The 72,089-nt window shown below is 44.1% G+C and overlaps 2 protein-coding genes across 2 annotated transcripts; one reads left to right on the forward strand and one right to left on the reverse strand.

Annotated features, from left to right (window-relative positions):
• Window positions 1-24,624: 24,624 nt before the first annotated feature.
• Window positions 24,625-33,502, reverse strand: LOC308157455 (golgin subfamily A member 7-like). Its single transcript, XM_080531009.1, has 4 exons — window positions 33,479-33,502; window positions 31,917-32,042; window positions 26,567-26,719; window positions 24,625-25,291 (listed from the first exon to the last, which is right to left on the reverse strand). The coding sequence occupies exons 1-4, from the start codon at window positions 33,485-33,487 to the stop codon at window positions 25,160-25,162; spliced, it is 420 nt and encodes a 139-aa protein (XP_080387135.1). The 5' UTR covers window positions 33,488-33,502; the 3' UTR covers window positions 24,625-25,159.
• A 16,476-nt stretch (window positions 33,503-49,978) lies between these two features.
• Window positions 49,979-60,436, forward strand: sfrp1a (secreted frizzled-related protein 1a; the record flags this gene model as incomplete). The annotated part of the gene is made up of 3 exons (XM_080533058.1): window positions 49,979-50,504; window positions 54,084-54,164; window positions 60,099-60,436. The coding sequence occupies 3 exons, from the start codon at window positions 49,979-49,981 to the stop codon at window positions 60,422-60,424; spliced, it is 933 nt and encodes a 310-aa protein (XP_080389184.1). The 3' UTR covers window positions 60,425-60,436.
• Between the last annotated feature and the right edge of the window lie 11,653 nt (window positions 60,437-72,089).

Raw genomic sequence — 72,089 nt, forward strand, 5'->3', positions numbered from 1 at the left:
TGTATCTCATACAAATCAAAACACTTCAAAACAAGATACTGTACGCTTTATTCAAATGACTGTATCGTCTGCTGCATTCTCCACTATACACTGTGCTTTTAGCTGCTATCCCCTGGTTGCTTAACGAACAGTTGGTCCATGGATGTTTCAGAGATATAATCAAACTTTTCTGCTGTTTTTCATTTTCCTCTGGAAATGATGACTACATAGTAAATAAAACAAGTGCCAGGGTATTATCATAATCAATCATCCATGTTCCTACTCTGTCAGAACCATCAGAATGGTCGACTCACTCTATCCTTAAGTTATTTTGTGGTGGTTTGTCTTGTCCTGGTATCTGTAATTAAAACAGTCCCAAGTGCCTGAAAAGCTCATTTTTCTGTTGAAAAACTGTGATTGATGGACAGATCTTCTCTGCTCCACACCACAATAGAGTAGAAATTTAGGCTACTATATAAAATGGAGGTTTACAGAGAATCCCCTCAATCCCTTACATGATGTTTCATTCATCTGAGCGTTTGTTCCCTCATGAACAAGCTTCTCTTTTCCAGAAAACTTCATATCAGTGATTTATTGTGGTGAAAGTCAGTGATTTTTATTTTATTCTCTTTTTTGTTTTGTTCACTTTTTGTACAATAATGTGTGTGTGAGAGAATGTCATATTATAATTTATTTACCAAACTGTCAGCCTCTGTTTTATGATGGTATGGTACATGTTGACAGCTGAATTGAATGTATACTTGAATGGAGTGTAAACATACACATTGTGCTTTATTTGTTAACTATATTTATGTTTTGAGTTATGAACTTTGCTGTTTGTTGTATTTTTCCTCAAAATGGTGTACCATTATTGTCATACAAGATACAAGATGTTTATTTAGCACTACAGTTTAGAATCCCCCCAAAATATTTCAGAATAAAAGTCCCCCCAAAAATATTTCAGAATAAAAGTCCCCCCAAAAATATTTCTGAATAAAAGTCCCCCCAAAAATGATTTCAGAATAAAAGTCTGTATCCATCGGTATCAGGGTGCAAAATATCATACGGTTATTGTATCGTGAGTTACCCACCCCTAATGTGAACTGTGACCCGGCATTAAACATGTGGCTCACCTCTACAGAGAGAGCACGGAGGGTGTAATTGGCCCTGTCTGAATACTCTGAAATAGCACTTATCATTTCACTGATCTGAAATGACTACTGATTGACAGGTTACATTTCTGCCACATTGCTTTTACCCGTCCATGCTACAAATAAGTTAATAGTTGGAACCAATTCTCATCTACTATTAAATATAATGATTGATGTAATATAGCTAATGAACACAGTTTTTTAAGAAACATGTGTTCTGTAGCGGTTTACACACAATCAACAGGCAACGGATCTTAGTTAGAAGTATGTTGTGAGAGAAATCTATGCGCCGCACAGCCGGCAACGGTAGGCAGGGCAAGTAAAAATGTAGATGGGGCAAGTAGATTTGAGAAGTACTTGAAGTAGGAAAAAACCTTAATGTCGAACCCTGGGTTATACAAGTACAATCATGTGAGATACTTCCGCTCCATTTAGGGTGCATATAAGAATATAATAACAAAATATAAGAGCTATTTTTTTTTGCGAATTATATACATTTAAGGCAAGAAATCTATACCCACAAAATCTACATTCATCAGAATATTGCACAGGAGTTAGACAGCACTTGTGTGTGTATGTGTGTGTGTGTGTGTGTGTGTGTGTGTGTGCTTCCATGTGTGGTGTGCGTGTGGTGGTCGTGTCAATGTGTTTGTCTGTGTGTGTGTGTGTGTGTGTGTGTTATTTATTTAGCTTAGTCTTATGGCCTGGGGGGAAAGCTGTTCTCCAGTCTGTTGGTGTGTGTTCCTAGGCTCCTGTGCCTCCTGCCTGGGGGTAGCAGGGAGAGACGTCCTGAGGCACCGCTGCTTTCATATACTTCCTGCAGGCTGGGCTGTACGCACCACCCTTCCCAGCACTGTACAGTCCTTGCTGGTGCAGCTGCCATACCAGGCACACACACCACCAAACTTTTTTTGTTTAGTAAAGAGTTTTACTATGTTAAGACTTTTTCTACAGTGGATATTTGTGAAGAGAATTAGGGCAGGGTGAAGAATAGATACGAATGTAATTTCACACACAGAAGAAGAAGAATATTTATTTGTCCATTTCACAGGTGAAACATAAATATATGGTTCTGCATACCCCTCCCCCCACTAAGGCTCAATCCCATTTCCCTTTGTTACCCCTACCCCTCATTTTGGAGTGCTACTCACTTTACAGAGTTTGTTCATAACTTAAGTTTTATGCTATCGATTGATTAAACAACTCATGAAATAAAAAAGAACAATGCTTTCAGGCCAGTTCATGACAGAATAGCGGTGCTCTGTAGGTGCTCTGTCAGCCTCTCCCTCAGGGACCTGTAACACACGTACACATACACATGGACACACACACACACACACACACACACACACACACACAGCTTGATGATATCATACACCACAGTCACACTGAGCATGCTCCAAAAGCAAGAGCAAGGAGGAATACAATGTACCAAAATGTACCAAATATAGGCTAGCCGGATATCCTTCTCTACGCAGTCTTAAAGACAGACAGAGTCAGAGACTTTGCTATGTATCTAGACTATGTATCAACATTGAAATGACTTGGCCAAGTTTGTAATAAAATACCTTCTTTCAACAGCTCTACTGGTTCGTCGGGTGGATGTCCTTTTTGACAGGATCACGTTTGCCGAATTTCTCCCGCAAAGTCATTTATTAGCAACTAAAGGGAGTTAGCAAACAAAGTTGACCAAATCCAGAGTTGGAGCTAAAGTTAAACTGCATTTATCTATTATACAAGGCACATTTGACTAGCTAGATGCTGTCAAAGGCAGCAACCACACAACGAACCATCAGAATCAGTGAAAGATTGTCCATATGACAGCATAGAGGAGGATGCCATCCAGCTAACACTACCTCTACTACCTAGGCAGATGTGGATCTAAAGGCCTGGGAAAGAGGAAGCATTTCATATGGTACTACCCCCTCCATGCTAGTTGGAACACTAATAGTACAGAGAAAGGTTGTGAGATTCACCTGTGTGTCTGTCTGTCCTCAGCGTACATTAGAGTAGACTGGGTCTGCTGCTGAGGAGGAGGGGCTGTCTGGGGGGAAGAAGACATCACGTTACATTACACGGTGGAAAGGGAGATATCAGGGGATGAATGAAGGAGTAAAAGGAGGGATGTGAGAGGATGAAAAGAGGATAGTTCAGTCTGAGCCCTCACTCCAACTGAAAGAAAATATGTGTTTTTGTGTGTGTGTGTGTGTGTGTGTGTGTGTGTGTGTGTGTGTGTGTGTGTGTGTGTGTGTGCGCGTGTGTGTGTGTGAGAGAGAGAGAGCTTTAAGTCAGTCTTACCTGCAGCTCTGTCTGTCCTGACAGCAGAGTAGAGTGTATCAGATGGATCAGGCTTCTCTAAAGGGAACAAGGTAGGCAGACAGACAGACACAGAGACAGACAGACAGACAGACAAGCAGACAGACAGACAGACAGACACACAGAGACACACAGATACACAGGCAGACACAGAGACACACAGACAAACAGACAGACACACAGACAGGCATACATAGAGATACACAGACACACAGACAGACACAGAGACACACAGACAGTCTTGTTGTAGGTGTAGTGACATGACTACAGGTCATAGTAGAATGTCATTTATTCATCAAGTAGTTATGCAGTACATCAGGATATAGCTATAGATACCTGTCCTTCCTCTCTCCCCCTTCTCCATTCAATGTTTATAAAGGCATGATGATTTACTGCCATCTAGTGGTTAAACTAAAATGGTGATAGATTCAGGCACTATTTCTTACCGTGCCTCGTGGGGTTGGTTTTGTGTGCAATCTGGGCATACGTCACATCATTGGGGCTTCTGGCAGTGGCAACAGCCTCACCTGAAACACAAAACAACACAACACAGCACAACACAACACAACACAACACAGCACAACACAACACAACACAACACAGCACAACACAACACAGCACAACACAACACAACACAACACAACACAACACAACAGAGCACAACACAACACAACACAACACAACACAACACAACACAACAGAGCACAACACAACACAACACAGCACAACACAACACAACACAACAGAGCACAACACAACACAGCACAACACAACACAACACAGCACAACACAACACAACACAACACAGCACAACACAACACAACACAGCACAACACAACACAACACAACACAACACAACACAACACAACACAACACAGCACAACACAACACAACACAGCACAGCACAACACGACACAACACAACACAACACAACACAGCACAGCACAACACAACACAACACAACACAGCACAACACAACACAACACAACACAACACAGCACAACACAACACAGCACAGCACAACACAACACAATACAACACAACACAACACAACACAGCACAACACAACACAACAGAGCACAACACAACACAACACAACACAACACAGCACACCAGACCACCCCACAAACAACACAACATACAAGACAAGACAAGACAACACAACACAACACACAAACGGAAGTTGGAGATGAAAGCTGGCTGATATTAGCTACTTCACAAAAATGGTTTTACAGTTACCAGCTTGACAGCTACGCTATGGAAACACATGTGTGAAGAGAAATTCGCAGAAAAGTGAAAGATACTGTGCCCCAGAGAGAGAACTTTGAAGATCTAAACCTTTGAACTTGTGGAGGCAGAACAGCCCGGCCAGTATGATGACGAGAACGACGACCACAATCAGTCCCACGGATACGGCCATGGTTTTTGTGGTCATAGGAGCGGTCACAGGAGTGGTCACAGGAGTGGTCACGGGAATAAAGGGCTGAGTGGATCCAGGAACAGGGGGTCGTCCTACAAGACAGATTTAGGATCCCCAAAACGACAATGAACAATTATAATGAGACATTAAGAATTGAAACTATTCATTGAGAGTAAATACTGTAGATGATTGACACCACCACCCTGAGCTCTACAAGCCACAAGATCAAAATAATGGACAAATGTTCTTAGACAGTAGAAAGATGAGAAGAACAAGGTTGGGGGAGAATATTGTGTCTGACCTCTCACTGCCAGCCAGCTCTCTGGTGACTCTCCTCTGACAGAGTTGTTACACTTGTATAATCCTTCATCTGACTGTGATACTGCAGGGATGGTCATCTCTCCTGTCCTCTCAGTGCTGATGAAGGATCCATCTCTATAGAAATTAGCCGGCGTCAATGGAAAGGGAGTTCTCTGATATTTACAGCGCAGAGTCACAGCATCTCCCTCAGTCACAGGCAGGGCGGGGCTCTCCAGGATCACAGCACCATCTGTATAGATACAGGAACATCACTGTAGATGTATAGATGTATAGATACAGGAGCAGCACTGTAGATGTGTAGATGTATAGATACAGGAGCAGCACTGTAGATGTGGGCACACTGGGGAGGAACTCAAAATGCTTCTTGACTTATGCTTTGATTAATAGACCTACACAACGAGATTATGGTTTTATAGTCTATAAAAAAACATAGTGGTACGAAAAGACTCCAAACGACTGTAGACTTGAGAATATCGATAGTGTTGGCCACTATTTTGACAGCTGTCAGGATTAGAAGTGGACTTACCGGTCACTGTGATGTTGACCCCATTGCTCTGCTCTCCTGACCGAGACCCTCCACACCAGTACACTCCTCTGCCATGACCGGATTGAATGGTAGGGGAGCATGTGAGTCCAGTTGAAGGACACTCTGGCAGCCATCCACTCAGCGTGTACCTCTTCACTCTCCATCCAGTAGAGCTTCCCGGCACCTTACAGCTCATTGAGACAGATTCACGTCTAAAGAACTGAGCTCTGTTGGGAGTGACCATCAGAGAGGCTGGAGGGGACATGTCTGATGGGGAGAGAGAGAGAGAGAGAGAGAGAGAGAGAGAGAGAGAGAGAGAGAGAGAGAGAGAGAGAGAGAGAGAGAGAGAGAGAGAGAGAGAGAGGAGGGGGGGGGATGAAGAGAGAACTAGGGAGATGCCCCCTCAGACAGCTGGTTCTGGGACTCTGTTCACAAACACAGAGCAGAGCCACCAGACAGAAACCCCATTAGACTAAAGCAAACTATAAGAAAATACAAATAAAATTACCTGACACATTGGAAAGAATCAACCAAAAACCAGAGCAAATTGGAATGCTATTTGGCCCTTAACAGAGAATACACAGTGGCTGGTGGGGACTCATTCAAAACTAAGGAAATCCTTGACTATGTATAGACTCAGAGAGCACAGCCTCGCCATCGAGAGAGGCCGCCACAGGCAGGCCTGGCTCCCAAGACAAGACAAGACAGACTGTGCACCAATTGTACACAAAATGAGGTGGAAACAGAGCTGCACTTTTTAACTACCTGCCAACTGTACAAAGACATCAGAGACAAATACTTCCCACAGATTACTAACCAAAAAGATTTTGAAGACATGACAAAGAACTACCGTATCTGCTGGGTGAAGTGCAACAATGTGCAAACACAGCAGCAAGATGTGTGAGCTGTTGTGACAGTAAAAGGACGTCCAATGGAACGCAACCACCACTCTGTAAATAATGTTTACACAGTTCTCATTTATTTGTATTCATATTTTTAAACTGCAATGCCCACACTTTTCTATTTTTATTTTAAGTTATCTTTATTTACATATACACAGCTCTGTTTCTTTATTCTAGTCGTACATTACATACTTTTTGTCTGTTTTGTATCTTCACACTTGCTTTGGCAATGTAAACATAATATGTTTCCCATGCCAATAAAGCCCTTTAAATTGAAATTGAAATTGTGACAGAAAGAGAGAGACAGGAGAGGGGGGGGGGGGGGGGGGGGGCGGGGGTTGAGAGTTGAAACAATTCACCAGTAACTCACCTTCTACCCAGAGTAGAGGACGATCACTGGGCTCTGTATAGGCTGGGTTTCCTCTCTCAGCTAAACAGGTATATCTCCCTCTGTGTGTCAAACCAACAGGGGTGAGAGAGTAGGAGCCTCCAGTCCCGCGCTTGCTGTCTGGTAGCAGTGTGGTTGTGAATGTATTACTGTCTTTATCATACCCCACGCTGTACCAGTTGAAACTCCAGCCTGTAGACGAGTCACTAACCTCACATCTCATAGTCACTGAGTCTCCAACAGTCAGCCACCATGCAGGAGACATTCTCAGGACAACACTGGTTCTGACTGGAAGACAACAGATCATGGACTCATATGATATAAACTCCTTGAACTAAAAAGAATGACAATGTACAGAGCAAGCTGGCAAACACTGAGAGACAGAGAGAGAGAGAGGGAGAGGCGGGGGTGGAGGGAGAGGTAGAGAGAATAATAAAAGAAGGAGAGATAATAAGGATAGTAGGGTATTAGATGAAACACATGAACACAAACACGGTTACCTTGAGTTTGTCCAGAGTGGATGTAGGTGCTCATCACTGAAAATGACATAGTGACACACACACACAAATTCACAATTGTTCTGATTTTAGACATGATTTAATAATGTTACTGAAAATATGGTACCACAACATATCTATTTGCAATACTCTACTCTGAGGACCAGTACTATAACACAGTACTCACAGAGTATCATATAGAGTGAAGTGTGTTCCATCCTGTCCTGCCAGGGAGTGACTCTTTAGGATTGTGTCACATAGGAGCCTACAACTTCCTTATTTCAGAGAAGGGGAAGAGGAAGAGAGCGAGTAAAAAAGAGATTGTTGTTGTATTATTAAAAGCGCTTTATAAATATAGTACATTCATATATATAAATATAGTACATAACAGAGTTTTACTACGTTAAGACTGTTCTACAGTGGATATTTGTGAAGAGAATAGGGCAGGGTGAAGAATAGGAAATTAATTTCACACACAGAAGTAGAAGAAGGTGAAACTTCATGTACGGTATGTTTCTGCATTTAGCCACACACACACACACACACACACACACACACACACACACACACACACACAAAGCCCTTACACGTACGTACTATGTACGTACATGCCCAGGGAGCAGTTAGAAGCAGTAAAGCTAAGATAATATCATGTGTGTGTGTGTGTGTGTGTGTGTGTGTGTGTTCGTGCATGCGTGCATAGTTGCATGCTTTGCCCACTTCCGGCCTGCCTGACTTCTCAGCCTCTCTCAGGGCTCTCTCACCTCTAACACACAAACACCCACCCACCCACCCACACACACACACAGCTTGATGATGTCACACTCCACAGTCACGCTGACCATGCTCCAACTGCTAAGAGCAAGAAGTTACAATGTAGCAAAATGTACCAAATATAGGCTAGCCGGATATATATGCAGGCTACACTAGTATCCTGTAGACAGATCTTATAGACAGATAGACAGAGCCATGTATCGAAACTGAAATTACCTGGCCAAGTTTGTAATAAAATTCCTTCTTTCACCAACTCACCCCAACACGTTTGCCAAATTTCTCTCGCAAGGTAATGGGAGCAAGTAAAGGGAGTTTGACCAAATCCAGAGTTGGAGCTAAAGTTAGCTTGCTTAACCCCTTAGCTCACTTCATAGTAAGTGAAAACTGCATTTATATATTTTTGCAAGGCACATTTGACTAGCTAGATGCCAGTCAAAGGCAGCAACCACACAACAAACCATCAGAATCAGTGAAACACTGTCGAGGAATTCAATATGCCACAGAAAGTGATGGTTGAGTTCTACACGTCGTCTATCATCGAGTCCATCCTCAGCTCATCGATCACTGTCTGGTTCGCTGCCTCCACTGCCAAGGACAGAGGCAGACTACAGTGGACCATTCGGTCAGCTGAGAAGGTCATCGGCTGCAACCTGCCATCTGTCCTGGACCTGTTCCACTCCAGGACCAGTAAGAGAGCAGAAAAGATCATCGCTGATCCCTCCCACCTTGTCACCACCTCTTCCAAAGTCTTTCATGTGGAAAAAGGTTCCGGTCTATCAAGATCTATCCTCACAAACAAGCCCCTTGCCTCTCAATTGTCTCTGGGACTTCCACTCCCCCCCCCCCACCCCGTCACACGCATACACACACACTGACTCACACACATACACACACACACACACACACACACACAGACGCACAACTGACATCTAATGTAATCTATATTAGTTTACGCTAATATACACAGCCTACATAATTATCATTGTCATTTAAAAAAAATGTTTGCTTATAGAGTGTTGTTTATTACACTGTTGTTTTTTATTATATTGTTTTCTGTGTCTTTATGTCTTATGAGGAGCCAAGTAAATTTCCTGCATGTGCGAACATACTTGGCAATAAAAAAGAATTCTGATTCTGATTCATATGACAGCATAGAGGAGGATGCCATCCAGCTACCACTACCCTTACTACCTAGGCAGATGTGGATCTAAAGGCCTGGGAATGTGGAAGCATTTCATATGGTACTACCCCCTCCATGCTAGTTGGAACACTAATAGTACAGAGAAAGGTTGTGAGAGTCACCTGTGTGTCTGTCTGTCCTCAGCGTAGATTAGAGTAGACTGGGTCTGCTGCTGAGGAGGAGGGGCTGTCTGGGGGGAAGAAGACATCACGTTACATTACATGGTGGAAAGGGAGATAACAGGGAAATTCTCAGACACTGTGTGTGTGTGTGAGTGTGTGTGAGAGAGAGAGAGAGAGAGAGAGAGAGAGAGAGAGAGAGAGAGAGAGAGAGAGAGAGAGAGAGAGAGAGAGAGAGAGAGAGAGAGAGAGAGGTACAGGTTTAGTGGTGTCTTGTCCTTTGCAGGGCAGAACTCACACAAATCAAAACACTTAAAAACAACATACTGTCTGCAATAGTCTTTTTTTTTTTTTTCCTCTGGAAATGATGACTACATAGTAAGTAAAACAAGTGGCAGGATACTCTTTCACTACCATCACAGCTATTTTGTGGTGTCTTGTCCTGACATCTGTAATTAAACCAGTCCTACGGGCCTGAAAAGTTCTTTTTTCTGTTGAGAAACTGGATGGAAGGACAGAGTGGAAATGTAGGCTGGTATATAAAATGGAGGTTGACAGGGAATCCCCTCCATCCCTTACAGCGAGAGAAAGGACATGTTTCATTCATCTGAACGTTTGTTTCCTCATGAACAAGCTCCTCTTTTCCAGAAAACCTCATATTAGTCACTTAGTGTGGTGAAAGTCAGGGATTTTAATGGTGTTATCTTTTTTGTTTTGTACTTTTGTTTTTGTACAATCATGTTTGTGTGAGAGAATGTCATATAATAATTTATCTACCAAACTGTCATCCTCTGTATTATGAAGGTATGGTACATGTTGACAGCTGAATCGCTATGTTATGAATGCTAATAGTATACTTAAATGAAGTGTAAAAATCGACAATGTGCTTTATTTGTTAACTATAACCAAGGATTGATTCATGAACTTTTGTTGTTCATTGTATTTTGCTTCAAAATTGTACACTCATTATTGCCATACACGCACCATGCCTTGAAACTCTTCCTTACAATCTGAGGGCTGTTCAGACTCTTGGGATTTTTAAGCACACAACTTCATTGGCAAGCCAACAATTCTTTCCGTTGTTTTATTTTTTTTGATGCTCTTGAAGATTATTCTTGTAAAATGAAAAGCCATAAAAACCCTAACCCTAACCCTAACCCTAAAGATAATAGGACAGGCTAAGGAATATACACTTACAGAGCACTTTATTAGGTGAACACCTGTATCTTCTCATTTATGCAATTTTTCTAATCAGCCAATCGTGTGGCAGCAGTGCAATGCATAAAATCCTGCAGATACGGGCCATCAGCTTCAGGTAATGTTCACATCAGCCATCAGAACGGGGGGGGGGGGGGGGATGTGATCTCAGTGATTTTGACCATGGCATGATTGTTGGTGCCAGACGGGTTGGTTTGAGTATTTCTAAAACTGCTGATCTCCTGGGATTTTCACACACAACAGTCTCTAGAGTTTACTCAGAATGGCACAATAAAGAAAAGAGAGCGGAAGATCTGCAGACAGAAACGCCTTGTTGATGAGAGAGGTCAACTGAGAATGGCCAGACTGGTTCGAGGCGAGCTGACAGAAAGGCTACGGTTAGTCAAATAACCACTCTGTACAACTGTGGTGAGCAGAAAAGCATCTCAGAATGCACAACACGTCAAACCTTGAGGCGGATGGGCTACCACAGCAGAAGGCCACGTCGGGTTCCACTTCTGTCAGCCAATTAGGCTGTCAGCCAACCTAATGAAGTGTTTGGTGAGTGTATGAATGTCATGTCACAGAAGAAGAAGAAGAAGAAGAAGATTTTATTGTCCATTTCACAAGCCACACATTCAAATCCCCTACACATACAATGGCCTACTTAAGTATTTGAAAGAAGAAGGATGTTTATTTTAGAAACAGACACCGGATGGGTTAGGGATAGAGTTTTCAAAAATGTATCTAAAAGAGCTTTCAGCGGTCAGATGAGACAAAGATTAACATATTACATGGTGGAAAGGTAGAAATGGGGACAGACAGACAGACAGACAGACAAGCTCTTTCTGGTCAAAATGGTCATCCTAGTCAGGCCTTGAATTTATTTTTTCACTTGGGAATAGAGTGAATGTTGGACTTACTGTTATGCACACCTTGAAACTGGAAAAGCCAAATGTGGTGGAACCCCAGAGAAACAGAGACAGAGGCCAGGAGAATATATAATGATTTATTATGGATTATATAAACAAAGAAATAGGCCCTACACTAACTAGTGGAAAAATAAACATAATGTGTGATGCAGGCGATAGTTATGGGGTGTGTAATTATACTATGTGTGTGTGCGTGTATGAGGTCAAGGGTGTTGTCTTATGTGCTGCGATACTACCCTAGTGAGCAAAGTCCGAGATCCTTTTCGGGCCAGGGAGAGTGATCCATGAGAGAGTAGTCCAGAGGGGAGTCCAGGGGTCGAGCCAGGGAGGGAAATCCAGATGAGAGTAGTCAGAGGGGGTCCATACAGAAAGTTATGTCCAAGCGTTGGATCTCCGTCTGTAGCAGGGTTAAGTAGGCGGCTGTCCAGGTGGTGATTGGGACAGCTGGGCTGAAACGTAATAGCCCACACCTGCTGCAAACAGAGCCAGAGATCCGGCCCACTCAATCCGGCCGGGAGGGGGCGCCAGAACGAGGCTCACGGGGGCGTGTCGGATTAGGAGGCACAACAGTACCCCCTTCCTCAGGGGAGGCACCGGACGACGGACCCAGGGCCCCGGGGTTGGCTCGGTAGAAATCCTCCAATAAGGACGGGTCGGCGAGATAGGACGCAGGCACCCAAGTCCGGTCCTCGGGCCCGTAGCCAACCCAGTCCACTAGGTATTGAAACCCGCGACCCCGGCGGCGGACCTCCAGTAGTTTGTTTACCGTCCATACCGGGTCCCCATCATCCAGGACACGGGGCGGCGGCGGAGCCGGGCTGGGGGAAGACAAAGGGCTGGCGGCCACAGGTTTAAGCTGGGAGACATGGAACACCGGGTGAATTTTGAGGGAGGGAGGAAGGGTCAAACGTACCGCCGTGGGGTTGACGATACGGTCCACGGGATAGGGACCAACGTACCGGGGGTTGAGTTTCCGGGTGGAGGTTTGGGAGGTCTGGAGGGGCAGGTCCCGGGCCAACAGCCAAACCCTCTGACCTGGCTGGTAGTCAGGGGCCGGCACCCTCCGCCGGTTCGCGCTCCGCCGGGCGCGCTCGGTGGCGCGGAGCAACGCCGCCCTGGCGGTCCTCCACACGTTGCGACACCGGCGGAGATGGGCCCTGGTGGTTGGGACCGCCACCTCCAGCTCCTGTTGGGGAAACAGAGGGGGTTGGTAACCCAGGGAACATTCGAATGGGGACATACCAGTGGCGGCGCTCTCCATAGTGTTGAGGGAGTACTCCACCCACGGCAGGTATTTCGCCCAGGAGGAGGGATTGTGGGCGGAGACACATCGGAGAGCGGCTTCCAGAGCCTGGTTGGCCCGCTCGGCCTGCCCATTGGACTGAGGGTGGTACCCGGAGGTGAGACTGGTGGTGGCCCCAATGCCTCTGCAGAAGGCCCGCCAGACCTTGGAGACGAACTGGGGGCCCCGGTCAGAAACCACATCCGAGGGGATCCCGTGGAGGCGTACGACGTGGAGAGTTAGGAGGTCCGCCGTCTCGGCCGCTGTGGGCAGTTTCGGGAGGGGAACGAAGTGGACCGCCTTGGAGAACCGGTCCACGATGGTGAGAATGGTGTCGCACCCCTGGGAGACAGGAAGCCCAGTAACAAAGTCCACGGCGATGTGCGACCACGGTCGGCTGGGCACCGGGAGAGGCTGCAGGAGACCCGCAGGAGGCCGATGGGAGGCCTTACTACGGGCGCACACCGTACAGGCGGCCACAAACTCCCTGGTGTCCCCCCTGAGATTGGGCCACCAGAACCTCCTCCCGATGAATGCCGCCGTCCGCCGCTCGCCGGGGTGGCAAGCGAAGCAGCTGGAGTGGCCCCACTCCAACACCCTGGCTCGGACAGCTGTAGGCACAAACAAACGGTTAGGGGGTCCGGTCCTAGGGTCTGGTTCGGCCCGCTGAGCCTGTCTCACCAAAGCCTCGACGGGCCAGGTTACGAACCCCACCACCCGGGACGGGGACAGGATGGTATCTCGCCCCTCAGCGACACCCGAATCCGCCTTGGGGAACTGGCGGGAGAGAGCATCAGCTTTGACGTTCTTGGAGCCGGGACGGTAGGTAAGGGTGAAGTCGAAACGACTAAAAAAAAGAGCCCAGCGGGCTTGTCGAGAGTTGAGCCTCTTGGCGGACCCAAGGTAAGTGAGGTTCCTATGGTCAGACCACACCAGGAACGGTAGTTTGGCTCCCTCCAGCCAGTGTCTCCACTCCCTCAGGGCCTCGTGAACCGCCAGCAGCTCCTTGTTGCCCACGTCGTAATTTTGGGCCGCGGGTTCGTAGCGCCGAGAGAAGTAGGCGCAAGGGTGTATCTTCTGGTCCTCCCCCGACCGTTGAGAGAGGACCCCCCCGATCCCCGTGTCCGAAGCATCTACCTCTACGATGAACTGTCTCTCGGGGTCGGGGTGGATCAGCACTGGCGCGGAGGAGAACAGGTGTTTTAGTGTGCCGAAAGCGGTCTCAGCAGCGGCGGTCCAGCAGAAGGGCCGTGAGGTGGAGGTAAGCGCAGTGAGCGGCGCTGCGACCTGGCTGAACCCTTTAATGAACCGCCTCACAAATCCCGCGAACCCCAGGAAGCGTCTAAGTTGGGTCCGGTCCGTGGGCTGAGGCCACTCCACAACGGCCTTGACCTTGGCAGGGTCCGCCCGCATCTGTCCGTCCTCCACCACATTACCCAGGTAGGTGACCGAGCTGGTGTGGAAAACGCACTTCTCCCCCTTCACGAATAAGCGGTTCTCCAGGAGCCTCTGCAGGACTAGCCGGACGTGCTGGTGGTGCTCCTCCACGGACCGAGAAAAAATAAGAATGTCGTCAAGGTACACAACAACAAAAATGTTTAACATGTCCCGAAGGACATCGTTGACCAGGGCCTGGAAAATAGCAGGGGCATTAGATAGACCAAAAGGCATGACGCGGTATTCAAAATGGCCGAGGTGGGTGTTAAACCCGGTCTTCCACTCGTCCCCCTCCCTGATGCGGACTAGATGGTAGGCGTTACGTAGGTCCAGCTTGGTGAATACCTTGGCATGGGTGAGGGGTTCGAAGGTGGAGCTAATGAGGGGAAGGGGATAACGGTTCTTTACAGAAATGTCATTCAGAGCCCGAAAATCAATGCAAGGTCTGAGCCCACCGTCCTTCTTGGATACGAAGAAGAATCCAGCCGCGAGGGGAGAGGAGGAGGGCTGGATGATACCAGAGTTGATGGACTCCGTAATGTAGTTACGCATCGCCTCCTTTTCAGGGAGTGAGAGGCTGTAAAGTCTACCTTTAGGAAGGGTGGCACCAGGCAGGAGGTCTATAGGACAGTCATACGGGCGATGGGGTGGAAGGGAGAGTGCCTCGTCCTTGCTGAACACCTGGGCTAGGTCGTGGTAGATGTGAGGAACCCCGGTGAGGTCAGGCGGAGTGATCTTAGACTTGGGGTCGCTAGAGGGAGACAGGGCGGAGCGAAGGCAGGAGGCGTAACACGTACCTCTCCAGCCTAGGATCTGGCCCGAAGCCCAGGAGATGTGAGGTTCATGTCTCTCGAGCCAGGGTCTACCCAGCACCAGGGGAGACGTGGGGATCTGAAGGACAAAGAACCGGATCTCCTCGGTATGATTCCCGGAGATCGTAAGAGATATAAGCCCAGTGGTGTGGGTGATAGTTCCTAGGGAACGGCCATCAATGGCCCTAGGCATGATGGGGCGGTCTAGAAGGACTAGGGGGATGCCCGCCTGGTGGACTAAGTTTTCATCGATTAGACAACCATCAGCCCCGGAGTCGATGAGGGCGCTGACAGACAGGGTGTCCTTCCCCCAGGTGAGAGTGGCAGGGAATAGGCGACTGGGGGTGACCTGGGGCTGAGAGAGAGAGGTGTTGCTCACCAGTATGCCCCCTACTGGTGAGCTGGGTCTTTTGGCCGGACAGGACACGCCCGGATGATGTGCCCCTCCTTGCCGCAGTACAGGCACTGCTTGTTGAGAAGCCTCCGTTCTCGCTCCTCTCGCGAGAGCCGAGAGCGGCCGATCTCCATGGGCTCCCCAGCCCCGGAAGTAGCCACGAGAGGAGGCAGCATGGGCAGAGAAGGGGGCGGGGTCGTTCCGGCGCGATCGGTAGTGGGGCGCGTGACAGCTCGCTGGACGCGGTCGGTGCGTCGTACCTGGAGGCGTGCATCCATCCTAAGGGCCAGGGTAATCAGCTCATTAAGGGTGCCGGGATCGTCGCGCACCAACAGGTCCTTGATGGAATCATGTAACCCCTTGTGGAAAAGGCTGAGGAGGGCTCCGTCATTCCAGCCTGTCTCCGTGGCTAGAGTACGGAACTCGACCATGTACTCGGCTACAGAGCGGGAACCCTGGGAGATGGCTAACAAGCGGCCGGTTACATCCTGCCCGTCCTGGGGGTGGTCGAACACGAACCGGAACTCCGCTTTAAACAGGGGGTAATCCGTGGAGTATCTTGAACTGCTCCCGACAGCGGCTATGGCCCCTTTGAGCGCTTTGTCAGCGAGTAGAGACATGATAAACGCTACCTTGGCCCCGTCGGAGGAGTACTTGGAAGGCTGGTGCGTAAATACTAATTCGCACTGGGTCAGAAAACCCCGACAACAATCAAAGTCACCATGGAATGGAGCGGGGCTGACTAACCTGGGTTCCCAGTGAGCGACAGGAGGATAGAGCGAAACGGGGTTCACAGGATCGACCGGGGGATTAGTCATCTGCCCAGATATGGAACTCGTGTCAGGGGGTGGTCTGCTGCCAGCGGCGATAAGGTCCAGAGAACGCTGGATGGAGGCGAGAGACCCGGACAGGGCGTCCATCTTCGTCTCGAGACTATTTACAGCCCCGACGGTGGCACGGGTGGTATTCTCCAGTACGGCTATCTGGCCTTGGACCGTGGGGAAGGCCTTCTGGAGCTCGGCCTGCAGACTGGTAAGTTGCGTAGCATGGCTATTTACCTCTCTGCGTAAATCTACGACTAATGGGAGAACCCCAATACCCGGGGAACCACCCTTGTTCTCTGGAGTTCCACCTTGGCTCATAATGGCTTGGACATACTGTTATGCACACCTTGAAACTGGAAAAGCCAAATGTGGTGGAACCCCAGAGAAACAGAGACAGAGGCCAGGAGAATATATAATGATTTATTATGGATTATATAAACAAAGAAATAGGCCCTACACTAACTAGTGGAAAAATAAACATAATGTGTGATGCAGGCGATAGTTATGGGGTGTGTAATTATACTATGTGTGTGTGCGTGTATGAGGTCAAGGGTGTTGTCTTATGTGCTGCGATACTACCCTAGTGAGCAAAGTCCGAGATCCTTTTCGGGCCAGGGAGAGTGATCCATGAGAGAGTAGTCCAGAGGGGAGTCCAGGGGTCGAGCCAGGGAGGGAAATCCAGATGAGAGTAGTCAGAGGGGGTCCATACAGAAAGTTATGTCCAAGCGTTGGATCTCCGTCTGTAGCAGGGTTAAGTAGGCGGCTGTCCAGGTGGTGATTGGGACAGCTGGGCTGAAACGTAATAGCCCACACCTGCTGCAAACAGAGCCAGAGATCCGGCCCACTCAATCCGGCCGGGAGGGGGCGCCAGAACGAGGCTCACGGGGGCGTGTCGGATTAGGAGGCACAACACTTACTGCACCTCTTGGTGTTGGGTTTGTGTTCAAACTGAATGTACGTGACGTCATTGTGGCTACTGGCAGTGGCAACACCCTCATCTGAAACACAACACCACACAACACAACATACAAGACAGCACAACATACAGGACAGCCCAACACAACACAACATACCACAGCACAGCACAACTGCCAGCTCTGGCAGCTCTGGTGACTCTCCTCTGACAGAGTTGAGACACTTGTATAATCCTTCATCTGACTGTGATACTGCAGGGATGGTCATCTCTCCTGTCCTCTCAGTGCTGATGAGTGATCCATCTCTATAGAAATTAGCTGCCAGTTGAAAAGGAGTTCTCTGATAGTTATAATGCAGTCACAGAATCTCCCTCAGTCACAGGCAGGGCGGGGCTCTCCAGGATCACAGTACCACCTGTATAGATACAGGAGCAGCACTGGTAGATGTCGGCATTCTGGGAGGAACTCAGTATTTCTTGACTTTTGCTTTGCTTAATGGAGGTACACAATGAGTAGGTGTTTTTGACAATCTAGACACACCAAACGACTGTAGACCTGAGAATACCAACAGATAGAGTGTGAGAGTGAGAGAGAGAGACAGAGAGAGAGAGAGAGAGAGAGAGAGAGAGAGAGAGAGAGAGAGAGAGAGAGAGAGAGGAAGGTGGAAGAGAGGGGGAGAGAGTAAGAGAGAGTGTGTGACAGACAGAAGGAGACAGTGAGAGAGATAGGGGTCGGGATTGAAAGTTGAAACAGTTCACCAGTAACTCACCTGCTACCCAGAGGAGTGGTCGGTGGCTGTACTCTGTATAACTGACTGGGTCTCCTCCTCTCCCAGCTCTACAGCTATATCTCCCTCTGTGTGTCAAACCAACAGGGCTGAGAGAGTAGGAGCTTCCAGTCCCACGCTCGCTGTCTGGTAGTAGCTGGTTTGAGAAAGATTTACTCTGTCTATTATACACAACTCTGTGTATTTTTTTTTCCCACTCCATCAACACTATCTCTATAACCTTTGGGGGTGCTTTTACAGTTTGGCATCACTGGCATTCTCTCACACTATGACTTATTATCTTCTACTCATAGAATACATTCATGTTTTGTGGGTTCAAACCCATTACATTAGTCTCAATACAATTATAGTATTATATAGGAATAAGTCTGTCCTTCGAGCTAATGCATTGACTCAAGTGGTGTATGACTGCCATCCTCTGGCTAGTTACGGTAAGTTACCGTTTTTTCTTTGAAACATTTGACAGGGGGTGGTTTTATAGTTTGGCATCAGTGGCATTCTCTCCCTTTATGACCAATTATCTTCTACTGATATAATAGATCATGTTGGAAATAAAACAGCTTTTAGCCAGAAAAAATGGAACGAACGAGAAAATGGAATGAAAATGGAACAAATAAACCATACTAATACTAGACTTTCTAGTACCACTTCCAGTACCACCGACATTTTTAGGTCACTCTTTGGGGACTCTGTTACTGAGGAGTGTTCATGTTTTGTATGAAATTGTATCTTGCATTTGTTTTTGTTTGTTTAGTTTATGTTCTTGTTTGTATCCTATGTATTAATATCTTGCAGGGGTCCCTTGAAAGAGACTCTGGTCTCAATGTGACTCACTGGTAAAATAAAGTTGAATTTAAAAAAAAAATTGCAACGAGCAGAACCCAAGTCTCCCACATCCTTTAGCAGGAGAGGACATCCTCAAGGTCCGCCGGTGTGATTCCTGATAGCCTCCTCTACATTCTTCCACTCTTTGCCTCCATGGGAAGACTCGTCACTGCACCAATATGATTGGGTGGAGTTTGAACCTGGGTCTCCCACATGGAAAACACAAACGTCTACCATCAGGCCAAGGGGTCAGAGGTCAACACTTCAGTTTCCATGTCTCAGGCAGGGCTACCTTATCACAGGACAGTGATTCACCTCTACTACTATTTCCAGGTCAAGGATACGAATAGTACGGTGCAAATATGTCTTTATGTTTGTAAGTTTAATCCAATCATGCAAAAGGGAACCAGAGAATGATCATATCCAAGTTGAAACAAATGAATTAACAGTAGGCACAAAAAAATAAAGAAATAATGTGTATGGACTAAAGTTCAACACCCATTTCATTCTTCCTATTCAGAAGAAACACTGAAAAAAGGTTGCTGTTAGAGCACATCCAGGTCCCATTCCCCTTTGTTTGGCTGTCACTTGTACTAATGTAAGCAGACCCGCATTACTCAGCAGCAGGACTAACGCAGTTACTCTCCAGCACCCTCAAGAACACTGTTGTTGTTTAAAAAGCTGTGAAGCGTGTCACGTTAAGACAAATTTGCAGCTCTCAGTCTCTAGGATGCAACATTTAGGCCAAACCACGCATGCCTTGGCTGGAAGATGTGATTCACCCAGGAAACATAAATTACACCCATCACCCCTGACACCCTCCGTTTTGACATTCCCCTGACTGATGAGATGTTTAAGGCACAGCGTATCCAAGTGTTTGTTCAATCCCCTGCTGAGACAAGACCACCCATTTTTCCCTGATCCACTCTCACTCCATTAATACACGTCTTCCCAGGCCAGGATAATGGTAGTAGGGAGCCATCTCAGGGTGGAAACCCAAACCAGAAGGTCCCGGCCCTCGCTCCCCGCCAGGTCCCCTCCACACACCCCTCACACGGCTGAAGGTCTGGCTTGTTTTGAGGGGAGACCACCTACCGTGCCGAGCCACCAGGAGGGGGAATGTCACGGGTAACTTGAGACTGAGTTGAGTCGGTAAGGACAGACATTCGGTTGACTAGACATGCTTAGGGAAAATCTCCTTCTGGTCTATGAGGTAACAAAGAGCTGCATTCATGTGATAAAAAGGTTAAAGGCAGAACCAATTATGTGTGAGGCGGACTGAATAGAGTATGTGCATGCTATAACCGGAGGGGATATGGTTCAGCGGTCTCTTTCTCTTCAGCTCTGGGAGAGGAGAGAGAACAGGTGAACAAGTCTCAGCTCTCTTATGGAGAACAGTAACCCCAGGGCTTACCTCTGTATCTCTTGGTTAAATCTCCATCGAAAATTCCATCTCCAAATATTATGTCTTTTGGTGAGTGTTAACCCTAACGGTGAGTAATAATGCAGTTTGTAGAAGGTTGAGGCAACCCGCTCCTCTATAAGAGGAAATATTGTCTTGAACTCAAACAAAGCTCTCTGGGAAGTCCTGATGTAAAAAACACACACAAGCAATCAAGGAACTTAGAAGATGTACACGTTTTTCTTTATTATGATACAATTCACAAGTTTAAGAAAAAGTTTGCATTTGAACTTAAAAAAATAACATATAAAAGGTATAACAATTTATCAAACTAAACGGAAATGTTTAAAAAGGCCTAATTAAATTAATAATCATTTTACGCAACATGGCCATTTTTAGAATACAACAAAATCATATCTACAATAAATGAGGATAGTTAATGTGAATGATTTAACCTGTGACTTCATACTGTACATAACTTTTCCTCAATAGTTCCATAAAATCTATAACTAGACATTTCTGTGTCCAATTATCTGTTACATATCACTATAAAGACACATTACGATTTCAGTCAAGAGATTCTCAGCATATAACATTCAAAACACATGTGAAATGTTTATGGATACACTGAGCCATCACATTCAACCTTCCCGTTCCTGTGAGAGTCTATAGCATCAGTTGAGGTTTTCTCAATCAAATCCTTCATTAACATAATTGATCAACAACTAAGAAGATAAGAAGTGGGGGGTCATTTAGGAATCATCTTAGATGTGTAACTTGCCAAGCTTAGTACAAGCTAGCACAAGCTAAGATACACCTGACTTGAACTCCCACTCTGAGCTAACACAAAGGCATGTTTCACAGCGACTGCAGGCACTGTATACAAACAAGAGCACTTTTCGGCCTAACGCTTTGGTGAAAGGCAATTATAAATGTGCACTACATACACGCGGGTTGATGCATGGCGAGATGAACAGTAGTCACGAACAAAACAAACACTATGCATGGCACAGTAACGTTTTACAAAAGAACCATCTGAGCATTGGTGCGACATGCACATTCAAAGTAAGCATCGTTCGGCCCATTTGGCTTGTAAAAGCAAACAATCTCTGTACAGGCAAATGTAAATAGACTTGAGATAAAGTTATCATTAAAGAGAGAAGGAAATACATCGTAGGGGATTACGAGTGTCCTATACATGAGTTAGTGGAGGTGGATAATAGGGGAGATTGTAGAGCCGCAGTAGTCTGGTGGTGGATCCTGGGAAGGGGGGCTGGGAGCCAGGAAGGCTGGCACGCTGAATGAGCCTTTCAGGTGGGTCCTCTCCTCTGGAGGAGGTGGGCCACAGCACAGGTGATGCTGAGCAGAACCAACCCTTCTGAGCTCCGGCCCAGGCCTGGATCTGCCAAAGACATGTCACAGTGAGTTATCTACGGAGCTCAACAACAACAGCAGTAGTAGCAACAGGCGTGACGTTTACACAACCGCAGTTCAGCCGTCACAGCGACGCTCACCTACCGTACGTGTTACTCTGTGACTTCGACGTTCCGCAAAGTCAAATCATAACCCGGCGGCTAAACCGTGTAAAAAAAAAAAAAAGGGGAAAACCAACAAACTAAAGTATTTGATTACATTTCAAACATAAACCTATCCCGATTGTTTCACGATTGACCGCAAGATATTCCCCTTCCACAAAGGCTAATGATTTGTGGGTCCAGGTGGCTGCTCTCTGAAGTGGTGCCAGTCAGAGTGTTGGCAATCGGAGGAGCCAGGACAACACAGGGGGCCACTGGTTCCTGGAGAGTGGTGGAGGAGAAGTCGGGACACAGACTTGGCATGGAAGCCGCTAAATGACTCATTTTGCAACCATTAACGGTCCGAAGGCCTGTTTTCCTACAGTGCGGTTCTGGAACAATTACACCGGAGGCCAATTCATCACACACTTCAAGCCCGAACTGTGAAATTCCAAGGCAGGTCCCTCTGAACCATCGGGGCCTTTCAGCCGTGTCCAGAGGAGAGAGCAAGCGGGACGATGCTATTAAAACACTTCACCCTGCCCAGTGTGTAGCTAGAAGGAGAGATTGGCCATTATGACTGCATTATATTCCAGCTAGCTCAACAGTAGTTTCTCCTTTCTTGGATTATGGCAGCGGTCCAAAGCACCCCTCACTCAACAGCTACTTATAAAAAAGCCGTTTACATTCCTCACCGTGACATGTATATGTATAGAGGGTGCTCAGCAGGAATTTCAAATGAAAAGATTAATCCCTATATGCACTTTGTTCCATAAGGCTGCACCTGACTAACACATGGGGGCTATGTTCTCAAGAGCATACGTTAGAAGTTATGGTTTTTATCTTCATAGGCAGAACATTCAAGGAGACAACTTGGGTTTGGTGTTTGGTCTATAATATGATTTTTTTTTCCTGGAGCGGTAAAAATCATATTTGAGATTTGTAAACTGTCTCAACGCCTTCACAGTATGATTATACTTAGCCCGGCATGAGAAAAAATTATGTGGGCTCTTAATGGGAAAATTATGTTTTTTGTCATATGCAATAACTTACACAAGTGGAAAGATGTGCTGAAGACGGATGACTCGATTTATGATATGATGTGTAGCGCTCTCGAGAATCTCGGGACAAAAGCCTTACGGTGTCTGCCAGTACATTTTTATGAATTCTGAGATATGAAATTCATCCCAGAGTGGCTATGATGGTAAACAGATACCATCATCATATGGTTTCTCTAGTAGAAAGCTGGATGAATGAGAACTGCCCAGCAGGGCAGTGACCTACACAGGAATTTGACTATAACATAATAGTCCATAATGTTCATAATGATTTAGCTGTATAAGACAGCATAAATCAGGAAGAATAATTTTCGTGTCGGACAACATTTCCCACGTTAGCCATATTTCAACTCACTGACATGTCACACATGCCCATCATTAGGCTTCACAAATTGCTTTCATACTGTCCTCTACTCAAGGGTCCTTTAACTTTCTTATTTGGGATGCTTTATTGGAGTCTGAGGAGGAATCCCATCAAAAAAACGCTTAAGGTGACATGGCAACCATCAAAAACAGATAATAAATGTAGTGTACTTCTGTGTTACATGTAGAGGCCATCGTTAAACCTGAAGAGACATGATATACACTCACTGAGCACTTAGACATTAGGAACCCTGTACTGATACTGGATAGTTTTGCTCTCAAAACAGCCTCAATTCTTCGTGGCATTCATTCCACACAAGATGTTGGAAACATTCCTTTGAGATTCTGGTCCACGATGACATGATTGCGTCACGCAATTTCAGCCGATTTTTCAGGTGCACTTTCAAGCAGTGAATCTCCGGTTCGACCACATCCCAAAGATGTTCTATTGGATTCAGATGCGGTGAACTGGGAAGGCCACTGAAGAACACTGAACTCATTGTCATGTTCATGAAACCAGTTTGAGATGACTTTTGCTTTGGTGACATGGTGCATTATCATGCTGGAAGTAGCCATTAGATGATGGGTACATTGTGGTCATGAAGGGATGCACATGGTCAGCAACAATACTCAAATAGCCTGTGGTATTCAAGAGATGACGGATTGCTATTAACGGGCCCAAAGTGTGCCAAGAAAACATTCCCCACACCATTACGCCACCTGAATGAATGAGAAGGTGTACATGTGTTCCTAATAAAGTACTCTGTGAGTGTATTGTGGAGTATGAGGAGTGTAAATTGATGAATAGGGCCTGAAACTCACCATGTCGTTTTTATCTTCGGTCGTCAAAGACGGTTACTTCCACCTAGACAACGTTAAGTTAAAGAACAGTGAACGGAGTGGTCCAGTTTCCTGTCAACGCTACATTCTCACAACCATCGTTGACTGATGCGAGTGAGTAAAAAGCATTTGGACGGACAGTAACAGTTAAGATATCAAACCACCAGACAAAAATACAGACATCAACTTTCTTTCGGTGCTTTGGGAGGACACGGGGGGGGGGGGGGGGAAACAGGGCAGGTGTGACATTCCTGTCAATCTCCACTCTCCTATCCTCAGACACGGGGAGGCCAAAGTCAGCAGCTCTGCAGTGCTGGAGAAATAATCCAGGTCACCATCAAGCCAATAAAATCATACCAGAGGAGGAGGGCCTCAGCTGCAAACAATTTCAGTCATATTACCCCAAACCCCCCCCCCCCCCCCCCCCCCCCCCCCCACCAACCCTGAGAACAATTAATTGGAATGTCAAGTCAGTCACCCACACACTTGCGAGAACCGAGACTTTTTCTGCACCCTCTGATGTTATGCAGATGAAATGGATTAAATACAACTTTTATCTGGTGTTATTACAGGGTACCCCTGTGTACCGCCGAGCTTCCTGTGTGCTGCTCAGACTCCTGGTTTCCATTTACAGGCAGCCGTCCTGGGAGGGGAGTGGACGTCGCCCTGGAAACCGCATACCCACTCAGCCGCAGATCAGGTGACTGTTCTACCTCATTGTTCTACAACACTCTAATATCAGGGCATCACGCAAACCCCGTTGTTTTCTTATTGTAATCCAATCAGATAGTGTTTCTGTGTTTACATTCGTAAGCTAATCCATTAGCTACAGATCTAAGAAATGCAAAGGCTAAAAGAAATGCATTAGGAAAAATAAAAACATCAACCTTCTTCCCATAAACCCTGAGATTGTTGATTACGATATGGGCGCTGGAAATGGCAAGCGCAGCCAAAGAGATTTTTGTTTTACTGTTCTAATTAAGCACAGCTCTGTAGCCTCTCTGGCTATACCGAACTCTGTGAGAAGAAGGATATGACTCGGAGGCCTCTCTCGATGGGGTCGGTGAGGAGCAAGCCTCGGGGAGCGTAGATCTTGTCATTCTGCTCTTGGATGTATTTGGCGATCTTCTTCAAAACCTGCCGAAAAAGACCCAAACAAACCATCTTTAGTACCGTTATTGCATGTCGGAGGGGGCGGAAAAAGACGTAGCTAAATCAACCTTTCCTTCCAACCTCGAGCGTTCGCGCCGACCAATCAAGGCACGTGTCAACCTTTAAGTCGTTGCCTCATGCTCTAAGTAGGCTGAATCAACCCCTTGATATTTTGCCAGGAGATCTATAGTAAATCTTTTGGGCGTGTGCTCATGTGAGCAGTCGTTTCAAATCACACGTCTTCCAACTTTATGAACACTAATAGAATATAAATCAAGCCCATGTTTCTCATTTCATTTCTTCAATCTTGTCGGGCCCAATAAGGATCCTGTTCAAAATGGAAGACCACTGTCATGCTTAATTCTACACACACAGGACTGGCCAAAGGGCCCTCGTCAAGGTTTTAAGATTTATCTAAAATCATATACATCAGGAAGCTTTTAGACCGTTAAGCAGATCGTTGATTTACGGCCCTGCTGTAGACCTTGAGATCTTTTTGGGTCATGAACAAGGTTGATTGATGATTCCACAAAGCCCCTCATAGTCGCTCACAGGTAGGACAACGCATAAGGACATGTAAAACCACAATAAATGTAAAACCTCAATAAATATGTCAGCTTATCAGAGGAATAAATCCAAATCGCTAGGTGTTTTTTCCTGTGCCAACTGATTTGAAATCCTGTGCCAACAGAGCTGGATCTGAACAAAGGATTCAGGGTAGAAATTTAACATTGGCCATTTATCTTCACGGTATCTGGTAACTACTGCTACAGACCCGTACTGCTCTCTGCTGTGTTAGCCTCTCGAAGAACCCTATCTATCGGAGAACAAGTCAACTGCATGGGTGGTCACTGCTCAGTACTACACAGTTAATCAATTCCAGCTCATACATACAAGAGCTCATATGTTTATGGAGACCATAAATAATTTTGTTATGGATGACCAGACCCCCATCTGTTCATTATCGAGAGGGTTTTCTATTACTCCAGGAATAGCTTATCAGCTACAAAGCTATTCAATCCAAGATGGCCTCTTGTCCTGCTTCTCGTCTTTGTATAGGCTAGTTTTATACATTCTCCTCAACCAAAGGGCCTTTTACACACTATAGGGCCAAATCAATCCATACTGTGCTGGCTCAGATATGTTTTCTTTTCACATTGTCCTTTTCCAGCACTGTCAGTCAACTATGATGGATGCGTAACCAGGAAAACCCAGTAGCTCAGTTCAACCTTGGCTCTTCTCGTAGTGAGGGTCACCCACCTTCTCGTAGTGAGTCTCCATACAAAGGAAGATGGTGTAAGCAGTGAGGCAGGCCAGACAGCCCTCCAGGTACGACTGGCCACCCAGCTTCTCCGCTTCAGCATACAGGTTGTTCAGCGTCCGAACGGTCTCCTCAAACTGCTGCTTGTCAATCTGAAACACAACAGCCGCCATAGAAAATCAAGAGTCAGATCAAAACATGACGCAAGATCGCAAGAACTACAGTACGAGGCAATCAAGATAGTTGTTTATCCATTTCTATGATCCGATGGAGCGTGAAATAATCTTATCCAATGCCAGATCTTTTTTTCTCCATTCCTTTTCATCCTCGGGATAAAATGAGTGGGTGGATTCCCAGAGCTGTATTTTATCAGAGAATGAGAATCTCCCTCCACTATTGGCAAAGCCTCCGAAAATAATTAGGATGTCTTGGCCGTTCACTCACTGCATGTTTTCACTTTATACCCAGCAGGACACACCAAACGCCTGACTGAGGAATCTGACTGTCTCTTCTTATCTATTGGCAGAGGCAAACGTAAAAAAATAAACAAACAAAAAAATCCCTTTCCCATGGTTTCCAACAAAAGCGATGATAGCTTCAGAGTTAGTGAAATGAGAAACGCAATGTGGGCTCTGACAAGGGTTGAGGTAATCAACCCCCCCTCCCCTCCCCTATAACAGACTGGGTGAAAGGGCTGGATCACAGTCGAACGAAATCAGTCTTTTCTCAGGCGCTCATCATGTTCGACTAGGCCAAGGGAGGGGAAGGCATAGGGCGCGGCACCGCTGGACATGGCAACTGTTCTGACTGAATGTCGGCACGCATCTCCTCTCTTGTCTTGTTGCAGCGGCGGGCCCAACCCGGACTCCTCAGAGACGACGGTGGAGAGGTGCGGTGCGGACGTGGAGCCTGCAGACCAGACGTGGAGCCAGGTCCCTCCTTGGGCCTCTGTACAGGCCTCCAAGTTATGCTCCCATGTGCCCGAGGAATGTAACAACAAGCTCCAACAGATCAGTGGTCTTCGCCGTGTTTTGGTGCCCGGCCGTGAGCAGGCTTTTGTTCTCCCTCTAATTTCCCCATCTGATGTTCTGGGATTCAAACCACATTTCTCCTCCGTCGGCGGAGCATCTTTTCCATTACGTCGGACGCAGCGACGAGAGCAGTGAGACAACGTGAAGCAACGAGAGAGAGAGAGATGTGCTCGACACACTAGTGTTAAGTGTTTGAGGTGATCATGTTAAATTTTTGTTGTGTTGACCTGTGTTTTCCATTACCGACACTAATTTGTCCCGCCATAGTCTCATAATGAATCTAAAATATATTTTATTTTACATGTGAGCGGCGCGATATTTAGACGTGAGCGACCCCATCTTTGGGATTTGCACTGCATCTACTGTACGATTATACTGTACTATACGATTTAGCTCTATCCATAAGCCCCTACCCCCCCCACCCCCCCGTCGACAAAAGACTTAACACGGCCCGAGGTACACCCACCGCAGTCTTACAAAATCCTTTGGGGAAACCCTGAGCCTACAATACACAGAGCATCTGTGAACGTAAGTGAGGAAACTAAGGAGGAGGTCAACATGTGCAAATGCGTTACGGAGAAGATAAATGACAGCATTAACCATTTTGTTCATTGTCCTGGCAGGCTTGGCTAGGCATCTGCCAAATACACGAAACACTTTTCCAGCCATTTAATTCCCCAAAAACATTAAATAGAAAAATGATATGTAAGACAGATAGTCCAATAATAAATTAAATAATGCTGAAGAAAAAGTGCTGCCTCTGCCTCAGCATGTACTCTGGATAAATACGTGAGAATCAAAAGTTGAACAAATGAACTACACAGCTTCTGAAGCACGACTGCAAGGTTTGAATCCACCCTGACAAGGTGAAGTAAACAACTGTCCATAAAAACAAGCTCGCTAAACAGCTTGGCAGTGGGCTGCATATTTGATATACTGTGCTCGCAAACGAAGGAAGAAATGTTGGAGAGGCTTTTTATGACAAGGCACTGTAGCTGTCGACTCCCTGAGGAGTATCGCGCTGTACTTCTCCAGAACGTCTAATTGACTATGTGTGTATTGCATCCTACAGGAAAACAAGGGTGCTTAAAGAGAGACCACCCAATCAAGAGGGAAGTGCCTTTAAACCACACGGCTCAAGTGTTGCAAAAGCTGTTCGTTTCATGTGGCACATGCATGGCAAAATAAACTGTTTTTTTTTGTTTTTTGCCTTGTGAACTCTGAACTACGTAGCAAGCCACATTCTTTCATGTGGCATGGAGTCGGGAGTCTGTGTAGCTTCACGGACCCTGCATTCCATTCTCTGGACTATCACCAAATCCTGTGTCTTAACCAGTTTCTGCTCTCAAGCATAACAGTTCATATGAGGATAAGGACCAGACCAGGGAGAAGTGCACTGGCTGTCTCCAGTCTTCACCACACTGGATGTGCTCTGCTTAATAAAAGCCATGGGGGTCTGACAGCGAGCGTGTGTGCATGAGACAGAGAGAGAGTGAGTGAGTCAGGGGGGGGCGGACGGGGAGGGAACACACACACACACACACACACACACACACAATCTAATAGTCAAACCTTCCATCTCTGTAAGATGGAACACCTGGACCGCCACCAATCCGGCTTCAAGGCTGGGCACTCCACTGAGACTGCTCTCCTTGCAGTCATGGAGGCCCTCCACTCTGCTCAAGCTTCCTCCCTCTCCTCTGTTCTCATTCTCCTGGACCCGTCTGCTGCCTTCGACACAGTCAACCACCAGATCCTTCTCTCCATCCTCTCAGAACTGGGCATCTCTAGCACTGTACACTCCCGGTTTGCTTCCTACCTGGCGAGTCGCTCCTACCAGGTGACTTGGAGAGGATCGTCTTCTCCAGAAACCCTCACCACTGGGGTACCCCAGGGCTCTGTCCTAGAGCCCTTACTGGTCGCCCTCTATACCGCCCTCTCCTGGCTTGGTAATCTCCTCACACGGCTTCTCCTACCACAGCTACGCAGAAGACACTCGACTCTTCTTGTCTTTCCCCCCCTCTGACCTACATGTGGCAACACGTGTCTCGCTGACATCTCTACATGGATGTCAGCCCACCATCTCAAGCTCAACCTTAACAAGACTGAGTTACTCTTCATCCCTGGGAAAGCCTGCCCTCTCCAAGACTTCTCTTGTGAGTGAGAACCTTGGAGTGATCCTGAACAACCGCCTATCCTGTGCGGAGAACATCGCAGCGACAGCACGCTCCTGCAGATTCTTCCTTTACAACATCAGAAGGATACGTCCATTCCTCACCAGAGAAGCAGTACAACTCTTGACCCAGTCACTTGTCATCTCCCGCCTTGACTACTGCAGCACACTCCTGGCCGGGCTCGCCGCCTCCGCCATCAGACCTCTGCAGCTCATCCAGAATGTTGCTGCTCATCTGGTGTTCAACCTCCCCAAATTCTTTCATGTTACCGCCCTCCTTCGCACCCTCCACTGGCTCCTGATAGCAGCTCGCATCAGATTCAAAGACCCTGGTGCTTGCCTACTGGGCAGCAAAAGGGACAGCCCCTGCCTACCTGCAAGAAATGGTCACCCCCCCAAACTTCAGCCCATTTATTCTGCTCCTCCACCTCTGCTGGCCGACCTCTATGGCAACGCGGCAGTCAAACTGCATGGTAACGTCTCTTCACTACACTCTCTCCCTGCTGCTGGAATGAGCTTCCCACGGCTGTCAGAACTGCAGAGTCACTACCCATCTTCCGTCGGAGACTGAAGACCCATCTCTTCAGGCTACATCTTAACTGCTCCTCCTGAGACATCTACTACCCCCCAGTACTGCGTCTCCTGAGACACCTGCTTCCCTCTATACTGGGTCTCCTAAGATTTCTACTACCCCCATGTACTGTTTCTCCAGTGTCTACTAAAAAACTAAAAAAACTAAATATCTTCTATCACGACGACTGGCAATGGCCGCTGGCCTGAGCTAGATTACTCTTCCTGCTACGACTGGTGGACTGATGGTTCACTTGCTTAGTTAAATGTATTGATTGTAAGTCGCTTTGGAATAAGGCATCTGCTAAATGCCAAAAAACAAAACAATCTGAAGAGCCTGGACTGAAGTAGAAAAGTCACTTTTTCTGCTTGCAATTGAACAATTAGCCTAGTATGTGTTCAACATTCAATCAGGTCTCCTGTTACACATTCAAAGAGAAAGAGATCAGAGGGAGGCTTCACAGTACGATAAATGCTTAGTAGGATGTTTGGGATGCTTGCCTGACATCACCCTAGTTGAGATTTAAAACGATTAAGGTTAAGGTTAAGGTTTGGGTTAGGTAAGGGATTTAAGGTAAGGGTTAGAGTTAGGCCCAATCCCATTTCTTATTTTTACCCCTACCCCTCTTTCTTGAGTGCCCCTTGGAACAGAGTTACAAGGGATAGTGGTTGAAATCTTCCCCTATGAAATGGGATAACCCTTCAAGACCCTGATACATCATCAGTAGTAGCATAGAAAAGCATGGACGCTCGCGATTCGTTCACAACTTGTTGTTTCACGCTATCAATCGATCAAGCAAGTCATCAAATAAAAAAGAAGAATGCTTCATTACCAGGCCAGTTCATGACATAATACCGGTGCTCTGTAGGCTAACAACACATGCTCCTACCCTGCCAGTCTGCACTGATATTAGAGGAGAGGTAACAACATCAACAACTTCGCTGCTGGACTTTCGGACATCATATGCCATCAATGGGGGGAAATGCGACATGGAATTATGTCAAAATGCGCTTCATATGTCATGCACAAATCAGCCTTAAAACAATGTTGTAATGTTAGCTCACTAGCTAGAGACATCAACATACTAGTGATTTTTTGTTATTCTTGTTATAAAGAATAGGTCTATTGAAATGACTTTAAACTAAGAAAATGCGATGGTTATCATCATTAATTACATCTTCATTAACAAAGAAAATAATTACATGTGTGAGTTTCTTTTGTTGCACCCTGTATGATAGTGTATTACATCTCATTGCAACCAGCATTTTTGCACCACCTGACTACTACTTGAACTTCCTGTACGGTATCATATCTAACGTTATATATATTATCATATATAACGTTATTGCATACTGTATGATACTCTGTGTACCCGTACATTAGATACTCTGTGTACCCGTATATTAGATACTCTGTGTACCCGTACATTGATGTAATAAAAGCAATTCTGATTCTATCCCAACAAGAATCAGGACACCCTACCCATATTGGGCCTTAGGGTTTAAGGTAGAGCCATCCCAAGGATCCCAGTTAGAATCTACCATCACCATACAGCTGTGCTTCCCCATACGCACCCGGGTCTCTAGTTCTGAGGGGAACTTGGTCTGGAACTGGCAGACAGTGCCGTTGGTGTAGTCCCTCTGGAGGAAGACTTTGGCAGCGACGGCTGCAGGCGTCCTCATATCCTGCAAGCTGTGAGTCTGTAACAACAGTAAAGGTTTTTAGTTATTAAAGACAGAGAGAGCACTATGATACAACGCATCTTTGTGTACGAGTTAAGTCTGGACAGATAGCTTACTGTATGTAGGTCTACGACAAGAACACTTTTTTTTCCCAGGTGAAAAATTGAAATTTTTTATTTTTTATTTTTGTTCAGTGGTGATTTATTTTTGGAAATACCTCAAGTTTAGGTCTAGTCTACATGTTTGGCTCCATCCAGAAACCATAATGAATCAATAGGCTACCTTCAACAGTACACAATACTCTATCTACCCAGTTTGTTGAGCCTAATCCAACAAGACCAGTTGTTTTTACGTAACATCTCCCAGTAAGAACATCTTGTGATTTATCTTAGCCATGGTTTCATAATCGGTGGCGCTAGCAGTGGCTGCAGACATTGATTTTTTCCCCAAAAGAAAAATCACGCAGAACATCTAGAGAAATGTTTGACAACGTCCCTGTTGTGTCATCAGAAACAGGGAACACACACGATCGGGTAAAAACTAGCGATGCTCCTACAGTTTAATGAGCCTCGGTATCCAACATGCTGGATTGGGAATCGGAGATAGGGAATGTCATTTAGCATTCCGATGCCATAGCAAAAACCCTCGTAAAAAACATGCAAACTTACAAACACATGCGTGACAACAACCATGTCTACAGTGTGGTATTATTTCTTCACACTTCAGACAGACACCAGTAAAACAGCATGTTGCAAAATTTAGCAACACAAGGCCAGTGTTTCGAGGGGTGGGAGTAGCAATTAAAAAGAGCCTCGGTACTTTGGTATTGGCCGACACTCAAAAGTTCAGTACTCGGGATTGGTATCAGCATTGAAAAAGGATCGGTACATCTCTAATGAAAACTCTAGCCTAGGCTACTTAATTTCCCCCAATCGGCAATTGACAAAGCAGAGGTTGTATTGCCAACATACATTGCATTCAGGAACTAAGTTTAATAAGTCAATTGTCTAGACACTTAGCAACACACAATAACAAACAACAAACAAAGACATTAGTGATGCTCTGCAGTCTGCTTCATTCCAGATGTGCGAATGAAACTAAAACTATCATCAATGATGATGAATAGTGCTAACTAATTAGCTGAGTATCCGTGTTGGTATCTCCAACATCACATCTGTAAAACTGCCAAAAACCAAGATGACACCAAGGATGTAAATAACATGAAGGACGTGCTGTCAACAGCTGGAACAACAGTCGCTCTTTCGTTTGACTGATGATGTGTTCTGCGAACGTTAGCTAGCATCGCTAGCACGCAAGGTTAGACAGGCAGACCTCTATGCTACATGAGTCGTAACGTATTAGACCAATTCAGATGAAGGAGGAATAATAGTTACTGACAACAACCCGGTTAAAACAAAACAGCTTATCACAACTAAACACAAGACCTAGCTTACCTCAGCCATGTTGACAGCGCTCTGTTTACCTTCCGCTAGCTGGTGCTGCTGTGCTTCATGTAAATGCGTCCGTCCGGGTAACAAGAAAATAAGTCTAGGGTTCCGAGTGCTGCTGCTGCCAGACAACTTTTCTGCGCCTTTCACTTATCTCATTCGAGTGTGTATGAGGTGAGTTATGGATAAAACATTCGTTTGAGACCGCTTTTATTAAATTCAGTATATAATTAATTAAATTACTCTGAATTGGAGGTCTCAAACGAATTACTCTGAATCCTACAGTAATGGAAAGGACGATTTAGCTCATATTGGAGAATAAAAAAAGAAAGAAAAAAAATAGTTTAACCAATATGTTTGTGAAGCATTTCTAGAAAGTACTGAAAACAGTGATTTTCCACACAACTCTAATCTAATAGAGACAATCAGATTTGAGTGATTGGAAACATAGCATTTGATTCCAAAACTCCAAATGGAATCCTCATTCCAGGGTTAGAAGGTTTATTTTTTCTCAGATAGGCATGAGAAAGTATAATGGTGGCTTAGTACGTTACATAAGTGCACTGCAATGCAGACCTAAACAGTTTTTTTGTTGTTGCATATAACCAATTATGGAAAAAGACCACCTTAACATAGTACCTCCATTACATTAACAGTTTAATTGTACTCCTAACACTATGCGCTGTGAGACGCTATGAGATTTCACTATCCCTCACTAAAACTGTAAACACCAAGGGTAAATCCAGGTAAAAAAAGTAATATAGAAGCGACTTTTACTGAGCAATCCAACTGCAGTTAAGTTAACCCCATATAAATCCCTGATCAGAGTTGCAATGGTCAGTCGGTGAGGATGTATAGTGTTTCCATTAGAGACCCACTTCAGCATGAGCGGCCTGAGTCGCAGTAAAAACCGTGGTCGTGGGCTATTAACCAGCATGTGTTGTAAATGAAGGGCCCAAATGGTGCTCATTAGTGGGCTCTCCCAGACTCCGGCCATCAGAGAGGAGCTAAGGCCCCATTGCCAGGAGACAAACAAACGCCTGTGGAGGGGGCAAGAGGGATTTTAACATTTATACAGATCCACTCTAATTACCCCCTGAAACCCAGTCCAGCCCTCGTGATGCATGGGATGGCTGTGAAAACGCATTCCTCACAGGCGAATCACAAAGATCAGCCCAGTGAACAACCAGTTCCTGAGAGACTGTGAAAATCTCTGAACTTGGCCAGAGCTGTTACAGCTCCTAATACCCTGTTAAGAGGAGCGTTTCATTGGTAATGATTACCGTTATGTATCGTCAGCAACATGAAGGGATATGACTCAGTTAGACCTGTCATCATTCACTGGTGTAACAATGTACAGTGTATTCCTTTTACAAGACATCCCAGTTAAACTATGTGCTTTTTTTCTGCTCATAAAGAAAGTGTTTTAAGAGAGAATTTTATTTGTTGGCATTTCCCTACAGCTAGATGTTTGATAGCTGGTGTGAGCTGTTTAGTCATATTGATTATTCGTTCCTCTGCTACATGTCTAATAGATGGAGAAGAGAATAATTAGTGCTCCTGTGTGTGAGTTACAGGTTTGATCTCCTGATATAATATAGCTTGAAATAATATGTAGCTCCTCCGAGGAATCATGGATGGAAAAAATGGCTTCAAATACAGCGTACACATAACATAGTACTTGGCATCTAATCTAGTTGCACAGAAAATGAGTACAATAAAATTGGTTTTACATGTTTTCTTGCCCTCAAAATAATGAATATAAGAAAATTGAGTTTCTGCTCTCCTTTTTCCAATTGCCTAATTTTACCAGTGTCATTTAAAGAGTGTAAACAATGGCCCCGCGGTGGTGTAGCGGTCTAAGCACTGGCCACTAGTGCATGCTGCCCACCGGGGCCGGGGTTCGTATCCCGGCTCGCCAGACCCGGATATGGCCAGGACACACACGGGGAACGGCATATTGGGCGGCCGCTCCCGAGGGGGGTATAGGAGTAGTTCCGGACAAGGATCCGTCGCGCAACAGCGCCCCCGTCTGGTGGGGCTCGAGGAGCCAGTCCGCGGCCTCCTCTGGGACTGCCGGCCGCGGGGTCGTGCGGAGGATCCCTCGCAATAGGCAGGGGATAATTGGATGCTAGGTTGGGTTCAATTGGCTACCAAATTGGGTGAAAAAAGGGATAAAATCTGAAAAAACAAAAAATTTAAAGAGTGTAAACATACCAAGTTAAGCCTTTTAATCGCCTAACCCTAACCGTAACCATCCCAATCAGGTGAATGGTGGAACTCAACAACATCCCAACATCCAGATGCTAAAATAGAGGGTATGTCCATAAGCAACATGCTAAACCATCAAATACCTGGCTTGGGTGGAGCTCCAAAAACATTTTCCTTCAGGTTCTCTTCCATTTTCTTCAGTGTTCCAAGCTAGCAGAGGGAACAAGTGTCTGCAAAATATTCCTACCAGGTCGGAAAAGGCGACACACATAACAATAAACAACCATTCTGGAAGGGTTCACCTCACCACGTTGGAAGGGTTCACCTCACCATGTTGGAAGGGTTCACCTCACCACGTTGGAAGGGTTCACCTCACCACGTTGGAAGGGTTCCCCTCATCACGTTGGAAGGGTTCACCTCATCACATTGGAAGGGTTCACCTCACCACGTTGGAAGGGTTCACCTCACCACGTTGGAATGGTTCACCTCACCACGTTGGAAGGGTTCTTGGAGTGAACATCCAATGAAATTGTGAGCACATTCTCCCGTCACTTTGTCTAGTCTAGTTCAACCCAAACCAGGTTGACTAATGGAATATTCTCCAGACCTCCAAAGGATAACAATATGATTTGGAGGTATGGCTATGCGAGACTACCCCTATCCCTAGCCCTGACCCTAGCCTTAACCCTAACCTTAACCCTAACCTTAACCGTAACCGTAACCGTAACCATAACCATAAGCATAAGCTGCATAACCATAACCGGGGCTGTGGTCTGTAATATCAGAGCTAAATCAGTGAGTGAGTGTCCATCTGAAATCATAGAGATGTTTCTTTCTATGGCTGTATGTAAACAAAGAAGCTTGAAAGCACAAATTGCCCTTCACAAGGTGTCTGACTCTGTGGAAAGACACTTTCTGACAAAGGTCTCACAACCGAAAAAGCTTACTTAATAAAACAAAATGATTTAGTATGTATTTATTTGATTTATCACATTGATCCGGAGTGAGCAGAGACTTCCTTCTTTTAAGGAAGAAGTCGGCCAAGTGCTAGTGTGAACACTACAGGACCGTACACCCACCCGTCATAACATACCCAGTGAACACAACATAGGATTGGATGTGAGGTGAGAGATGTGATGCATAGAGAAACAAGAATGGTGCTCAATGGTAGAGATGGAGGTTCTCTTGAGTGGCCCATCAACCCGTCTGCCTAGTTTGTGTTTTTTTTTTTTGTACAAGTCATCCTGTGAGCCGAAGTGTCTCTCCTGCTGTCTACAGCACTCCCTACCAGCACGATCCTCAGCACGAGACAAGCATGGAATGCCCTCCACACCCCCCCACTCCACCACCTTACGCCCATTTGAACTGCTTGGGGTTATTATCATTTTGTAGGCATGCAGATCTTTGGTTAAGTAGAGGCCTGTCTTGCTTTCGCTTAAGAGCCACGCACCCAGGAGGAGTGAAGCAAGCTGAGAGCCACGCACCCAGGAGGAGTGAAGCAAGCTGGTTCCTTTTAAATCTCCCATTTGCAGCCATGAGACTAATAAGTGAAGACACACAACTGGAACAGATTTCACTTTCTTTTCAGATTGTACATTTAAAACCTGTTACATATGCTGCTAAGCTGAAATCCTTTGCGCTTGATACCCCCTAATGTCCTCTCTTCCCGACAGCCCCCCTGTGTACTCCATGGGGAAGCCGAGAGGGAATAGCATGTGGTGAACTGGAACAAGTGGCAATAGTGTGTCTATGCGTGCTGATCTGACTAAAAATTCGTATTTAATTCTTATTGAATTATCCTAGTATTTCCAGATGCAAAATAACCAAAGAATAGGGAGTTTGTTTGAGTTCACCTTTTCTAAAAGCAAGTTGCTTCATTGCGAACATTTGAATATAACATAACAGTCCATAAAAGTCAGGACCAAGAAGTTTAGTTTATGAATGATCATTTTGTATTTCAGAAGAAAAAAAATGAATCACCTCTAAACTTCTTGGATCTAAACTGAAATGATCACAGATGCAGATGGTTTATGTAAAGTGTGCCACTTAGGAATCCCCTGTGCTACCCCAAATTACCACCATAATGACGTGTCATTATTTGCTCACCTCACTGTGATTTACTGCATCAAATGTGGTCGGCAGTTTTCATTCAACACCCTATGAAAACTTAAACAATCACTTTCTTCATGCAGGCTGGTAAGCATTTACAGAGAAACATTATATGCCTCTAAATGTTTATTAGCTGTTTAATATCCTGTTTAGAGTGTCTTTTATCAGTTTGGTGCAATTCAGTCCCTTGGTTAAGTCACTATTTCCTGTAAGTACCAATCCTTCCCCCCTCCACCCCCCTCTTATGGACATGCTGAGATACCGCTCAATTTGAACTAGCCCCCGTGGCTAACATGGCCGCTAAAATGAAGATGTTAGTCAAATCGTATAGAAAACATCTTTGTTATGCTTTTGGTATAACTGATTAATAGTTCTTAAGTTACCCATTAGCCACATAAGTCACATTTTGCCATTTAAAAGAGACAACAGTCATTATCTACAGAATACCTCAAGCCCCACCTAAACACCTTTTGTTTTTGATCATAACAGTATAGTTATATTGATTATGTTGGTATTTTCTGGTAGAAAATGTTGAAACGGGATGCAGAATGGCCAATGCTTGCCATTCATTCTTGCAGGATGTGGGTTGCCCTCATATTGGGCATGTTTTGACTGGGATTGGGGAGTCAGATTACCTCATATTTTGCTCAGCAGTCTGAGAGGGCGTTAATCATCCCGTTAAATGGAGACAGTTTTATAGCCTCGTGTGTGAGAGTGCCTATGACCCACATAACTCTACTGCTCACTAGACCTACACACTTAAATGTCTAATTTAACAAGCAGAAATCTCTATAGTAGCACATTCTTAAACAGCACCAATGACCAAAACATTTCTGACCAATACCATTGAAGCCCGATTGTCTTTTTTATCTCGTGGGTATTCCATGGTAAACCAGGCAGGGAAGTATAGTAGACAATTATGTGTAAGTCCTTTGTGTTTCGTTCCTGATTTATATAATTCTGATGTATGATTATAATGTATGATGTAGCAATAACAATAATTTCATTTGGATTGCTAGTGAGAGATGAGAACATGTTTTAGGCCCTGCCATGCCCTGCATATATACTGTAGATATTGCACAAGTGGGGAAGTGGTTGAGTTGAGTCAGTGTTTTTTTTAAACTTTGAGCAGATCGAAGCTACAATTGTTTTCAATCAAATCTATCCACTTATTCTGTCCCAGTGCAAATTAGATTGATCAAAGCAAACCACAGTCTTTTCCAGAATGTCTCTCCTTAACAATTGTCATCATTTTGTGGTTCATAAGAAACATGACAGACAATGATGAAAATGAATGGCTTGCGCAAACCAAATGGGGTGGAATAATGATTGTGTTTATCCTCTCCGAAAAAACCACTTGCGATTACACGGTCCAAAATTGAAACATCTTCCCTTTTCTCTGGCTTTTATTATCGTGAATTGGAACGTTGTGTCCTCCTCTGCGGAGAAATATTCCATTCCATCTGATTTCATGCAACTAGCCGATGGTTACAGCGTCGTCCATTCTGCGGGGAGAGCTATCACAGCCCTCAGTGCCCTGAGATATTTACATCCGTTATAGGCCACAATTCATGAGGCATATTCCTCTCACATGTTGTCATTGCCCCGACTTTGTTTACTTTCCCTGAGGTTTTCTATTGTCCTTTACGCTTATCAAAGGTGATGACACCACGGGACAATGAAGACCACAGGGCCATTTGAGTGAGATTCAACAGTCGGTCAAGCCACAGTATTTAAGTATTTGAAAGACAGCATGAGGGGTAACTGGTATTGATAAAGGGTCTTCAGAGAGTTCTTATGCATTCATTATCCACAACAGAGCGTGTTGACAGAGCATGGCTTGCTCGCCTCTCCCTCCTAGGCTGTGTGGGTTGACCTGTGGCAGAACAGGCTCTACTACTACAGAAGTAGGTCAGAAAACATGGGAAGCTGAGTAGAAGGCCCACAACATGGTTATTCATCTGAACATATTAAGCCCACAATTAATGTCCTGGTTGGAATTTCCAGACATTCCCAATTAGCTTCAATTTAGATTTTTATTTTTATTTTATTACAGATGACAGCGCAGTCAATATTGACCACATACAGTAAACCATTACAGTAAAAAAAAAATCGCTTTCACTTCTAATTACACAGTCATTCATTCAACAGTTTCACTAGTATCATCGGTGGATAATAACATTGAACATATACTCCAAAGGGGATAATATAGAAAGTACATTATTGTGTTGTGCATTATGTGTATTGTACTGTATCTGGAGTTATATTGTACCATTGTTCACCTATACATTAAGTACATACATACATAAGGCATATTCACAATCACACAAGGAGAAATGCTACATGAGCTGTTTGTCGGACTGATTTGTAACAGAATTCTGGATCAAAGAGTTGGACTGGAAGAGAGAGTGTCCAGAAGGTGTACTGTATCACGAATGAACCGAACCAAGCCTGTGATGAGGCATTTGGAGCTGGGAGGGCTTGGCATCCTAAACCACTCTAAATTTTTGAGTGCCTTGTTCAGCTCCAATCTGTGTAATAAATGGAAACTGACACTATTGTGACAAATGTGTACAGCCATGATTTGTTAGTTCTAGTGGTTTCTGGTGTATTTGTAGCACTTTGCCTGCTGACTCATAGTTTGCCAGTGAGTTGGAGTAGAGAAGGGCATCCTTGTTCACAACAGTGAATACCACTCTTCTAAGACACAGAACTGGCTTATACAAATGCATGCCCCACCGCATGAGTCGGGGGAAATGAAGAGAGAAAAAAAAAAAGTCTAATTGATTTGTGTATGGTCATGGAAATCCTGTGTACAATGACCCTGAGATCAGCCTGTCTTATAGGCCTCCCAAACAAACCGAGGGGGGGAAAGCCTGAATATTGAGAGCTGGAGTGAAGGAATGGGTAGCAAAGAAGGAGGAGGGTGGAGGGGGTGTTATATTCATGTGAAACCAGCCCAAACAAAGACTCCCTGTTTCTGGGACCAGACAACCCCCACTTCTCCAAGCAAGATAAATAAATAAATACAAATGGAAAAAGAAACCATATACGCCCACTGAAAGGGCCTGTAAGAGAGTGAGTGACAGACAATTGAAAAGACAAATTGTTACATTGTCTTTGAGTGGGGGTGGCAGGAGGGCTGATGCGCAAAGGTAATTACGAGAAGACGTGAACCGGGGGGTCAGAGGTCAGACTATGTGTCTGACCCCAGGTTTTTAGGCCATCCTGAGGAAAGAAAGAGGGTCTGAATTGGGCCAATGTCTCTCCTACCCCTTCCCTTATTTCTTCCACTGGTCGCCTGGTGACACAAAATGTCTTTTTTTTCATTTTTTTTTTCTTTTTCTTGAAGGTTTTTTCTTTCTCACTTTCAATACTCCTTTTTCTTTCAATACCCCTCCTTAGAAAAACCCACAGGCTATTCTCTGGCCGAGCTGAAAAACGCTGACGAGGCATTTGTCCCGGGGCCACTCACCCATGTTTGATTTAATTGCTTTTCCAGCCCTCTGTGCCACAGCTCTCAGCAGCTGGGTCTGGGGGACAGTGCTCGCTGCCTTGAGGGAGAGGTACTGTTATTTTGACAGTCAGGCGAGGAGACAAGGTTGACCTGACCCATACTCCCTTGGCTGGCTTTCCCATGGTGCTCAAGGGCTGGGAAATGGGAATAGCTACCCTGTTCCTGTTTGTCCCCTGTATCTCTGCCCACAGTGCCACTGCTGCTCTGAGCTCCGAAGCCCCTTGTGTTTTAGGTTAAGTACTGTAGAGTGACTCAGGAACCCATGACGATCGTTTATTCTCCATCCGTAGTGTATATTAACAATTTCTAGTGATGAATTGTTTCTGAAAAGGTTTTTGTTTGATTTCTGCAGCACACAATTCACTTGTATAACACAGAGTTAAAAGTCCAGTAAGTAACATTCAAGCTTTCTAAAAGCTTCCTAATGGTTGTAATGACTGTTTAATTGGTAGCGATCAGGGAATGAAATCCCTTGAAAGAAATATTTCATTTACAAAACGCCGTTTGGGTCCGGAAAAAGGGCTTTCTGACACTTGGTTTGCATATAAACGTGTTGCTACTGCCATGGGTGTTCTAGAGGAATGGACTCACTGATTTTTTTCCTTTCTGTCTCTGGTGAATGCCTCTTCGAATCATGCACGCATGCAGAAACACAACAGCTAATATCCAACGGTGTAAGTCCATTTCTGAGAGTTATATTATTATTCAGGAGGAGGGTGTTGTTTGGAAAATCGAACCGAATTTTGCTGTAGTGGCCAGAGGTGGTAGATTTCCAACAAACTTATGCCCTGCTCTTTTGAAGGTACAATATCTGACAATAAGATCAATCAATTAATGTTACATATGTTAATTGAATGCAATAATGCCACGGTTTTACATTCGATGGTACTCACTGACTGGGTCATTAATTCCCATGTCCAAGACCATTTTTCTGAGTGTTACACATTAATAACACTGTGACATTGGCTTCAAATAATAAGGGGTGGGGAAAGGAAATGGGGTGGGGGTGGTAAGAATCTTATGGCGCGGGATAACTAAACTCAAGGCAACATGCTTTCCTTGTTAACGGCAATGGGTTCCTGATGAAACCACATTGGGGCTACGTAAAGAAAAGTTGGAAGGATGCCCATTTGTTTGTGCAAGGACACGAATGAGACATTCGACTCACCTCCCCCCCTACTCTTACCGGCAGACAACAAAATGTGCAGTAAAGTCTGTCGGCCTGGCCTCCAAAGGAGAACCAGTCTTCATAGGGCTTGTATGTGAGGAGGTAGGAAAACCATGAACATGGTGATGTCGTCATCTTGGCAAACGTCTTATGCCCACCATAACTTTCTTCACGTTTAAATGCCGACAGTCGTTGATCACATTCGAGTTACTATATCGGGCTAGTCGACCTGGAACAATGATCTCCTCTGCATTCATCACTGACCACTCACACGGAGAAGCTCTGTGTGGCCAGATTCCCTTGTCCTCCGTGTAAATGAGAAGTAGTAAAGGCCCCGATCACTCTGTGGGGGGAGACCAGAGCCTAAAACAGCCTTGGGCTGGGGGATGGGGGGGGGGGCTGGGGGATGGAGGTGTGTGTGTGTGTGTGGGGGGGGGGGTTAGCTGGGTTTGTTTATCATTTGCGGCGCTGTAGTAGTATTAGCCTCCAGGTGATGGACAGGGCATAATCGATGGCATGAAAAATGGCACTTCATTTGTTTGAGGGGGTAGAGGCTCTGTTAACCTTACGCTGTCTTCAAACCCCATTAATTTGAATGTTTATGCATGTTAAAGTTAACCAGAGCGCCCTGTGAGCCCTGCTTTGTGTCAGACAGACAGAGTGCATGTGAGAGCCTGGAGCCCAGAGGGCAGAGTGCTGCTCTAATGTCTTTTCAAAATGCATGAGGCCAAGGAGGACGCCACAACACACATTTGCGTGCCCACATTGTGCTCAGTGCATTCAACACACCCGCCACTGTTTTCCTTCACAGTGCATCAAAACACGGTGCAGCAGCTTTCAGTCACGCTGCTGCATGCTCCTAGAACAAACTCCCTGAAGAAATCAAACAGGCCCAAACCCTTAAAATATTTTAATCTAAGCTAAAAACCTTCATGTTTTGCATGTCTTTTTTCCATTAACTATTGTCTTATTAAATGTTTTATCTATTTACTTGTTATATTTGCTTTTATTCATTGTAATTTTTATTTTCTTACTATGCTCTTTTTAAATAATGTATGTAAAGCACTTTGAATTGCCCCTGTTGTATGAAATGTGCTATACAAATAAACTTGCCTTGCCTTTTAGCCATTTGACAGAGTGACAAGCAAGCGAAAACTAGTGGCAAGAAAAAGTACTGTAGTCAGCTCAAAGTAAAAAACTGAAGATTTTTTTTTTACAGTATCTCGATTCCAATTCTTTGCTGATTTACACTTGAAGGAATGTAGGGCGCTTCATATTTTGAAGAAGACAATAAACCATCTGAGATGTATCTCAGCTGTGAAATAAACCGGCATACATTCAAAAATGGTGATGTGAGTATGGTAGTATAAAGTCAAAGTAATTACATACAGATGAATGTCAAAATTACTTTGAGTCATAGTTACCCCTCCAAACCACCACCACCACCACCCACACACACACACACACACACACACACACCCACCCACATACACACACACACACACACACACATACACATACACATACACACACACACACACACACACACACACACACACACACACGCCCAGAATTCTCACTATGATATCTTCATAGTAAAAGCTTCTCTCATGTATTGCTCTTTGCGCTTCATCTGCGCTACATTATCACTGTTTATCAGTTCAATTTGTAATTGAAGAATCCTGTCCATGGTCATTTTCACTTTTTAGTTCATCCAAAAATGACATACGTGATATACAGAAAGCAAACTGGCCTCAATGCCTCTCTCTCTCTCTTACTGTTCTCAGAGGAATTTAATCTGTAACTCATCACAACTGTCAACCTTTGTGTGCTTGTTGAGAAACAGAATGATGTAAACAGACATTTCCCAGTCATCCTTGTTATTGGCTGTATGTGAATGATGATACCCAGACCAGTTTAAATTTAGTAGAATAACTGATTCAAAGATGTGACCACAGTATGCCCCAGCTTTCTTGGTCAGTCAACTAGTAATTTTGCATGATCTGAGTAATTATATTCAGCTTAGCGAATCTCTCCAGAGCCTGCTCAAAGCTCACTACCCTGTTCAACAATAAACAGTCACACTTTATTTGGATAGTCCCCAATAGATGTTCTACAGTCGCTCAAACGATCAACAAACTATCAAGTGCGACTTTGTTGATCTGCAACAGCTTGCTAGGGTTATGGGTAGGGTTAGAGCAAGGGTAGTTGAAAGTTGAAATGTTGTTGACAGTTAGTTGAACATACAGTACACTGAACATCTACAAACCATCTATTTAGGACTGTCCAAATAAAGTGTTACCCAACCAACTTCACTTCTAAGGTTGATACTTGTGTGAGAGATGCCATTACTGTCCCATTAGAGTGCAATGGAAATCAACAGCTCTGTAGCTATGGAAAACTATCAAAAGGTGTACAGGATGTATGGTATAATCGATTGATATTTCAACTACAGTGTACTGTATATCAATTGATATGTCATGAATTTCAAAATGTCCCAAAAAACATTTTATTCAGAAAAACAATGGTAAACAAAAAGATGATGAAAAAAAGGGACATCCATAAACAAGAGTAAAAGCGGACGCGTGTTGAAGTGAAGATGACAGGGTTTCATTTCTGCATTCTCACTTGTGTGGGATCGCAGGACAAGCCATGCTAACAGATCATACCAGTGTGTGTACAGCAGCAGCAGCAGGATTTTCTGTGCTTTCCTTGGCTGGCCGCTAAGAAAGAAAAGCAAAGACTTGTTTGTTTTGCTGTTTTTTTCCCCCTCTACACAAATCAATCTGTCATTTCTGGCTAGGCAGATAGAAAAAGCGCTGTAACAGAGTATGTGGAGAGTGTTAAGAACCAGTGTCTGGTTTTGGCAGCTCCAAATAGCATGCTGTGCATTGTGCTCAGTTTGAATATGCTTAAGTATCCTTTAAAAATCATGGTCAGAGTCATATACCATGAATCAGAGTGTTGCCACAAATAGCTCCAATTTTCTACGCCTTATTTCAAGTGGTTACCTCACATATGTATGTGCAATGAACCGAGTGTACATCCCAAATCAATTACATGAGGGAGTTCACTGCATACATAGAGGTTCATTAGCATTGAAGTCAGTCAGATAATCTTGTTTAGAAAGAGAGGGTTATTTATTTTTATTTTCACATACCCTCCCACGTTATTCTTTCTCTTTGATAGCTTGACATTTTGAAGTAGATCAGTATGATTCAAATGATTGTTCCAAATGAATCCAGCTTGATTTCTGCCCCATTTCATTTGCATAGAAACAGACACTACAGACTGTTTCCACAAAATCAAGGAAGGCACCTATTTCAGTGGGATGTGGAAACATGGAGGAAACGGGTCACCCTTCCAGTCCAGATAGTGTCTCGAGTGGGGCCAGACTCGGAGCTCCTCCCTCTACCCAGTATGGGCCAGATACGGTGTGTGCTCTCCCCTGCTGAGCAGTAATCCTGTAGCCCGAGCACGAGGTATGAGTTATGTGAGAGGTATTTTGGCCCCAATCTGGAGGAGCACAGCAGCACCACAGCAGCAGCACCGTAACCTTGAGTAACTGCAGCAGCCCCCCCCCTCCCCCCCCTCCCCTCCTGCTTCTTCTTCTTCTTCTTCTTCTTCTTCTTCTTCTTCTTCTTCGTCTGAATCCAACTTTCATAAATTACCTGCATTAGTCATGGGGAGGGCAGTGCATGCAGACAAGCCATCACAGGCCGTGGTATACACTATGGCTTACTGTCTTGCGAAATTCCCTCAAGGTGCTAGAGCAACATTGGCTTTGATTCGGAGATCACAACCCTTTAGTATTAGCAGCATCGAAATACAAGTGGGCATTTGTGGGGTTGCCAGTCTCTCTACGACGATACAATCGTCACTGTATCACATAACTGTATCACAGGGGTCAGTGTCTCTGCAGGGGTCAGTGGCCGTGCATTTTTTATATTTATCACTGTATCAATTCTATTCACTTCTTCTAAGCGAATGGGCTTGAATTTCGCAAATTGAATTCAAATTAAAGCGGGATGGCGCAGTAATAAGCTTAGTTCGTTAGAGATAACCCCTTCATTTACCTTTCACAATAGGTCGACTTCCCCAATGACAGCATGTGCCAATCAAGTTTGCCAGTAAGATAAACTGTTTTGTGTGCACTTAGCTAGATGCGCATAATTTGATAAGGATCTTCATCATTACTCATACAATAGCTTTATTTGAAGACAAATAGATTGGCCAGCACTGGCCACAGCTGTTAAGCTTTGTTTATTCTAATGTTATGCAAAGACTCTTACTGAGAGGTATAGTTCCCCCCTCTTGTGAATAGTCAATCACCCACGATGCAGCTATTATGCAGTAACATTTGCTTAACTATCTCCAACTTTTTCTCAATGGCCTTGGCTCGACGAGCCCCACAAAGGCAGTGACCGACAACACTGGAGACCCCACTTGACTCTCTGGAAGGTAGGACCTCTGTGTCGCACTCTCCCTCCCCCCCAGCCCACGGTTAAGAGCTGTTGTTGTTATTTTTCGAAACATTTGTATTTTTTAAGATGTTTTTTTTTCTCCCCCAGCCCCCGCCCCCTTTCAGAAGGTACTGTAACAGACATTTTTTTTACCCTGACCATTTCTCATGCTCATGTACCTTGTCACACTTACAAAGACGTTACGGCCTTGAGGAGATCCAGTGTTTAGCTAACGGTCACTGATGACAAATGTACAGCCACATCCACATGTTAGCTGCGCCGGGCCATATGCCCTTTCATGGGGATGCATGCACATGTATGAGAGATTATGTATTTAAACACTGTTGAATAAAGATCGATGGTTTTGGAAAACCTTGGGAAACTCCATTTTCCTGGTTCCTGAATGTCCAAATATTTAGTCTCTCTATTGTTAATTGTGCAACTGCACCAAAGTGCTCCTGATTTTTAAGTTCACTTGAACAGAGCCTGTTCATGTCTGTCTGTCATGTTCATACTAGCAGTATGGCGATAACGATGACAGCTGCTGGAAGACCACAGTAAAGTCTAAATGACATGATACTTCTTCACAAGGGCAGGGATTTCATCAATGCAGATAACAGCTTCCCTGCACTGTAACTTTCAGAAATGTGTTTGATTTGGCACAATAGCCCACATGTCCCAGATCCCAGAGTTTGACATTTGATGTAGATTATTGTTAACGCGGTTGCACCCACCGGATGACAAGCTCGCCTGGTTTGTCATCCAGTATTATAGGTCACAACTGAACTGACACTTGGATCAAATCCGACTGAAAATCAATTCTGTTCATGTTGACATGTTTCTCAGGCATCTAACAGCATACCAAAAAAAAAAGAAGCATGACTGCCACGACTGCCAATGGCTCCAGGCCTGAGCATAGATTACTTTTTTCCTGCTATGACTGGTGGATAGATGATTCACTTACTTAGTCAAATGTATTTGTTGTAAGTCGCTTTGGATAAAAGTGTCTGCTGAATGCCAAACATTGAAATGTTAATGTACCATTAGGTCAAGAAGACATCCTCAAGGTCCTTAGAGTCCGACATTTGAGTTTAGATGTTTCAGTTCATGACTACCTCATCATGAGAGCTTCATTCTAAATGACCTCCGCTACATTTAGTTTTCCCTGTACCCTGGGCAGGTTTTAGGTTGCTGCCATGGGCCTATGTTGGAACAGCACAGTCACAGAGTGTGTATCTGCTTGGCTTGCTACGTACAGTATATGCAGTCACATCAGTCCGTTCATCTGAGCAAAGCCAGGGCTGGAAAAAATATATATTCACTCACCTCCACCCTAGTCCTAAATACCTAACGTTTGTTTTAGCAACCGTCCATGATGTGCACACTGTAGTTAGGTGCCATCACCCCATAAAGCTGTCTATGTCTATGTAGGAGTATTACTAGGCAGACATGGCACAACCCTTATTAAGGCATCACTGTTTAACTACCTGTAATTTAAATGTCAGTTGTCTCAGTGCTAGATCTCTAAAATACTTGTGACAACTATTGACCATAATTCTCATCAAGATGCTTAACTGTACTGTACTCGGGAACGGCCTTGACAGTTGAGGCATGTATGCAATTAGAACATGATTCAGTTCCTGTCATGTTACTTGTTTTACAGGTGGGCATAGGCCTGTTAAAATTACTGAATAAAAGTAACAGAATCTGGTTCGTATATGCTTGTTTAATTCAAACTATAGACCAATTAACTGTGTAACTCTCTTTTCGGCAATTAGGCTCCATTTTGAGGAGAGGCAGGGTGCATGCTTATTGCCCACACACACCACAACCCAATATTGCCCTCTTGGAATAGTTTTGAGATGCTTGCTGCATGATACATAGTGGAACGATATAGCTACTGTATCCAGTGAACTAACAACATTGGAAATTATACTATCGGCTGCAAATAAAATAAACGTAACATTGGTAAAATACTAGAGTATTTACTACAGACATCACTCACGGCAGACAATGTTTGTTCTTGTCTCCTCTGGCCTGCAGTCATGTAAGCTGATATGCAGTATTCCGGGAGATGATTTAGTAGACTACATTACGACTCTGTGATTTCAACAGCCGTAAAATGCATCTCCCAATCAAAACAGTTATTAATCATTTATAATAGTCAGCTTGTATATACAATGTATTTTTTTAAAAAACGATTCTTTTGTTTCCTCTAAGTTCCTTTGTTTTCTATGGAGAATGGTTCAATTAGGAATTAACACTATTAGCAAGACAATGAGACGCAAATGAATGCACATTTAAATTGGCAGATTTCACACGTCTTGTCTCTTTCTAAAAACAGCTGTTAGGGAGAACACAAAGTTCAGATGACCACATTTACAGCCATCTAACGAGTTAAAATAAACAATATATATTTCAATAAACAATTCAATAAGTCAACAACAGGGTTGTATTTGTAACTAAAACACATTGGATTATTTATCGCCAGTGTTTAGACCTACATACAATCGTAGCCTAAAACGTTTTTTCTTTTCTTTTCTAAAGCGCAGTCGGGTTGACCGTATGGATATTTTGTATGTTGCTGTCAGGTCAGGTAGTTTGTTTTGACAAAGGAAGAGAAAGGGTAATGAAGGGGGTAGGGAAAGTTGAGTCGTGTTTTACGCAGTGTGTAATTGAGTACTTTGATTGACATGTGAGTGCCAAAAGGCGCAGACGCTTTCCGATTGGACGACGCGCACTTCACCATCTCCTCTTGTCTCCGAGCTGCGCGTGCACCGGGCCAGTTATCTGTGCAGACGGCGGAGTGAGGCAGTTCGCCGCAGAGGGGGAAACAGAGAAGCTGCAACCAGAGGAGGCAGCAGTGAAGTTGACTGAAACCTGAAACTTTATACTGAGAGAACATTTATCAACAGGACACAGCTTTTCTTCATTTTCTTTTTTTGACCAAAAGCAAGTCTTGTTCATTGTTCCAGAAAAGCTCCTGTTGTGAGCTGCATTTCTTTTCTATTCTGCAGGACTCTCCTCTTGTTCTCACTATGAGGTCCTCTGAGCCCTTGTGCTACTGGAGAATCATCCCTCTGGCTTTGACCATGGCACTGGTGTCAATGTGCACAGCCTCTGAATATGAATACCTGAGCTGGAAGTCGGACATGTATAACGGTGGGCGCAGCTATGGCAAGCCCCCCCAGTGTGTGGACATCCCAGAGGACCTGAGGCTCTGCCACAATGTGGGCTACAACCAGATGCTGCTTCCTAACCTCCTGGAGCATGAGACCATGGCTGAGGTCAAGCAGCAGGCTGGCAGCTGGGTGCCCCTGGTGCACAAGAGTTGCCACCCTGGCACCCAGGTGTTCCTCTGCTCCCTCTTCGCCCCAGTGTGTCTGGAGCGCCCCATATTCCCCTGCCGTTGGCTGTGCGAGGCTGTCCGTGACGGCTGCACCCCCATCATGGAGTCATTCGGCTTCCCCTGGCCTGAGATGCTCACCTGTGACAAGTTCCCTCAGGATGATGTGTGTATCGCCATGACTGCGCCCAATGCCACTGAGGCCACCAAGCCCACAGGTAAGCAAGGCCACCAGAATGCCTGGATTCATTATCTCTACTGGTCACACACACACACACACACACACACACACACACACACACACACACACACACACACAGACTTTAAGCTGAATTGTTGAATTCAAATACTTGTATTTTACTTGATAAAGCTTCAATAGGAAACAATTCACTTATTATTTAAGTGTTTTGTAATTGTATCGTTCTGGCAAAGAAAATGAATTTGGTGTATTTTTATTTAGCATTTTTTATTCATCAAATATTCATTCCAACTGTTTTCTTACCAAAACTCATATAACAAGGGAGTATTAGGCAAGTGGATAGTCTATAATGATAGCCATTAAAGGACTATGTATTTTTCCATGTAGCTATATGGAACAACTTAAAAGCACTGTGAACACCAACACTTTGCCCTATAGGATGTATACAGAGCTACTTGACTGAGATAACAAATAGCCACTACTCTGACATAGTGTGAGAATTGACACCCATGCAGTTCCACAGGCCACAGAATGTTGTTTCAGGGGTTCAGGTCTGTTTGTAGATGTCAATTCTCATGCCCATGAACCAATACAACCTTTTGGGGTAAATGTACCTATGGCTGCTTGATCTTATCCAGAGTAGATTGTAAAACAAAATCAAACAAAATCAGCTATAGTAGTTTTTTCAGCGCATTTACTTTTACTTTAGTCTTCATTGGGAGTAAAGGTATGTGAAAAGCAAATGTTGCTCGCTGTTGACAAAGTAGTGATGTTGTGATATTGTAATGCTCCTTTAACAGATGGTAGCAATTTATTTCAAGGTGTTTGTTGAGTTTTGAGGACAATGCTGGGAGTCCAGCCACAAAACTAAGCCATCTATTAATTTCAAATTTATGGTGACCTCTCAACTGACTTCATATTCAACAAAAAAGTGCGATCTAAGTAGACAAACATGAACAAATATAATTTGAATGACTGATAGAACACACACAAGTGAAATCTGAAAACCAGACGGACAAAATGGAAAGAGATACAAAAATAAAAATAAATCTTGCACTGTCAATCCTGCTAATGTAATAAACGTGTGTTTCATGGCCAGAGTGAATTCCCACAGGCACTGCAGAGATACTTGGCTATAGATAGGCAGATAGCCTCCCTGGATTTCTGGGCTGTCTTACAGTCTGGCTTAAAATGACTAAAACTATCTCATTTTGAATTGGAGGTGCAGCACAGTTTCCCCAAGCTAAATCTGAAATGTGCAACTCAGTGAGACAGACTTACTGATTACAACAAAAAGTAATGAACAAATGCAACAAAAGTCAGTGTGTGAATGCTGTAGAAGGATATATGCACAAGAAAGAGTTTCTCTGAATCTCTTGTTCCTGTCATGGTCTGTAGTTTATCACCATGTTTTCAGTATCTCTGGCAGGCATACGAATCTCTTTTTTGAAAGGCTGGGGAAAGGCTGTTCTCGTACTAAGGTGTACCAGAGAAGGGAAAGTACAACAAGCTCATGCAAATTGCTCATAAATGAAAAGGGGACTTTCCATCATCAACTTCCTTATATTTTGATCTACAACAACACATAATGCTGCAAAACAACATCACCACTGAGATGTGGATAATTTCGAACACGAATACCTCCGTCAAACTGGTGTGGACTGGACTGTAGACTGTCCAGACCCCCCCTGACAAGGAGGTTTCACCCGGTGGTGCTGCAGTTTACACAGTACTTACTGTATCTGAGGTAGTCTATCTGCCTATAGTGTGAATGTGCTGGGTGGAGGGGCTGACATGGTGGTATTGGGGCTGGTATGGGTAGCAGGAGCCCATTGCCTGAGAAAGGCCTCCTCTTGGAGCTCGGGGACCACACAGGGGATTCACAGTCTCTAGACGTCACCTGTTATCATATGGTGTCAGCACTTGCGATAAATAAACCAAGCGTTTGCCCAGCCCAGTAGGCCACAGGGTTGGTCTTGTTTTAACCCCACAATGAGTCCTCTACTCATTAGAGCGTGTAAATGCCTGTCTTTGTTTGGCGCCTCATCGCAGTTGGCTGATATTGTACATTTATTAATCCACAGCTAGATATTCTTGTACAGGGAGACACGAAAAGAGTAAGTAGTGTAGTTATTTAGTGCAAAGTAATGAAAATGTATTGGCTATTACAGTCGATTTTTTTTCTTTCTTACCTTTAATTGATAAAAAAGAAATAAGTGAATACGGTGATTTTAATAGAAGTTAGATAAAGGGGTTGTCACTGCTACTTGATGAGTATTAGGCAGGTGATAATTGATTTAAAGTAGAAACAAGATGAAATGGTAAATGGTGCTTCTTTGGCTTTGTAAACAGTGGCTGTTTTCACAAGCTCTTTCCACCTGGGTGTAACTTTCACAAGCGTTTGTCAAACACACGTAATGGACAACTGGCAAGCACAACAAAAAAGGATAATTGTGTATAAATATGTATTTGTTTACGTTTTACCATCTGTACATGTATTTAGAGATTGGATGTTGAACCTGGGCACAACCAACATGTTGTTATGGTATTTAAAAGTTTAAAAGTCATCAGTAACTTAATTGTCAAATTCATAAAATATTCACTAAACTCACTTTACAGTGGGACACTGTAATTATAATCAACCAGTGCTTTAATGTCAATGTCATGTCATATTTTCTAAGAATTATTTTGGGAACTGGGCTTTCTGTAACATTGGAAAGTAGACATTTAGTACACGTTTCCTGGAAGAGTTTCAAGCTTCAGTCTTCTCTCCGTCCTCATAGTGCATCATTTGAGAATCTATACGGGGATTCAGTTCTGACAGTGATGAATGAATTATCTTTGAAAAGTTTCAGGTAACAGTGTGTGTGTGTGTGTGTGTGTGTGTGTGTGTCTACATGCAGGCACGTGTGTCAAAGTGTGTATTCAGATATCAAACAGAAAAGACACCGGGCCCGCAAGGTAGACCGTAGGCGTAGAGTGTGAGTCAGTGTGTCAAGTTACAGTAGCACAGAGACTCTTAACAGATCAGAACCAAACTACCTAATGACCAAGGAATGATGGCCACATTGGCCCTCGTGTTGGACACTGAGAGGGGTGCTGATACCCCCTATCATCTGGTTCATCTACAAGATAGCAGGCAGCTCTGTTTACTGCAGGCTGCAGTTATAGTCGGCTATAAAAGCAGAGGACATTCCAAACAGAGGTCAGGTCATCAGATCCTTGACCTGACGGGCAAGATGTTTACTGTCGAGCCAGAACTAGTTTCACAGTGAGCCCCGGGTTTGTTTCAGTACAACATTTCAACCATAAGAAGGATTCGAAACATAGATACTGTAGTAAGTAAAAAAAAAAAGCAACAAATGGTTTAACATGAAATGCTGAGGTGAAGTGAGGTGTGAACACCCACTAAGGCCTGTTGGGGTCAGTGTTGCTGTTGCTTGTTTCCATAGTTTATTTCAAGGAAGAAAACTGATGTAAAGTGCTGTAAATAGTTTTTTTTTGCGTTGGTTCAAAGCTTGCTAGTATACCAGGTGGATGATTTTTTGCCATTCCCATATTTCTTCCTTAAAATGAATGTCCCTTCTTCCTCTCACAGGTTACTCCCCCATCTGTCCTCCATGTGACAATGAAATGAAAACAGACGCCATGCTGGACCACATGTGTGCCAGCGAGTTTGGTAAGCATCCTTGTTAGCACAACCCTACCATGTACACTCTTGACATTACCTACCAAAACACACACACACACACACACACACCACACACACACACACACACACACACACACACACACACACACACACACACACACACACACACACACACACACACACATACACACACACACACACACACGCACACACACACACCACACACACACACACACACACACACACACACACACACACACACACACACACACACACACACACACACAGTATTGGTCAAAAGTGTGGGATGTGCCGTCTGTTGCATCACTATAGTACCCTACCAGGACTTCATGTGATTCCATACTGTACTGTATGGGGCTACAGTGTTTTTGGAGTGGGCCAGAAGCCTTCAAAGGCCCACCATAAGAGACCTGTACATAAACAAGCTTAGAGAAGAAGGGACACTTCTTATCACTGGATTGCTGAGCTTCATAAATTCCTCGACTCTTACCATTCCAGTTCCAATAATGAGCTTGCTTCTTTATCCTAGCTACGATGGTCTGTACAGAAAAACAGGAGCGCTCCAGTACAGTCATTCATTGTATTGTTTGTGTGAGTGAGGTCTTATGTGAGGTGAGTTAGGTTAATCAGTCTATTGGAAACCAAAAGGCTCTTAAAAAGAGTTAGATTAGAAGTGGGAGAACTTCTGAAAGGGGATCAGACACGGAGTAACACACAGTACTGTAAGCCTCATGGTTAGTCTAGAGTCTCGTGGATTTAGTGCCAACGGACCACAGTAGATTGATAAAGTGGAGGGGAGGGGAAATAAAATCAATAACCGTACTTTCATACCCTCTAAACATGCCCAACCATAAACACACTCATGAGGTCCAAGCATAGTTTCACGAAAGAAATGTTCCAGAGCAATTGCAACATTTCATGCTCTTTGGATGAGAACTATTATTATTTTATACAGGCCCTGGCCAGTCATAGGCCCACGATGTCGGTAGAAAAAATAGGCCTGTCTTTCATTATCAGAGGCTTTGACCAGATGAACATTTTTCCACATCTACTTTCAGACAATGCTCAGGGTAGGAGTTCTTTTCCAAGTCACAACTGTGTAGTGGAGGAGTTTGAGTATGTGAAATCCCAAAGATTTACAAATGTATACTTCTGGGGATTATTCCTCTCATTTTTAAAACACATAGTGGATTATGCGCCAACTGACTGAAAGTAAACAGAAGTGAAGGTCTTGAGAAAGATCCCCTCTGGGGGTCATATACCATGTTCTGCCTTGTTTTCTTGGCTGTATGTTTAATTCTCACAGCTTTACTTGTAAGCTGAAAAGAACAACCTCCTTAACCCGCTGGAAAAACAAAGTTGGAGAGTTTTTTAACCCCTGTGACTCCATGTCACGGTCTGTATTAGCCTTTTAAAGGCTAATATTCTGCAGCTAATGAATTGGGGTCATTGAGAGTGGCACTAAAGTCTTTATGTGGCAGGTATTTGAAGCTGTAAAGTGGGATGTTTGTTCTGCTGTCTGGGCCTGCGGGAGGTGTCAGTGGGCTAGCTCAACTCTTATTGGTCCATATCATCCCAGACCAGAGGATTGGGCGTAACATGTCCATTAACATTCTGCTTGACAATACCATCCGTTCCATACATTTCCACAAATCTTGCCAGTGCAATATAGCAACAGCATTGTTGTTGTATGCAGTGAATGTGAGAGCCCAACACACCTAGAGACAGTAATTATATGCAGTGAGAATGTGCACAAGTTGCTGCGCTCCATCCTTTTCTTTTTAATTGCTAGCCAGCCTCCAAGTCGCGGTGGTTTTCAAAAAAACCAATTCCAAGTGCCAGACTTTGGGAAGACGGACTGTGAGCATTAAAAACAGATTTCCATTCACCATGGTTCTCAGGAAAAGCAAACACAAGGTTGATGCTCTTTAAATGGACCGTCTTCTGAAGGGCCAAACTGTTCTGTCCTCAGGAACCGGCCCAGTTTGCCAAGCGAGAGTGGCACACTGTTTCACTATCTCTCATCTCTTGTTTCATCTCCGATAAAGACAGATGTTGTTTTGATTCCTTGTCATCGCCTTTCTAACGCGTGACATCTGAACTCTCCCTGGCAGGCTGAGCATGGGTGCTGATAATGACTGTTAAATGAGGCTGTTATTGCTACCATTAGAACCAATCACGGCGGGGGGGGGGGTCCTCCCACGAGAAACAAGCAAGCCTGTTTACAGTTGCATTCATAGTAGTGTGGCAGTGCCACGGTGGTTTTTCTGTATGGGCATCGTGTGAACTCGCAATGTTTACCCTGACAAGAGGTTTGAGACAACCATAGTGAGTTCCTTGGAGCCAGACTACCAGTAATGGCCTTCTTATTGTGTATCTACTGCATTATGCAACGCTGGGTATGATTAAAAGGGAATAATGATGTGGAAGTCTGATAATGACAACTATGCATTTAGTCAGAGAAGAGACATGTGCAATGTGAAAGCAATTATGACATGATTTGACTGAAAGGTCAAGGTTTTTACTTCAACAAAGCATCTGGCCAATTTGTTTAGCTTTCATCACGCCACTTTTGGTCAGACCAAAAGTGGGGAGGCTTCTCAGAGATGCAGATTGCTTAGACTAGACTTAGACACTACTCTAGACTTTCTCCATCCAAGTGTTGTTGTACTGTTTTTGTACACATTGTCATTATGTCCATTTGTATACATTGATAACCAAATAGACAATGACGTGAGCATAAGTAATCTACTGACTAACTTTAAACTGTGTAGTTAAAGCAGCCAGAGGAATCTTACATAGTGCTTTTTATTAATCTGTGTGGACTAATCATGTCAAAAGTATGCCTGCTCTGGCACTGATTTAGCTTTTTTCCTCACTGAAAACCTCAGTTCCTGGAAACATCTTACTGCAAAAGGCCTGTTCTCATTTAACATGAAAGTTAAGTGTGAAAGAAATGTGTATTAACTTAATAATGTGTGTGCTATTGTTTGAAGTCATTAATAATTGCTTCCTTCCAATCTCACAATCACGTTTGACGTTCGCATGCAAGTTTATCTTGATAAAGCTGTAGATTTTTTTTTAGCAAGACAACGTTTTGATTGTGAATGGTTGGATACAAGAAAATCTGGCAGAGGAATAATTCCGTGTTTATAAGGCACAAGGAGTCGTAGAAATGTGTTATTCCAAGAGGAAAATCTTTGATCGTGTCTTGCTTTGAGTAGATAAGCCACATTTTTAACTGAGAAGGGATTGAAAATAGACAGCAACATTGGAAAAAACAATATTCCAAGAAGAATGTCTTTTTTAAAATCTGAAATGTAGAGGAATAGGTTTTTGGGTTTGTTTGTTGCATAGACCCTTTATTTCATGTTAGTGTAAGTTAACAGTTGAACCTAAAACATTGTGTGCTTTTGATGGTTACAACGGCGTAGGTCAGGACATGTTTGAAATACCAGTGGAGATAGCTAAAACCCTCCCTGGTTCTTCAAAGCTACTGATGAAGCTGTTTCTAAACAGACTCCATCACTACAGTCTTTGCTGGTGATGGTTTTATGGTTTATCCCTCTCAACATTTTGTTCCCCTGCAATGATTTATGTCCATACTTAAGGGGTTTATTGCAGCTCTTTGTTACGAAACTCTAGAACCCTCTCCAATTGAATTTGTGTGCTCTACTTTGGACAACTGACTGTTCTTCTTGTTGACAATTGCACCATCGCCATGCTAATGCAGTAAACAAAAGTGTAGCCTTAGCTATGGACGGCTCACACAGAGCTCACGGGAGCAGACAGGTTTCATGGTTGTGAATGGTGGCAGCACACCCCCTCCTGCTGGCTTTATGGCACCATCTGATCTGGCTGAAAGCCTGTCTCGCCCGGAGAGGAGAGGAAACCGGGTGAGGGGTCGGGGACAAAGGTTAAAGCCTAGATGTCCACAGACTTTACAGCGCTGACGATTGATGGAGATATTTGGATGCTGACTGAGACGTGCCTGGGAGTTGAAGTTTGGTTTACACTTTGCATTTTCCCCTTTCCATCTTGGCCCACGGTACATGTGAAAGGAATGGATTGTGAAAGAGTTATAATTCTTGTGTCAGTTGATAGTTTGGGGGGGAATAGTTTCCAAAACGTGGGCCCAGAATGTATTAGATTAAGAGTAACACGCAACCGAGTTGAACTGCCCCTCGGGCGCCGATCAATGACTGAGTCATTTCCCCCCTTAACAGTTAAATAATTTCATATGCCATACCTGATCTCTGTGCACTTCAGATGAGGAGATTATACACACAACGCAAGGTGCAAAGAAAGTTCAGTGCAGAGTTTAAGCTGGATTTATCAGGTTTTGAAGTGGTTTCAGGGGTGGGCTAGACCTTCTCTTTTATGACTCGCTAATTATGAAAGCCACCCGTTTTGATTTCATTTAACACTAAGCCTCCTCACACCGACTTCCCAAGGACCAGAAACAGAGGATAAAAGACCTAATCCCTACCATGTGCACTGTTAATACCTGGAAAACGGGACTGTTTCATTTCATTCTTTTAACACTTTAATTGGCAATGGGAAGATATAGGGTGCAACTGACGAACCCTTAAACTGGGTAGTCTGTTGTAGCTCATATGGGGGCCTTTCCAGTGCTGTGTTAAAGTATTTTGAAACATTTTATACATTTACTGTTTTGCTCTATGGATTCTGATCTTACTGCAAGACACGTGTAGGTTTTCTCTAACACTAGATTTTCGAAAACTAATCGGTGCCAAATTGAATGTATCATGGGTGAAATGGGTGTTTATGGTGTAGAGCTGTACTGTACTGTGGGTCACATGACTATCGCTGATCTGGCCAGGACCTTAGATCAACAGGGAGTCACCACGGTAATGCGCCACATGTTTTTCTCATGTTACCGTGAACAAGGTCACCTGCTACAAACACTAGATGAAGAGGCGGTGTGTGTCCACAGAGAGGGCTGAGATCTGGACCACCATGCGGCTGACTCGTGCACCGTTTCAGGAGGGGAGGTGGAGGAAACAGGAAGATTAGGAGGTTAAATAGAGTTTAGTGAAAGATCAGACCGATTTAGACGATTCAGAGGCCCGGTGTAAGATTTGGAGAGAGATAAAAGTCAAGAGGAAAGGGTGTTATTCCAACATTTGGTGGGAGTAGACGAGTGTCCTGGTAATAATGGGCACACACAGTTGTTTACCGTAGTACCGCAGTTGTACCTCTATCAGTCACCAACTAGTATACAGTAGAGGTGATGAACATAAGGTGAGGCCAGTGCCTTTCCACGGGTCATTTCGGCAGTTGGTCATTAGGGTGCAGAGAGAGAGATCCAGGTTTCTATAAGCTCATGAGAGAGAGAGGGGGGGGTATTCTGGGGAACAAACCCCCCCGCCTCAGGTTACATCTGGATGGTCTCGGGGCCAGACAGGAGACGTCATTTGAACATTCCTGTCCAGTGAAAAGAACAAGAGAGTGTAGGCGGATCGGTTTCCCCATAGAGAACCATTCCTCTGGATGCTGTCTCCTGTCATGTCCTTGGAAGAAAGAGAGAAAGAGTGAGCCTGATATTGTGAGAGTGAGTCAGAGTGAGTCTGATATTGAGCCACCCTCCGCCCCCCCCTTTCATCAGTACTCTTATCTTACCTGAATGATCCTGGCCACTCGGGACATGCCACTGATACCTCTCTGCAACCCAACTCTCTCTGTCCTCCTGCCTCCTGGCATGCCGCACGGAGGGATAATATCACTGGCGTTTTGTTGGGTTATGAAACATTAACTAACACTTTTTAGCTCAAGTCCAAGTAGAAGGTCCTCAGGATAACCACACAGGGGTAATATAAGCTCATGACTCATTATGCTCAGTAAGCTGATAAGAATGTTATGTTTACGTCTTCCCTAACAACTTTCCCTCTTATCTTTCCTGTGTTTTCGAATGTGTAGCCTTCAGGACCAAGATCAAGGAAGTGAAGCGGGAAAACATGGACCGCAAGGTGATTCTGCAGAAGAGGAAGAAGGTATTGAAAATGGGCAACCTGAAGAAGAAGGACCTGAAGAAGCTGGTGCTCTACCTGAAGAACGGCGCCGACTGTCCCTGCCAGCAGCTGGACAACCTGGGGAACCAGTACCTGATCATGGGCCGCAAGGTGGACAAGCAGTACCTGCTGACAGGCATCCACAAGTGGGACAAGTCCAGCAAAGAGTTCAAAAAGGCCCTCAAGAAACTCAAGACCTACAAGTGTCCAGCTTTCGAGAACGTCTTTAAATAATCACCCCCCCACCCCCCCTTTCCCATTTCGCATCTCATGATACATACGAACTTGCACATCACACCATACAACCCAAATGTTTTGCTTTTTTTTATTGTTTTGTTTATATATCTATATTATCTTTGTATATTTACTGACCAACTTTTGAATTTTTCCATACACCCATTCTTTTCTGGTTGACCATTGTGATCGTTGAGGCCTCCTGCTGCCGTGGTGGGTTTCCATTTCTCTGAGAAGTTAAAAGGACACTACAGTAATCTCTTGTTTCACTGACGTTATTTCCACTTTGTGTACTGAATGTACAGTAGATCCTCTTTGTTGCACCCTCCCAGATATCGCTGTATAAAGAATCACAGTTCTGAGAGTTCCTGGCTGAAACTGATTCACTTTCTCTCACTCTGATCATATGAATAGAGATCCTAGACCGACAAATTAGATCATACAGTATTGAATAGATTCAATACAGAAACCGACAATTACTTGTTTTCTAGCTTTAAAAGCCACACTGTAGAGGAGGTATATGGATAGGGGTCATTGAATAACTTATTGACAATAGTATGATAGTGTGCCTTCTTCACCTGATTATTTAGTCATATTAATGACTGCACTACAGTTGATTTATTTCATCTTCAGTTTTCCTCATTTCATTTGTTTTCCATTTTATTTGACTTGAACCAATATATTAAATGTCAATCCATGTACATTAAGCTGCATCATCCGAGTCCAAATAACTTTTGGAAGTCTAGTAGTATAAGAGATGTACTTTGTGCCAAATGCTATATGTTACAGTATACACGTTTTCAATTGCACAACATTGTCTAAGTGATCAGTCTGGTATATGATAATGAAATCCCTTGCATTTGTATATGATGTCAGATAATATTTGACCAAAGTTTTCTTCAGTCTCCAATTGCTATCCATTTAGATTGGCGTTCATTACGTTTGTGAAAACTGTTTGTATCCTTACATTTTCAAAGTGCAAAGTGCAAATTGTGGATTGACAAAATCTGTATTTTGGATCATTTTGTTCTGCATTGCTGGTCCATCTTAGCACTATCATTTTAAATGACTGAACATTTGAATGTCTGCAGTGCATTGCTGCCCATTATTATGTACATACAAATTTTACATAAATATAGAAAAACAATTAAACATTGTCCGGAATATTTCTCTTTAATTTGCCCGTGCTCATATAAATGTCTGTTTTGGTTTCACAATGCTGTACAGTATGAACCCGTAAGACAAAGGCAGTTATCCATTTTTAATAAGCTGTCATCATCTTCTCGACTGCACTACAGTGTCACTATTGTCCAACATTTCACGAGGTATTACATTCATTAGGTATTCTCTATTCTGGTTGCTCTGAAACAGTTGAAGGAGGAATGGCATACCAAGCGTGGTCTGAATTGCAATGTTACCCATGGCTAGTACTTACACACCACAGAATTAAAAAAGGGAAATCACATACAGTACATGGCATGCTACTATATGGTTGATTTGTATCTGTCAGCTTCATGTGTTTCATGTCCATAATGATTTTCAAACCTCCATATTATTTGCACATTCTTGGCTCTGCCCAAACAGACATGATTTTACACTCTATTTGACGTACGTGCCTAGCATTAAATGCCAACTTAACAGTGAATAGGAATGACACACTGACACCAACTACTGCCCTGAAGCCCCCGTCATAGTATACAATGGGTTGATACACTGTTCTCAGTTTTAACACAAATCTACACTAATTGTTAAGGATATACACCCATCACTTTATTAGGAACACTATACTAATACTGGGTAGGGCCTCCCTTTGCTCTCAAAACATCTTCAATTCTTCGTGGCATTGACTCCACAAGATGTTTGAAACATTCCTTTGAGATTCTGGTCCATGTTGACATGATTGCGTCACACAATTCCTGTAGATTTTGCAGGTGCAGTTTCAAGCTATGAATCTCCCATTCTACCACATCCCAAAGGTGTTCTATTGGATACAGATCTGGTGACTGGGAAGGCCACTGAAGAACACTGAACTCATTGTCATGTTCATGAAACCAGTTAAAGACGAAAGACTTTTACTTTGTGACATGGTGCATTATCATGCTGGAGGTAGCCATTAGAAGATGGGTACATTGTGGTCATGAAGGGATACACATGGTCAGTAACAATACTGGTATTAACCCAAAAGTGTGCCAAGAAAACATTCCCCACTCCATTACACCACCTCCACCAGTTTGGACTGTTGACACAAGGCAGGTTGGGTCCATGGATTCATGCTGTTGGCACCAAATTCTGACCCTACCATCTGTGTGCCTCAGCAGAAAACGAGATTCATCAGACTACATTTTTCCAGTCTTCATCTGTCTAGTTTTGGTGAGCCTGTGCTCTTGGCGGACAGAAGAGGCCTTCTGCTGTTGTGGCACATCCATCTTAAGGTTCGACGCGTTGTGCATTCAGAGATGTGACCACAATTGTACAGAGTGGTTATCTGAGTCACCGTAGCCTTTCTGTCAGCTCGAACCAGTCTGGCCTCCGTTGACCTCTCTCATCAACAAGGCGTTTCCGTCCGCAGAACCTCCGCTCACTGGATGTTTTTTCTTTATTGTACCATTACTGTTGTGTGTGAAAATCCCAGGAGATCAGCAGTTTGAGAAATACTCAAACCAACCCGTCTGGCACCAACAATCATGTCACGGTCAAAATCACTGTGTTCCCATTTTTTCCCCCCGTTCTGATGGCTGATGTGAACATTACCTGAAGCTGATGGCCCGTATCTGCAGGATTTTATGCATCGCACTGCTGCCACACGATTGACTGATTAGATGATTGCATGAATGGGAAGGTGTACAGGTGTTCCTAATAAAGTGTTCTGTGAGTGTATCTTCTACTGTGACAGGTGAAATTAGAAGGAAGACCCAAGTTGTAGCTTGCTGCTTACCATGACATGATTGGCAGTGATGCTGCTCTTAAATGTTACAGTGTGTCTTAGAACAACAGAGTGATGTTTTAACTTACACTTTCCGCTATGCTGTAGATTTTATAGGCTATTGCCTGATGCTGTGAAAACAAAACAGTACATCCTGTGCCAATACATGTTCAAAGTCAGTGTTCATCATTGCATGCAGGACTGTCATAGCTGTCAGAATGATTGGAGCTGTTCTTGGTGCAGCCAATTTCACATCCCCATATTTTGGAAAGAATGGATTACTCATGCATGCTGTTTTTAGTTCTTATTCCTCAGACGATGTTCTACAAACAACACCGATTTTTGTTTTGACGTCTTACTAACATTCAATTGCGGTTTCACAGGCTGTTGGTAGCTTGGTATGCTGTGTAAATGCAAAATTAATTGAGATATACATCATTAATATTGCAAGCTGACAGTGAAATGCTATTTCAACCAGAGGGTGTAAAGCAACACTGTCTAATCAACTGTCAAGACATGTTTTCAGAAGATCTTTCTGATTAATATGTTATGTTTCCCGTGGTGCTCATGTTTTTTAAAATAATATGCAAGATCTTTGCATTCAATATCGTATTAATAACATTATATCTCAATGTGTACACTGAGTACACTGCAGTAACTAAAGTTTGAATAGATGAATCATGCCTCATAATAAAATATCTCTGCCTTCAAATGAATCATGCCGTGTTAACATGGATAAACAATAAAACAATACACCAGTTTGTGTTCATATCAATGAAATGCCTTGTAAAAAAAGACGCACAAAGACAAATAGGAATATTAAACTGGCCGATAAATTATCCATCTGTTTTCAGTGATGTGTTTGGTATTGCAAAACACATCTCAGATGTGGACTTTGGGCTTTCTAATCATTACTTCAGCTGTCTTCAAAAGCCCCCCCAAAACACAGTCAGGATGCAGCTTTACCTTATTAAGGCATCTGTAGAATAATTTCCCTCATGTTTCCATGTGTAACAGAGGCAGCTTGGAGGCCATGCTCTTGTGATCAAGTCACTTTGCATGAGACCTGAACACTCAACACCTGAACACACTTATTACTGTAACGCTCTTGGGCTAATGTCAAGGCTGGTGTTGTGGCAGGAGATCCGGATTTAAACCCGGTCAGTCACATTGGTTCTGGAGGGGGTCATCCTCCATTGCAATGTAGGCAATGGTGGTGGGGGTGGTTCTGGTGGTGGTGGTGGTGGTGGTGATGGTGGGGGTGGGGGTGGTGGTGGTGGTGGTGGTGGTGGTGATGGTGGTGGTGGTGATGGTGGTGGTGGTGGTGATGGTGGGGGTGGTGGTGGTGGTGGTGGTGGTGGTGGTGGTGATGGTGGTGGTGCTGGTGGTGGTGCTGGTGGGGGTGGTGGTGGTGGTGGTGGTGGTTGTGATGGTGGTGGTGGTGATGGTGGAGGTGGTGGTGCTGGTGATGCTGGTGGTGGGGGTGGTGGAGGTAGAGGTGGTGGTGGTGGTGGTGCTGGTGGAGGAGATAGAGGTGGTGGTGGTGGTGGGGATGGTGGTGGTGGTGGTGGAGGTGGTGGTGCTGGTGGGGGTGGTTGTGCTGGTGGTGGTGGAGGTGGAGGTGATGGTGGTATTGGTGGTGGTGATGGTGGTGATGGTGGTGGAGGTGATGGTGGTAGTGGTGGTGGTGATGGTGGTAGTGGTGGTGGGGATGGTGGTGGTGGGGATGGTGGTGGTGGTGGGAATGGTGGTGGTGGTGGGGATGGTGGTGGTGGAGGAGGTGGTGGTGGTGGTGGTGATGGTGGTGGTGATGATGGTGCTGGTGCTGGTGGGGGTAGTTTGCTATCATGGATCATTTATGTTGCCAATTATGCATTGACTGTTCATGTGTCTGCTTATCCTCCTGCTAAAACAGATGACTTGGCCTACATGCAAGCCATTCAAAGAGGCTTGCATGTCGGATTTCCTTAGTTTCCGAGGTTGTGTTGCAGATACTGTGCAGATCGAGCACCTCTGGACTATCCCTTGTTTTTCAGGATGCAACTCGACGCCCTCACATAAACTGGCAGAAACCGTAAAGTGTTGTTCCGACAAATATTTGGCACCAAATAAGCTGTCGTAACATAAGACATTCTTTTTTTTACGCTTTTTTTTTACCAGGTCCAAATGTTGTGTTTTATGGATCTTTGAACCACGGCTGAGCCGGGAGGTTTTCAAAGTGAGTCAGTTCTCTGTTTTTAATCCACGTACACCCTTCAAAGGCATAACCATTCTTCTAACTGCAGTAAAAAACATCCTTTGTATTTAATGGTATGGCTGTATTCTCTGGTTTATGGCGCACCATCAGTAGCCAACAACATAAAAGGGTCATTTTAGGTGTTTTGTCTAAGCACCCATCCATGATACAAGAAGTCATAAAACAAAGACTTAAGTAGGAATCAATACAATACATCTCCACAGTACTTACCACTTAGATACATATTAATTATAGTTTATGCTCTGCCTTTTGCTTTACCTTATGCTATTCCTGCAGCCTTGCTGTGCAGCACTTTTTATAGGACAGTCGTGGAGTACACATTAAATGAACAGGACAGTCATGGAGAACACATTAAATGAACAGGACAGTCATGGAGAACACATTAAATGAACTTTCCAGTGAACAATAAAGCTTCAAAAGAGGTGTTGTTCTGTCTCCTGCTCAACTAGCACGTAAACCTCTTAACGGGAGACCATTTAGCATCTGTACGTTAGATGTACTGTAATAGTTATCTGTATGGTTTCAAACTGCAATGCTGATGGTAAAGCCAGCCAGCCAGCCAGCCAGCCAGCCAGCCATATTCTTGTCTTGGGATTGTCCACCATGTCCTAGTGAGGAGAGGGAGGGGTTAATGCACACTGCATTTGGGGCCAGACTTTGAATTCTTGGATTCCAGTCAATTTGGCATATAATTCATATCAATTTCTTTTCTTTTGACCAACTTAGGGCTTCAAGGCTCTCTCTCTCTCGCTCTCTCTCTCTCTCTCTCTCTCTCTAAGGTTTCCCAGTTTTATTGTTGTTCTCTCAACTTTAATTAATCAACCTCAGCTGAAACAATGAACGGAAATGCCTCCTCTCATGGAACCCTAAAGGATGTGACAGTGTCATATTGTGGAGAGAAACAATCGTTTTTTTCGTAATGTGAAGCAAGAATGGGAGAGTTCAGTGAGAGAGGGGTAATCAGGCCTACTGCATCACTGCCATGTGTTAGGTCAGGCACACTGCATCACTGCCATGTGTTTTTGAATAATAGCCATTAGGTTTAAGAGGATGATGTCATGGCGGGGTTGCTGTTCCAGTAACTATATTCCTTCATTCCTGCACTCTCACATGATGGGATTCCTGTACTGCATGAAATATTATTTTTCTTTTCCCTATGTAATCTACGGACAAGCAAATATTTGCCGTAAATACATAACAGTTGGTCCGTATAGTCTCTGTAGGAGGGCTGCCAGAGGGAATGCTCTCAAAGTGTGAAGGGTGTGCTTTTTAGAATGTCTGTCCTCTCGCAGTAAAACATTACCACCTCATTGAGACAGAGTTAAGTTTGATGAATTTATGTAATGCTATTTGCAACTTTCAACATGCAGTTAAAAGCAATTACCTGTAACAATCTCTCACTGATTATTTTACTCATCATCGCCACTGAGTCTGGGCGAAGCAAACGCAAATAAATAATTCTGGGGAAAGTTTGGTGATGCCAACATCAACTCACTCATGTCATTTTTGGAAGCATTTCTATTTCAGTCACTGGTGTGACCAACTGCCTCCAAGATTCCAAACGACCTTGTTCAAATATTTGGGTAAAAATATGAGACTGGATAATTCATCATGAAAAAGCATAAGACCTGTCAAAATAAATGAAGAATGAAGAAAGGAATGAATAATTCACAGCTGTGGTGTCCATGAGTATGTGTTTTAGAGAGATTCTTATTTCTCTGATTGTGTGCAAATGTATGCTGATCCAGCAAAAGCAACTCAATGTTAGATTGGCTGGTCTGTTGCAATTTCTCACATAACACACTTCACGTTAGTGAGTCAGTATACTATTCTCTGAGGCCACTGGTCAAGGAAGAAATATAGAAGTATCTTAAGGAATCTGTCACATTAGCTGCATGCTCAAGTTGTAATGACGATGCTAGCCAACCGTCACAGTGATTAGCTGAAACTTACACCAGACAGAGGTAACTAGCTAGGAATTATGTTCAACTAAGTGCTCAATAGTCCTAGGGCTATGAACACAAACACTGAGAACACAACATCTCATGCACAAGGTGAGAAAAAAAGTTGCTTGTCAAAGCTAGCCAAGGCTTAAACGAGGGACCTAGCCATAAAGACCAAGTTATAATAATAATCGGGGGAATTATTGTTGAGCTAGCAAGGGTTCAACGAGTTCCAAAGAACTGCAAGCTCACAGGCCTGCTGCAAACCTTCTTGTGTTAACCTACTAGAGTTAACAGGTGCTCATGAAGGGGAAATCATCGAACTTGGCTTATCAATTCTACAGAAAATCTTATGTGAATGTCACAGTGAACAGTGACCAGGATTCCAGTAGATAAAACACCTGGGAGAATCATAGGATTCTCAGTGGAACAGTGAAGCTAAGTTGTAGCTAGCTACAATAATACAACTACAGCATGCTTCTGACAGTCAGTGAACGAAGGGTGGAAAGGATGAAATGGCATGCTTGCACTATCCCTTTATTGGGACGGTTGACGGTCGGGGCTATCGCTTGCAAACGTCACCAGCACCAACGTGTCAGGCCTGATTGAATAGGGGTCTTCAGCGAAATGTACACAAGAGTGCATGTCGTATAGTGAGGGGTCGAACAGAGTTGGCTGAAAGAGAACACCATTTCTTATTCGCTGTGTTTTATCGCTTTGATGTGATATACAACTGACAATATTGAAGACATTAGACTAAGCTTTGTTTATATGTATTGTCTGTTTAGTCTCACTGCTTTGTCGATCTCGTGTCGAGCTCGCCACCATGAAAATGAATTCAATAAAATTTGGTTATGACCTTATATCATGTACTGTAACTGGTTTGCATCTTTTTGACATTGTTTAGTCCCATTGCTTTGTCGATCTCGTGTCGAGCTCGCCACCATGAAAATGAATTAAATTAAATTTGGTTAGGACCTTATATCATATACTGTAACTGGTTATCATCTTTTTGACGTTGACGCTTATGAATACTCAAAAAATAGGATGAAGACATGTTTATGCACTCGCATAAGTCCTCCATATTCTATCCAGACCAGAGAGCACACTGGGCTCCCGAGGACAGATTCATTACTTTAAAGCAGCCAAACCCTTATTGACATCATATTAAAAGTTCAGTCATTGCTCAATTGTATGCAGCTCAGCTGCGCATGCCAACAATTTTAAGTGAATTTCCTAAACCGTCCTCCAACAGAGAAACCACCAACAGCTGTTGCTTTATGGAGTTAGCCGTTAGCGCTCTTACAGTAGGCTACATCTTTATTGATACTAGAGTATACTCAATGCTTATAACAGATATAAGGGTAATTCTTAATTTGTAGTTCTTTGAGTATTTGCCTCTAATTGTTGATTCCAAAACTAGTGCTTATTTGAATCACAATGTCGTCTTGTTTCAGCTCTCTATCCCTGAGAGGTATGCTATGCTCACATCTGTAGCGGTTTCAACACAGTGATTAATCTCCATGTCTACTCTATCTTGTCTTACAAACAACTTTGAACCTGAGCCGCCTGGTTGTTATGCTATCTTGATGTATTTACGCCAAAAAAAGACAGATTTATAGTTTTATTCCATTTGAAATGAAATGGCACATTACATATTTACTTTTCCTGGCAGGGCTCCCTTTGGAAAAAGACAAAGTTATAGGTGGTCTTTAAAAGAAATGCACAGAATCAGTAGCTGTAATCAAGAGGGTTCATGATGTAGAATTTCCTTATGTTGCAAGCGGGTGAACACAGCGGGTGAACACAGCGGGTGAACACAGCGGGCCACACAGAGATTATTTAGCCCCACAGTTACCACAACTGAGAGGCCCTACTGTGTATAGGTTTAGGCCAGAGACAACCCATGAACTGAATCACTTGTGTTATCCTAAACTTTATTCATTAAAGTATTAAATGTTTTATTGGTTAGTGACTGGAGTTAGTATGCCTTTTATCTAATTCCTGATTGCTTGTTGACTTATTTCGATAATGTTTCAATTAAATATATAATTACCTTACACTACACTACACCATCAAATTGGGCTCTATAGTATAGTTATGCTTAACTAAAGGAATTTATATGTGTATATTCAGAGTGGATTTTCTCTATTATTGTATTCTCAGAGGTGTTGTGCTATAGCTTTTGAATGACCCCTCTGTGTATAAAACACCCTTAAGGGGAACATGCATGTACTGATAATTTACAATGCGACACTTCTCTCGCCACGTCCAAAAACCAGATGGGACTTGGGAGGTGAAAGTGTTACCTTTCTTAAAATAAGCCATAAACATTACATATGGTAATGGAGTGTTTAGTGTGTGAGAGGAAATTAGAATGGTAGCTTAACTACCCTTACGTAAACGCTTATTTTAGCTGACTTGGTAGATGTTTTTTTGACTATGTGGGCTGGTTCAATTGCATTAGTGTACATGTTGGAATGCAATGTATAGTGTCAGTTTGAGTGAGTGTTTGTGAAAACACTAAAGCTACATACCACATGTGAAAACAATTGTGTGATTTAATACCACACATTTCTGTAGCTCTATCTATATAAATTGCACGAGTGTCAAACAACAGAGTAGCTTCTATTCTTCGGTTGACTGAGGATAGTTTACACCTCAGACAACGCGTCGTAACTGTCTTTTCCCCCACCTGAAATCTGTTATGTGACTATCAAGCCTGGGCATGGCTCACACATCAGACGGCATCGTTAGTGATCTGTAAACTGGCACTGCACCCTCTGGTTTGTTCTGATTGAGTAAACAAAACATCACAGGCAATTAACAAAACACACCTAAATGTAATGTCAGGATGAGTTTTAACTTGGAGGATTTTCCAGTCAGGGCGCACTGTTTATATAGCACGCAATTTCCCCTTGGAACACATAAACACACACACACACACACACACAGACACACACACACACACACACACACACACACACCCCCCCCAAAACACACACACACAAGGAGAAGCACAATTGGAGTTAGGAGCTGTTTAACATTCGTCAGGTTTTATAGTTCTTCTGCTTTATAGATATGGCTGCGTGTGCGCGCTCTCTCTGCCAATACGCAGACTAATGAAGTGACAGATCATTCCCATGGTCATAACAATGTTTTTACAGTGTGTGCTCTGTACAGCACATACAGGCCCCTTTACACATGGAGGGATGTTGCTATGCACTAGAACTCAGTCAGCCATTGGTAGTCCCTGTCTGTGACTGGTCGATTTACTATGTGCACGACCTGCCAAGGGCATTTTCTGTACATATGTAGCAATTAGGAGTCTGATTGCTTGTTATTGTTATTCTGACCCAGAATCCATTTGGTTCGTTCATACATGTTCAGAAAAAAAAAAGAAAGGCCCCTTATTCATGTTCGGTACTAGTGCAGTGAATAGACTGTGTTCAACTGTAGCGCAACGGTGGACTGAAATGGTCGTCTGCCTTTGTGATCTGACTAGATGTGTGTATCGATATCTGTTTTGTGTGTTTCCCAACGTTGTCTTTCAATGAGGGTCGATTTCAGCACGAGCCCTTCAAACACACCTACAAAATAGCCCTTCGCAACAAATAGAACCACACATAATGTAAACCTTGTGTGGTATCATGCCCCTAATAATACTCTCAGTTACAATAAAAATAGAGGAATGTCTGCCTGAACCTTTTGTAGGTACCACTCTCCCAGGGGGAGCTGTGGACAGAGGGATAATCTGAAGAACGAGTCTGAAGGAAAGAAAGGTCTGCTCATATTTCATCCCTGCTGAATGGGAGATTGAACCCTTATTTGTCCAAGCCTGCAGGGTGCATAATGAACTACATCATGTTTCTGTTAGAGCAGTAGTATCAGGTAATAGATCAGCTGTGTCAGCAAAACATTAGAGACTTTTGGGGAGGAAAGTGAGAGGAGAGTCGGAACACTACTGCTGTGATCCTGATGCATGCGTGGCCAGGTTCTGTGTCCCTCCGAGCAAAGTACAAACCCTCACTGTAATAGCTACAGACAGAGGAGGTATTCTAGACTGTTGAGGAAAAGAAACGTGCCGCTTTCAACTAATCCGTATTGATTCCCTCCTGTAACTGGATGAATAGATGGGGCAAGAACATTAGGCCAAATGATGAAAACATAAAGTAATTCTTGTAGCCTACACTGTCACTCTCTCTCTCTCACTTCCATTCTGTCTCTGTCTCACACAGATAATGCTTCATTGTAATGGTCTTGGGGATTTGGTAATAGTTTATTTCGAAGGGCTTTGTGGCTCTTTTGTTTATGGAGAAGAATCTCATTGCCAGTGAGAGAATGTTAAACTGTCCAAACACAGTGGTCAAATATGGATACAGAACTGGTGGTATTTAGTTTTCACTTTTCCAGGCAGTCGTTTGGGATACACAGAGTTGGTTCTTGGGCCTCGGTGCAGATGTGTGGCTTCAGATCTCCCTCTGGTGGTAGTGTTCCACCATTATTACTGGGAGAGTTTGATGATCTCCACAGTACATCACG

The sequence above is a fragment of the Nansenia antarctica genome (genome assembly GCF_963989245.1).
Source record: "Nansenia antarctica genome assembly, chromosome: 5".
Taxonomy (NCBI): Eukaryota; Metazoa; Chordata; class Actinopteri; order Argentiniformes; family Microstomatidae; genus Nansenia; species Nansenia antarctica.

Excerpts from the sequence above, each read along its gene's own strand:
- LOC308157455 (XM_080531009.1), bottom strand. Across the intron at positions 26,720-31,916 it reads CCTCAGAACTAGAGACCCGG|ATTGACAAGCAGCAGTTTGA; the intron begins GTGCGTATGGGG and ends GTTGTGTTTCAG. Across the intron at positions 25,292-26,566 it reads TGGAGACTCACTACGAGAAG|GTTTTGAAGAAGATCGCCAA; the intron begins GTGGGTGACCCT and ends CTTTTTCGGCAG.